At 39.7% G+C, this 71020-nt stretch overlaps 4 protein-coding genes and 1 long non-coding RNA gene across 13 annotated transcripts in view; 3 read left to right on the forward strand and 2 right to left on the reverse strand.

The window, feature by feature from the left end:
* LOC115686430 (uncharacterized) overlaps positions 1–592 on the forward strand; it is a 761-nt gene extending 169 nt beyond the window's left edge. The window contains exons 1-2 of the long non-coding RNA XR_004006350.2: positions 1–61; positions 194–592. The exon at positions 1–61 is cut by the window's left edge and continues 169 nt beyond it. This is a non-coding gene — a long non-coding RNA (uncharacterized LOC115686430). The remainder of the gene's footprint in view (positions 62–193) is intronic.
* An 11970-nt stretch (positions 593–12562) lies between these two features.
* On the reverse strand, positions 12563–23079 carry LOC115686428 (uncharacterized). Of its 3 annotated transcripts, none has more exons than XM_030611720.2 (13): positions 22985–23079; positions 22278–22503; positions 20822–20891; positions 18176–18372; positions 17262–17337; positions 17092–17175; positions 16938–17017; positions 16402–16528; positions 15964–16023; positions 15830–15880; positions 15572–15730; positions 15244–15376; positions 12563–13106 (listed from the first exon to the last, which is right to left on the reverse strand). In XM_030611720.2, exons 2-13 carry the CDS (start codon positions 22433–22435, stop codon positions 12934–12936), a joined length of 1368 nt encoding a protein of 455 aa, XP_030467580.1. In that variant the 5' UTR covers positions 22436–22503; positions 22985–23079; the 3' UTR covers positions 12563–12933. The 3 variants fall into 3 exon arrangements, with proteins under 3 accessions (XP_030467580.1, XP_030467581.1, XP_056163464.1); XM_030611721.2 differs by lacking the exon at positions 22985–23079 and adding an exon at positions 22831–22914; XM_056307489.1 differs by lacking the exons at positions 15830–15880; positions 15964–16023; positions 22985–23079 and adding an exon at positions 22831–22914.
* Positions 23080–24368: 1289 nt separating this feature from the next.
* LOC115686425 (uncharacterized) lies at positions 24369–29346 on the forward strand. 2 transcript variants are annotated; one of them, XM_030611712.2, is made up of 12 exons: positions 24369–24488; positions 24589–24720; positions 24831–24945; positions 25024–25157; positions 25293–25437; positions 25568–25746; positions 26333–26519; positions 27044–27139; positions 27678–27823; positions 27957–28064; positions 28442–28530; positions 28652–29346. In XM_030611712.2, exons 1-12 carry the CDS (start codon positions 24420–24422, stop codon positions 29151–29153), a joined length of 1902 nt encoding a protein of 633 aa, XP_030467572.1. In that variant the 5' UTR covers positions 24369–24419; the 3' UTR covers positions 29154–29346. The 2 variants fall into 2 exon arrangements, with proteins under 2 accessions (XP_030467572.1, XP_056163442.1); XM_056307467.1 differs by having other exon boundaries at positions 24374–24488; positions 24601–24720.
* Positions 29347–30971: 1625 nt separating this feature from the next.
* LOC115686429 (uncharacterized) lies at positions 30972–32847 on the forward strand. Its single transcript, XM_030611725.2, has 2 exons — positions 30972–31199; positions 32644–32847. The coding sequence occupies exons 1-2, from the start codon at positions 31032–31034 to the stop codon at positions 32689–32691; spliced, it is 216 nt and encodes a 71-aa protein (XP_030467585.1). The 5' UTR covers positions 30972–31031; the 3' UTR covers positions 32692–32847.
* A 3579-nt stretch (positions 32848–36426) lies between these two features.
* Positions 36427–55576, reverse strand: LOC115686356 (ubiquitin carboxyl-terminal hydrolase 26). 6 transcript variants are annotated; one of them, XM_056307486.1, is made up of 15 exons: positions 55232–55570; positions 53982–54028; positions 52786–52876; positions 52112–52708; positions 50621–50876; positions 49411–50153; positions 48371–48479; positions 47257–47435; positions 45098–45382; positions 44724–44931; positions 42397–42471; positions 40896–41123; positions 39099–39362; positions 38486–38627; positions 36427–36909 (listed from the first exon to the last, which is right to left on the reverse strand). In XM_056307486.1, exons 3-15 carry the CDS (start codon positions 52863–52865, stop codon positions 36824–36826), a joined length of 3252 nt encoding a protein of 1083 aa, XP_056163461.1. In that variant the 5' UTR covers positions 52866–52876; positions 53982–54028; positions 55232–55570; the 3' UTR covers positions 36427–36823. The 6 variants fall into 6 exon arrangements, with proteins under 6 accessions (XP_056163461.1, XP_056163459.1, XP_030467483.1 ...); XM_056307484.1 differs by having other exon boundaries at positions 52786–52880; XM_030611623.2 differs by having other exon boundaries at positions 42397–42468; positions 52786–52880; positions 55232–55569.
* Between the last annotated feature and the right edge of the window lie 15444 nt (positions 55577–71020).

Genomic DNA, 71020 nt, shown 5'->3' on the forward strand with positions numbered 1-71020 from the left:
GAGACATCAACATTGTCATCGTCATCCTAGTGCTGCTCCTCTTGGTGTTCCTCCTCGAAAAGTTGGGTTGCCTTCGGTTTTGTTGTAATATTCAAGCATAGGTCATGTTACGAAGAGATCGGTAACCTTGCCTGTGTTGATTTTCTTTTTGCTAATGTAAAAATTGTTATAACGGGATCTGTATCTCCAGCAGGTAAGAGTGAGGGAAAAGCGACTTGCGCATGTCAAGGAGCCAAGAAAGCAATCTAGAACGTGCGATGGTGACGTCGCAGAACCGTCAAAGTAATAGCGCTACGAGTAACTGGCTTGCAACAACATCAACAAGATTGTCAATAAGAAACAGAAAGATCGACTCATTTTTTTTCTCTGTTCTCACACTCTATCTTCCACTCTCTCTCTTCTTGGCTTCTTGTACTGGGTTGTGTGGTATGGAAATGAGTTTCCATCATTTGACTCCTGTTATCTGTCTCTTTGTCACCAAGTTCTGTGTTTTTTTATTCTTTTGGGTCTAAAGTTTCTTTTATGTTGTGTTCGGTGCAACAACTAAGGAGAATAATCACAAAAGGAGTGGACAGATTTTGGCGTTTGGGAACTATTATTACACAAATGAGCTTTCGATCACTCAGTTCTTCGAGTGTTTTCATTTTGCATGGTAAACGACATTTACTTACTTGATTATCAATCGCACTTGACATACTAAAAAGGATTGATATGAGGAGGCACTTTACTTGGTGACTATGGTTAGACTATCAATTTGATCATGCGAGTTTACCCTTAATTATTGGCTATAAAAAATAGAAGACTTTATGTTCTTTAATGTACTACTTCTTTCGTTTCTTTACCTGGGGGATTGATTTTGCAAAAGAATGATCGCAGAAGCATTAACAATGGTAGATGTGTAATGATCTCAAGAACAAAAGGAGCCTAATTTCGTCGCAAATGTAATAGATACCACAAGTTTTGTTTTTCCCGGGAAAGCACTGGATCGGTTGTTTTTACAACATCGGAATTCTTCTAGCTGTAGTGAATCTATTCCCATGACATGATAGCTTATGATCGCTGGTCGCTAGTTTACTTTTCGCTCAATGGCCTTCACGAAAGGTCATTAGCAGCTTGGAATGCGTTGGCATTTTTGGGATGCATCAAACATGAGAATTGACATCTTTGATATCGTGATGTTCGACATCTTACTCAGTGTCGCGTGCATTGTGTCAACATCCAAAACTGCTATGAGAAATTATTGTTTTCTTTGGATGCAATAGTTTCGTGACTGGATGTATGAATGGACAGTGCGGTGCAAATAAGGGCTTGTAACCAAAGTGAAGCTCATGAGTTGCTGAATAAGTTGGAAAAGAAGTGTTGGAAGCGAGTGTCGGGAGAATCGACTAACCTGTTCGATGCACTATGAACAAAATTTCTAGGATCGTACGTTGAATCACCAGCAAACGATGAACGAATTTACTTCACGTTGGTTCGAATACAATCACAGGGAAAGTATTCTTGTTCCACAGCGTTAATGCCGATTGTCTTCTCAAAGTAAATACGGAATCCTTATACGTCGAGAGAGAGAGAGAGTTCTAATTATCTCTTGTATATTGTTTTCATCTTCTGAGGAAGTTATCTTAACTTCCCTTAAGAAATTTTCCTCGCACCTCTTCAAAAGGTGTCTCTCAGACACACTTCTTATTAGAGCAAATGGTGTCCCTTGGACACACACATCATGGGCGGACCGACGAAATATAACATCTCCCACTCTCTTATGATGGGCTTGATGATGCTCTATTAAGAACATAAGGCATTCAACATTCATCTACCTTAGAAACAATTCATACTGGCAAGAAAGCCATACGACCAGTGAGTACACATGCACTTGGGAGCTCTAATTATGCACCTGTTAGGGACAACATAATGGCTACAACCCCAAAAATAAATAAACAATTGATGTCTCACAGTGCCCCAGACATATTTTGTTACATCAGTCCAAGTATACCTATCCCTTAAAGGCTATACTTGACTTTTCTCAAGAGCACCATGTATTTACAATTATTTTCGAAAGTCATTGAAGGCGAAATAATTGGTTGACTAGTAAACATATGTGATAGATGTAAAACAACAATAGTCTTCCTTCGAACTCATGTCTCTCTCCATTTCGGAACAACTGCTTTCCTAGACACATTCCATAAAGCCATATCTATTCATGACCGCCGGTAACATGCTAACGTAGCAACATTGATCGTCTATTTTGAGAACATAGTCAGAAGTAATATAGGGCACAAAGTAAGGTAAATTATAAATTACCTTAAGGACTCACACGATGAATAAATATGGATTATTGTACTCATCTCCCTTATTGATCAAATAAAGCACATGTAGTATGAATTACATGCTATAATGGATTTCTCTTTCTATAAGAGCGTATGTCATTTATTAATCATATCCACTATATGAATCTTAGCCTAAACATAGTCACATGCTTCTCACGTACTCATGTTTAGCCCGAGTGCTATATCAGCTCGCTTTCCACAGCGCCCAATTTAGTACTCGCATCCGGCTACCTTCAGGCATACATGATTGTGGGACTATCATGTTCGGTCTTATCACATACGAATAACAGACCTCATCTTGATTCAAATCAAGGCGACATTAAATCGTTTTATGTACTAAACTGCTCTTCCAGCATTTATAGTACATATCGTCTTATCTCAACCCGCTTACTATAGCGTTTGAGGTGATTGCTCGTGTGAGTGAGCCAATCATTGCCTGGCGACATACCTTTCAACAATATATGTGTATTTGTGCCAGTCTCATAACATTGTACTAATTGATAAAACATCAATTCATTAACAAACAAGTACAATACATGTACACACATAATCCAGTGATCCTCAACAATATTACATATCATAATCACATTCTACGTAATCCTAGAGATATCATGTGGGTCAAGAGCACGTCTCTTGGAACAGCCTTCGTAAATGGATCAGCAACCATCCTGTTGGTTGAAATATATTGCAGGACTACTTCCTTCTGCGCTATTATATCTCTGATGAAGTTATTCTTTATGTCAATGTGCTTCGTCCTACCATGGTACTTGAGATCTTTCACATAGGCAATGGTTGCTTGACTATCGCAATATATTGTCACTGGTCTTGGGACATCAGTGACAATGGCTAAATTTTCCAAGAAACGTTTTAGCCATACTGCTTCTTGCACTGCAGCAGAACATGCAATAAATTCTACCTCCATCGTAGATAAAGCTATGCATGTCTGTTTCTTGCTATTCCAAGAAATTGCACCATCATTAAGCAAGAACGCATATCCAGACGTCGATTTACGCTCATCTAGGTCTCCTCCCCAATCAGCATCAGAGTATCCTAATAAGCGTAGATCACTCCCTTGATAGCAAAGTCGATAGTCCATAGTGCCTTTCAAGTATCCCAGAATCCTCTTAACTGCTTTCTAGTGTGCTTGATCAGGATTTGATTGATATCGGCTCACTAACCCCACGACATGACATATGTCGGGTCGAGTACACATCATAGCATACATCAAACTTCCGACAGCACTAGCATAAGGAACAATTACCATTTCTTTCTTTTCTTCTGAAGTCTTAGGACACATCTTAGTACTCAGGCTTTCCCCTTGCATGACAGGGGTATCAATGGGATTACAGTGCTGCATATTGAAGCGTTCAAGAATCTTCATTATATAAGACTCTTGTGACATAGCAAGGAGTTTCTTTGATCGATCTCTTTCAATCTTAATTCCCAATATATATGCAGCTTCTCCCATGTCCTTCATTTCAAAATTAGAGGACAACCATTCTTTTATGGTTATAACCAAACCCTTATCATTCCTAGCCAACGGAATATCGTCCACATAAAGAGATAAAATCATAAATTTATTCTCGGACCGTTTGATATACACACAGTGATCATCTTCGATCATCGTGAACCCAAAAGAAGTTATGGCTCGATGAAAACGAAAATACCACTGTCTAGACGATTGCTTAAGGCCATAAATTGAGCGATGAAGTTTGTAAACTTTACGCTCTTGACCTTCAACAATGAAACCTATTGGTTGCTTCATATAGATTTCTTCATCTAGTTTTCCATTGAGAAATGTTGTTTTTACATCCATTTGATGTGATTCTAGGTCCAAATGTGTAACAATGACTAGGATAAGGCATATGGAGACAAAACTTACAACTGGTGAAAAAGTTTCCTCGTAGTCTATACCCTCTTGTTGAGTATAGCCTTTCACCACAAGGTGAGCCTTATATTTTTCAATGGATCCATCCGCCCTTCACTTAATCTTGAAATCCCATTTGTTTCCAATAGCCTTGCGATCAGGTGGTAGATCAACCAAGTCCCAGACGTGGTTTGTCCTTATAGACTCAATTTCGCCTTCCAAAGCTTTTCTCCATTCTTCCTTGTCAAGAGATAAGAGAGCCTCTTGAATTGTTTTAGGCTCCGCATCGTCTTATGGAGCAATCATAAATGCTTCCCCTTCAATCTCAAATCGACGACGGGGAATACTTTTACGATTACTTTTACGCAACTGAACTTCTTGAGAATTCAGTTCGCCAGGCGACGCTACACTCCCACTAGGTCTTGTATGTTGAGGTAAATATGTATTGCCCTCAATAACATTGGTGGGTGTGTTATCGGGATCTAGGATCTTCCATCTCATGTAATTGGAAGTCCTTATCAATCTCACCTTTACTAGGAAAATCGTTCTCCAAGAATGTGACATCTCGTGACTCCATTTCGGTCACACTTCCATAAGCTTGTTCACCTATGAACACATATCCTTTGGAGTGTTCAGAGTATCTAATAAAGATACACTTCTTCCCTCTAGGGCCTAATTTGCCATATTTATGGGAAGAATCATGAACATATGCTGCACACCCCCAAGGTTGTAGATTACTTAAGTCTGGTTTTCTATCAATCTACAATTCATAAGGGGTGGAAGCAACTGACTTAGAGGGCACACGATTAAGGCTGCGTTTGGTTCAGCATTGGGAAGGGGCTTTCAGCCCCGAAAGCCCCTTCCCAAAAATGCTGAACCAAACGGTTAGCATTGAGCATTGAAAATGCTCAAAACTAGCATTTTCAATGCTGAAAGCCCAATGCTGATCGGGACTAGCTTTGGACTTTCAGCCTTGAACCAAATGCCAAAATCATTTTTATACTTCCCAAACTACCCTCACTCAAATTTCAATATTCCGGCTTTGCCCTCTCGTTACTGTTCATCTTCTTCACCAAAGGGACTCCGGCGAGGGCAAAGGGCCGGCGACGGCGAAGGTCCGGCGAGGTCGCCCGACCCGAGCTGACGGCCGCCTCGGGTCGGCGATCGCCCGGCGCGGCCGCTCGGGGTCGGGCGACCGCCAGTGCGGCCGCACTGGGTCCCGCGACCTCGAGCGGCCGTCGCCTGGGGTCGCGACCCGGGCGGCCGTCGGCTGGGGTCGCGACCCAGCGGCCGTCGGCTACTGGGGTCGCGCGACCCGGGCGGCCGTCGGCCTGGGGTCGCGCGACCCAGGGGCGGCGGCGACCCGGGCGGCCGTTGCCTAAGATCACGCGACCTCGGGCGACCGTCGCTGGGGTCGCGCGACCATGGGCGGCCGTCGGCTCGGGTCGCGCGACCCAGCGGCCGTCGCCCGAGGTCGCTGCGACCCAGCCGACGGCCGCCGGGTCGCGCGACCTCGAGCCTCGTCGCCCGAGGTCGGCGTCCTCGCCCGGGGGTCGCTCGGTGACGGGCAACGGCCGCCGGCGCCAGATCTGGCTCGCCGGCGGCCGTAGCCCTTCGCCGGAGCCGTAGCCCTTCGCCGGAGCCGGCGAAGGGTATTTTTGCCTTTTTTTAAAAAAAACCCCCCCAAAGCCCATTTGTAAAAAAAATTAACCAAACACCACTTGGGTCAAAATAGTTTTGCAAATGAGTTTTTACCAAACACCATTTGCATTTTTCCTAAAGGGCTTCCACCCAAAGGCATTTGCATTCCCAAAGTAGCATTCCAAATGCTGTACCAAACGCACCCTAAGTATATAAGCAGCAGTCAATAAAGCATCTCCCAAATATGAGACATGTAGATTTGCCTGCACCATCATAGACCTAACCATTTTCAATAGGGTTCTATTCCTTCTTTCTGCAACTCCATTTTGTTGCGGAGTACCAGGAATAGTCAATTATCTTACAATTCCCTTTTCATCACAAAGAACCTCGAATTGCTCAGATAGATACTCACGTCCGCGATTGGTTCTCAATGCCTTTATTGTTTTGTTCAACTGATTCTCTACCAAAGCTATAAACCGCCTAAAGCAATCCAATGCTTCGGACTTATGGGAGATCAGATAAACATAACCGAAACGCGTGAAGTCATCTATAAAAGTGATGAAATATGAGACTCCATGCCTCGCCCTTACATTTAAAGGACCACAAATGTCAGAATGTATAAGTTGCAATGGAAGTTCAGCTCTGGTTCATTTACCAAATGGTTTTCTAGTTATTTTTCCCGCTAGACAATGTTCACATACAGGTAGTTCAACATTAGCGAGTGACCCCAAAAGGCCTTCTCTTGCTAATCGTTTCATTCTTTGTAACCCAATGTGACCCAGTCTAGCATGCCAAGTACTTGCATCAATCTCCACATTACTAGAAGATGCAATTAAAGAAAAACAACCATTAACATTAACTTTGCACACATCATAGTCAATATCTAACACCATAAAACCATTCAATACATAACCAGAACCGTAATAAACTGTTCTAAACAAAATGTCAACACAATCACCATGAAAATTAAATACATAACCTAAGCTAAGAAGAACAACTACAGAGACCAAGGTTCGCCGAATATCTGGAGCATAGAGGACATTATGTAGGAATAGGTTTCGACCACCACGAAAGGTTAATTTACATGTGTCGATACCCTTCACTTCAACTCTTGAGTTATTTCCAACATATATCCATCTTCTTCCAGGCTGTATCCGACGATACTCCACAAATGCTCCTCGGTCTCTAGCTATGTGGTCTGTTGCTCCTGAGTCTACAGTCCACATTGGATGAGATTCAGCAAGCATTACAGTGCTAGAAACAAAAGCATTACTCAAAGTAATAGAGTAATGTGGTACCTTTTTCGGCTCAGTGCATTCATGAGCGAAGTGGCCCAGTTTGCCACAATTGCAACACATCATCTTGGCCTTGTCCTTCTTCCCGCCGCGCTTCTTGCGTCGGAAGGTCTTGGCTCTCTTGGGTGCCTGATCAGTCTCTTTTCCTTTGTTGTTGAATTTATGGTTCCTCTTATGCTTAAAGCCCGAAGCTTTGCCCGAACCTGATTCAGCAACATAAGCATGGGTAGAGGATTTTGCAGCCTCGAGGCGCTCATCTTCTAATTCCAAATGACGCGCAATATCGTCAAAAGTGACGATATTCTCATTGTGCGTCATATTGATTTTCATATGTTCCCAGCTGTCAGGAAGAGACCTTATAACAGCTTGAACTTGTTGTTTGTCAGTTAAGGTATGACCTGCCAACTTTAGCTCATGTATCATGTTTGACATCTCCCGAAGATGCTGCCTCATAGATAGATTTGAGCGCTTCCGGTATGTGTCAAATTTGATGGTGAGCCTCCTCAATTTAGTGGTAGGCGTAACCCCAAACTTATCTTTCAAGGCAACCCACATTGCTTGAGCTTTGTCATAACTTACAAACTCACACATGAGATCATCTTGCATACAACTCAGCAACGTGATGCAAGCAATGCTATTTTTTTTTTCCAAACTTGAAAAGTTTCTTGATCTCTTTTGTGTTGAGCAGAAGTTCCATGCTCAGGTTCATCCATGGTGTGGTTGAGGATTTCCAAAACCTCTTGCTCCTCAAGGATATATTGAACTTTTCGGTGCCAAATATCATAATTGTCACCGTTCAGCTTCTCACCCTTATTGAGGTCAGCCACAATGGTCTTGGATGTCGAAGCCATAATCACTATCTACTACACATTGACATAATAAACGCAAAATCAATACTAGCACAATTTCCACATAAACACACATATTTTAATTTACAGCAAAGACAAACTAAATTAATGATAATTCAATAAAAGACACCAAAACGAAAGTTCACGATGTTCCCAATCAGTTTTGGCGTATGATTATTCTACTATCATTAACTTGTTTAATTTGTACAAATTTTAAGTTCTAGGTGAGAATTTCTTCTAATTCTGCCAACCTACGAACTCCCACTAGAAAAGATAATTCACAAAAAATATTTAAAACAATGATCATATCCTTTCTAGCAATCATATAGCATGGCATGATGTAAATCAACAAATAGAACATTCATGCAACAAATATAATCAACAGCGGAATTCATGACGTAATGAAAATATAAGGATCTCCGGCCATTATTTTAGTATGCTCAAAATTAGGAAATTACAAGCACGTCAAACCATATAAACATGTCATCAATGAACCATGCTCTACATAATCTTTATGTGGTCAATTACATGTAAGCCAGCTTCTGTATTTTCAAAACCATAGGGAAATACAAGTAAAATGCAATAATACCCAAAAAATACACGTATTTAGGGTTCCGTATGCATTTTCATACCTTTAAAAGCTTCAAACATATAAAATAACTATATCATAATGTAGAGAATTTCAATACGAAAACAAAAGTACCAACCACAGCCCGATTGGAGCTCGCACGCGCTAACACGCGTCGCCTAAGTGTGTGGCGCGTGTGGCGCACGCGCTTGCCCAATACGGGCTTCTGAGCCGGTCCGACCGGTCCAACCGGTTCGACCGTCGACCGGTTCAACCGTTGATCGGTCCGACCTGTTGACCGTTGACCGGTCACGGGTCGGGTCACCGTTCGGGTCAGGTCACGGGGTCGGGTCGGGTCGGGTCGCCGGTTGCTGGAGGTAGGTTGGCCGGCGAGATGACGTCAGCGTGTCGTTACTGACAGTTTTGCTGACGTCATCGATGACGTCAGCACGCGCCGTTTGGCCGATGCGCGCGTACCATTCACGCGCTGGTAGGGCTAGCGCCTTGGGCGCGTGGCTCCCACGCGCCGCGGCTTCTGGGCGCTCGTGTGGGCGCGTCCGGCATCTTCCGGCAGCGTTCAACCCACCGTTCTGCTCGTCTCGACGAGTGCTTCATTTCTATATAATAAAAAATGATTTTCACTGTAAATTTTTTGTCGAAAATCATCCGAACAGAACGGTTGCCCGTAACCTTCAAACCCGTTCTTCGTTTCAATTCATGTTCGTCGATTCATCTTGCAATTCCCGAGCAATGAACATGCAGACAGTATGAAGTTCATCATCATGATCTCCATATCAAACAGCAAGCGGAAAAAAAATCAACAGGAAAACAAAGCAGAGATTATAACCGAGGCTCTTATACCAATGTTGGAAGCGAGTGTCGGGAGAATCGACTAACCTGTTCGATGCACTACGAACAAAATTTTCAGGATCGTACGTTGAATCACCAGCAAACGATGAACGAATCTACTTCATGTTGGTCTGAATACAATCACAGGGAAAGTATTCTTGTTCTACAGCGTTAATGCCGATTGTCTTCTCAAAGTAGATACGGAATCCTTATACGTCGAGAGAGAGAGAGAGAGAGAGTTCTAATTATCTCTTGTATATTGTTTTCATCTTCTGAGGAAGTTATCTTAACTTCCCTTAAGAAACTCTCCTCGCACCTCTTCAAAAGATGTCTCTCAGACACACTTCTTATTAGAGCAAATGGTGTCCCTTGGACACACACATCATGGGCGGACCGACGAAATATAACAAGAAGGAATTGCTGTTTGAATGAAACTACCTGCAGCTAAAATAACTAGTCGTCCAGCTTCGAAGTTTGATCCCATTCAAGTTCAAAAATCGAACTTGGGAAAGTTCTCCCTAGTTGAACCAAACCAGATCGACAATTTCAATTTGACCTGAGTTCAATTCAAACCGGTTCGAACTGTTCCATGCTCCTTAAGTGTCAACAGTAGCAAAATGAAGTTTGCTCGTTAGGCTATTCAACTCGACTATTTCGATCTCTTTGTTTCCTCAATGACTGAATTTCAAATTAACCATCGTTATCATCCAATTGTAAAGCTCCTAAATGAGTACATTAAGAATGACCACATGGCTGGAGTGTAGCCATCTTGGAATCCAGAAATGTACTTCTGCGTCCTCAGTCTATACTCGATGCATATATCAATTCTCTCCACAATTTTTCGGCAAAAAGCAATACCATAATAAAAGAAACTATAAGTGTGAACATTCTTGAGTTATCACTAGCACTGGGGACGATGAGCTTAGCTGAGCAAACTGGAACAGACATCTTGAGATGAATTCCAACGTCTTCTTCTGAACCAATGTGAGAAGGAAGGAGTCAAAGCATTCATCAAAGCGACAGTCCTCGTAAAAAGATCAACCATATAAATTGGAGGCGATTAACTAGGGAGCGAGAGAGAGACACTGACCCTCTTGGTGGTGGGAAGGAGGTCGGGAAATTTTGTAGAAATCTTCGTCGACGGGCTTTGGGGTCGTCTTTGTGGGACCGTTTGAGGATAAGCGACCGAACCAGCTTCTTCTTGCAATTTATTGACAATCTTGTTGATGTTGTTGCGAGCTAGTTACTCGTAGCGTTGTTCCTTTGACGGTTTTGCGACGTCACCGTCGCACGTTCTAGATTGCTTTCTTGGCTCCTTGACATGCGCAAGTCGCTTTTCTCTCACTTTTACTTGCTGGAGAGACAGATCCTGTTATAACAATTTTTACATTAGCAAAAAGAAAATCAACACAGGCACACCATTGGTAAGGTTACTGATCTCTTCGTAACATGACCTATGCTTGAATATTACAACAAAACCGAAGGCAACCCAACCTTTTGAGGAGGAACACCAAGAGGAGCAGCACTAGGATGACGACGACGATGTTGATGACTCTCTTCAGACAAACCAGAAATGACATGTGGCTGCGGACGACCACACTCACCGGAAGAAGAAGAAGAAGAAGAAGAAGAAGAAGAAGAAGAGAAGTGAGAGCAGACCAAGCCAGCTTGTTTGGAGCATTCGAAGTATTGAGTGATCGGAAACGTGAAAGAGCACCTCTGCATCTTTCAAAGGTAAAATGAAAACGCAAAAGAGGAGAGAGAGCTGGTGAAGAAGCTCTAGAAAAGAAAAGAAAAGAAGGGAGAGAGTTTTAGAAACGTAAAAGGAGAGAGAAGGTATAGAAGGTAGAAGCTCTTGAAAATTGAAAAGAAGAGAGGGAGATTTAAGTGGGTTAGGGCGCGAATGGTAACCATTCTGCTCCAGAAATCAAGTTCTTGCCAGAAATTGATTTCCGGAATTCTTGCCAGAAATTGATTTTGGAGGAGAAATCTGTTTGATAAAACATGATTAATTTTGCTCTAGAAATTAATTTCTGGAACAGAAATCTATTTTGATTTGTTGAATTTTTTTTGCACCTAAAAAAATTTAAATTTCACTCAAAGTGGGTGGTCACAGGTATTCTAAGCCATTCTGTGAAGTTTTAAATTTTTTGATTTTTTTTGGGCACCTCAAAAAAATTAAATTTCACTCAAAGTGGGTGCCCAAAGGTATTCTAAGCCATTTTGTGAAGTTTTGAAATTTTTGATTTTTTGATTTTTTTGGGCAACTCAAAAAAATTAAATTTCACTCAAAGTGGGTGCCCAAAGGTATTCTAAGCCATTCTGTAAAGTTTTGAAATTTTTGATTTTTTTTATATTTTTTGAAAAAAAATTCACCAAATTTCCTATTTTCCCAAAATCTGACTTTTTTTTTATTTTCCTGAAATTTTTATGAATTTTTCTGGAATTTTTCAATTTTTATGTATTTTCTGAAAAAAAAAATTAGTGAGATCTCAAAATGTATTGTAAATGCCACGAAAAAGAGAGAAAATAGGGAGAATGCATTATGGAAGAGAGAAGCTACAAAAAGTAGCTTCTCTTTTTCTTGCCCAAAACTCATTCTGGAATAAAAAATACATTCTGAAATCAAGTATTTTTAACAAACGCATTTTTATTCCAGAATGCAAAAATTGCTCTAGAATGCATTCCGGAAATTTTTTAACAAACGCATTTCTGTTCCGGAATGCATTCTGGAGCAAAATTTCTACTCCAGAATGAATTTCACGTGCGCTCTTAACATTTATTGTTCTGTCGTTTTTCACCTACTTTGCAGTCTACTGACCGACTAAAGAAAAGAAGGAGAAAGCTTCGGATTTTAATTTTTTATTTTTTATCCATGTCCATGTCAGAGGACATGTGTCACTTTCTGAGTGGAGCCAACTAAGCTCATATATTCCATGTGGGCCGCTTTCTAGGATAAGACATTGCTTCCACAACTTGACAGGGAAAGGAAGCCAGAGAGGAAACACGCGAACACAACCATGGTGAACAGAAAGCGGGCATACATGCAAACTAGTTTAAATGCAAAAGATACCGATCAAGGTCTAGGGCAGAAGTAATTTGTCAAACAAATAACCGGGTGAATGTCTTTATTAAGAGAAAAGAAAGGTGGTTGTAGATTTCACACTAGATTCTTAAAATCTGTATACTCTTCTATGATCCAGAGCTATATACATTACCATCTCTATAGAGTATGATAAGTAAGAATAACAGATATGTAATCGAATTTGAAAAAAATAAAATGTTATCTATAACCCACCAGAAAGGGCGTTCTCGTGAAATTTGACGATTAGCCAATGATATAAACTAATTCTGTGAATAGCCATGATACAACACCTAGAATTCCCGTGCCATAGCAATCAATAAATGTGAATATCTTCTATGCTAATTCCTTGAACATGTAGCTTCCCTCCACTATTGGCACACGAGGTTTCTCCATCTGATCTGGGTTGTACTACCGAGTTCCTTTCAGAGAAACAGTGGTTCTTGGAGGATTCAGGACTTACTCCAATAAAGGTACCAATGTAGATTTCAAATTTTGCGGATGGAGATTCATGGTGTATGTAGTAGCCACTCCTACAAGTGAGCAAAATGCGGGCACAAGTCCCAAACCAAATCTTGATACCGAAACGTAGGCATCAGTTGCAAGGTCTCCCTGAGTTTCTGATGAGGTGGCTGCATTAAAATGTCATTAGATGAATTTGGAATAAAAAAGAAAACATGCAAAACTAAATACAAGGATGTATTCAAACATGTATGACAGATTTTGACTGCATAATCTAATTGGGGCGTATCCACAACTATGATTTAAGAACAAGATTGCGAGTGGTAAGACAAACTTTGGTTGTTTCTCATTCATTTCTAATGCAGTTGTTAATGTATCGAGTCTCCTTTCAGCTCTCAGTGATCTATATCTTTCCCTAAGGTCTCGCCACATCTTTGTAGGTCCTCTACTACCCCTCTTAATCTAAGTATCCATCCCAAGAGTGGACCACCATAAGGCATTCTTTCCACATGATCAACTCCTTTTGCACGGGCTTCTATCGCCTTATCTTTGACCAGAGCAGCACGTACCTTTCTTTGGATAGATTTATTTCTAGTTCCGTCTTTCCTCAATGACCAGCACATTGAACAAAACTTCTCAGCCCCTTTAAGCTCATTTGTGCACGTCTTGTTTTCTAGGGAAAAAGCAAGTGGGGGACTCCCTTTGGGCATCACCATAAAGGTCCCCTACCCCCTAAGAAATGTTTGGTTTGAGGCATAGTTATTAAACACTACCCATGGCCCAAAGGTCTATGGTTGACGAGCCCATAACCGAAATGCCACCGAGATGCTAGAGATACAGAATCCATCTGCACAAAGCTAGAAAGCCACTACTCCTCCAAGTGGTTCAACCTCATCACATCGTGTTTGTGGAAAACTAACCCAATTCACTAGCCACCGCCACAGGTGATTATTTTGTGCATGTGGTGGTGTTTGACCAACATGAAAAAAGAAGAAAACCTCATGTTTAAAGACAACGGTATACAAATGATGTGGACTTTCTTATATCCCGTGATGATTCTTACAAATATAAAGACAATATGATTTCCGATTGAAAATGTTTTAGACCACTTTAATGTTATAAAGTGATCTTACATTCCTTTACACTTAAGTTCATAACTGGCCTCAAATGTAATGCATGATAATTCTGAAAATTGTCGTCTATCTGCCCCCTATGAAGTCTTCTTGTGAGTCCACTACTTACAATTTTACCTCTGCAGGAGACACGTGTGCCCATATTTCTATGTAATTAGGCACTCAGATTATACACATCCTCTGCTCGCCAGGAATTTTAACTTTATGATACCATATCCCCTTGTTTGCTCATTACCATCTTGAGCTGAATTTACCAACTTTTCTTGATGTACTCCAACAATTGGAATAATTGTAAGAAAATTTTGACCCCAAGAAAATGCATGTAGATATTATAGTCTCTCTAATTTCATGAAGCTGACAACTAGAATGAATCGATATAAATAAAAAATCCAGGGGAACAGCTGTTTAACTCTAAATTAGAGCCAAGTCAACTGCCTCGTGCACTTTTCTAGCACTAGTTGCTGGAATGATTAAAGCACTTCCTCACTTTCCTTGTCAGTGAGATCAAATCTACCTAAAGCAGATTGCCATCTGATGGTGGAGACAGCAAGAGCACTGGAAACTAATGGAATCGTAGCAGCACTGTCACAAATAAGACTTGATCTGCCTCAATGCACAAGCAAGCATCATTTAGACATTTAGTTATGTCCAATCTTATTGGTTCAAGCCACCTCACCCACTACCAAGATCAAGCAAGGATGACACACAATCTATGTCCTAAAAAGACACATGGGACCATCGAACTGATGCTCTCATCATGGAAAATTGCATATGAGGCTATAAGGGGCCTGGCCCTTCCAAGCTTTTTATAGTTTCTTAAGGGTCCTCATACATGCTTAACTCATGTTGTAGATTTGCTAACATTCAAAACTAACACAATCCAGACCTCAAATGTTTAGAAACCTTTCCTTGGAATTGAAATGCATATAATAAAAGCCAATTAAGAAAACTTCGGAGTACTTCCGTAATATAGGCATCATTGCTCAGGCAGTGGTTCAGTAGGACCTCAACATGTGGATATCTAGTAATTTTTCAAGCTTCTACTGCAGAATTTGAGATGAAGATATTGAAGTCTAACTAAAGTATTTGCTACTTTTTAGTCAATAAAAAGAGAACGATCAGAGATTATCTTAACAAGTAAATACAATAAAGTAGGAACATATGGTTAACTTACTTTGGTATGATTGAAGAATATAAAGAGTGATCCCACATGAAATTTTGTCCAAAAAGCTCAAGGATCCACACACAAATGCACAGCCATTTAGATCTTCACCAACTAAGACACTCTGCATGCTTACCCCCGTCACCTGTAATGCAAAACTAAATAATTTGGCAGAGGGAACACCTAAAGGAATCAAAAGGAAGAATAAATACCAGGTGCAGGAATGGCTACACCGGCCCAAAATATCCAGTAAAGTGTCATCACGACTATGGAAGTAAAAAAAAAAAAAGTAAGATGACTGATGGCAGCTCAAAATAACAAGGTAGCAGAAAATGATTACCATTATGAGAGCATTCGCCACGCCAATAAATATCGATAAAACATAAACGAATGAACTCATATTTCTTGGTAACAGGAATATTGCTGCACCACAAAATACCCAGAGAATGCCTCCTGCAGAATAGTAAGCCTTCAGTCGTTGTCCAGTCCAAGCTACCTCCTACAGGTTTTCCAAGTAACATTGTTAAAGCAAAGATATCCACACAGAATATTTTAAAATTTAAAAAAAAAATCAGAGGTATGAGACCCATGATGGCACCTGTAGCATGACGGATACAAAGAAGCTGCAAACATAAATAATGGCAGGGACCTACTTTCACCAAAAAAATAATCATCAAATTCAAAATTCTTAAATACACATGAAAAAATGTGCTAGAAAATTTCTGAATGTACCAGAGCTTTGGCTGACTGGGCCATCCGCAGATCATTAATGACATAGAAAGCAAGATATGCCTGATAATATTTACACATTGACATAATAATAGCATTAGTGGCACCGTGGCACAAATATCTCTCACACAAGTAACTCCAACAATCATCAGCGGAAGAAATGATATTTGCACCACAAAGAGTTGAATTACAACGTCAAAATTTCCATGCTTACTGTGCTGGGAACAATCTCAAATGAGGACCTAGATGTATAAACTTCTTTATGGATCTCTCCACTAAAACTACCAATATGTCCTCACTACACACCTTTTCATTATCAAGAACAGAGAAGCACTGCAAAGCAAATTAAGTGATTTAATATTGCCTGAGTTACAGAGTCAATTAAATTTGTACAAGTCATGCAGAAAGCATCCGAAAACCAAAGGGAGGTAAGAGGCTAACCTGTGAAACGTTGACAACTAATCTTGTAAGCACATAAACAAGAGCAACTTGGTAGTACAAAACTTTCTTGAACCAGTAATCCCATGAAATTCTAGCCTGGTTGTCCACACAAGCATTGGCTTTCAACCTAAGTTGAAACAGGACAACAGAAAATTGTAAGAGACAACAAATGCAACACAACACTACCCGACGACTCATGCCCACGGACTTCGAACAAAATCCTACTTTGTCAATAATACTGAACTTAGAATCAACCAAGTTAATTCCTTAAAATCGAGATTCTCACTCCTCTATCTACTCCTGTACAAGGCCGCAATAGGCTATAAAGAGTGACTATTGGCATCTATACATTGCAGCAGCAAGTAATTTTCTAAAATTATAAAAATACCAAGCACACAGCTCAAGAGGCATATCCATCTGCCCATCTGCATCCATCTTAACACAGCGCGTGCACGCAGAGAGAGAGAGAGAGCGAGCGAGAGAGAGAGAGAGAGAGAGAGAGAGAGAGAGAGAGAGAGAGAGAGAGAGATGCACACCGTGGCTCTCTGGTTCCAAGATGAAATATCCCCACGAAGCAACATCCAACAGCTATTGATAAATATGCTATCCAGCGATACTGCTCATTTACAAGAGTAATCTCGGATAAAGAAGGAACTCATACAAATCATAACATAGAAAAATTATACATACTTGATTTTCAATATCATCATGAGTGTTTGAACTTGTTGTAGTGAAGACTATTCCAGCTACAGCATATAGACTCAGGTTGGCAACCTGAAAAATATGAAGTTTTGGAGGTAAAATAATCAAGAATGCAGCAAACCGTGCAGTGATGGACATACTGATTGAACAGAACTGACCATGGTGAAAGCATTACGACAACTAGCGAGCACCACTCTGCTTGTTGAATTCAGCGTAATGCAATTAATCATAGACCTTCAAAGATAGCAACAGATCTTTTAGCACAAATAAACTTTGACCATGAAGCTTCAAGAGAATAAACAGAGCCAACTCAACAAAATCAATATTTTTCTTTACATGTTATCTTATTTTATATTTTGCCCCATACACATAGAAAAGAGATATGGCACATGGTGATATGGCCAATCTTCTTTATTCTAATTGACCCATAGAAGTTGTCATAATATCACCACTTCCACATAAACAATTCTTCCATTAGCATCCTTGCTGATATAGTTAGCAGTTAAAAGTTGAGTTAATAAATGGACAAAATCGTATTACCATGAACATAGCAGGCATCTTCTTTACATAATTACACGAGGCGAATTTTATCTTCCAATGCATAAGCAGGTTATGCTCTTGAAGATATCAGACCTAGTAAACAGTCAGTGATGTTGAACACAAAATAGCCTTCTACTTTTGGCTTAATTGACAGCAATGCTTACATGACAAAATAGTCCATTTGTCATTCAAGGAATGATTAGTATCTAAAATAAAAAAGAGTAAAAGCCCAACGTGCTTTACCAAAATTACACTATTATAATTCTAAGACAAACTGAAACACCATGTCAATATAAAGGACCAAATATGATTCTTCCACATATCTTACTAGTATATGCCAAAACAGGAACTGAGACTGGTACTGATACCCATAAATGGCACATGCATTATGTTAAAAATTATTGCAATTTGCAACATGCAACATTGTTCCTTCTTTTGTATCTGATATGAAAATTCTTCCCCTTGTCACTGAGCGAACCACATAATTGATTGCACAAAGCTCAACTAGCTTAAGAGTTAGAAATGCCATTACATGTGTGACACTTGAGTAGCAGCCCAACCCACATTGAAGATTGCTGCAAATGCACTATACCCAATAGTTTCCATTGTCAGTGAATGGCTACCAAAGATGTTGCAAGGTATGCAACCACCAAAAACTGAAGAAAAGGAGATAGCAACCAAAATGGATCCTGCCAAATGCCACACTTTGAAATGTCCAAACCTGTCTATCTATCAAATAGATAATTAAGAAAAGAACAAGGGTGAGCAATTGTACCAAGTTTTAGTTGCACTAACACTCAGATACAGTGACAACAAATAGATTAAAGGAGAAACTAAATACTGATGTCCTTTAAGCATATCTGTATCAACATTTACTCAAAACCGAGATATGCACAGATACATATCCATATAAAAGAGAGGCAAGCGATTAATCTCATGTGGCAAGTGATAACCAGCAGTACAAGGCATGAACATTTTGAGAACATTATGTGAACTATCTCTACTCTACAATTCTACGCCCCGCCCAACTTTTGGCCATTATTGCCCATATAAATGGCGCTAAGCCAAGTATATATTCTGACTACTGAAAATTACTACCAGATGGCACATAGTTGATATCCCCATCTGTAAGAGATCAGAAGTCACTGTGTATAGATAGAACAACTAAATAGCTCATAGGGCATTAAATCAAGGACCCACTAGCCAAAATTTTTTCCTCCTCTTGGTAAACATCTGAACAGAACATTGATCATAACTTCTCAAGTAGGAAAATTAATGAAAATCAAAATCTTAATTCAAAGTGCTTTGAGCTGGATGGCAACCAGGGAAGGGCATAATGTCCTAGTTGAACTATGCCTCTTCGAACTAGTTCGAATTTTGTTTAAATGTGTCCCTAGTTCGAATTTTGTTTAAATGTGTCCCCAAGGAACTTGTTAAGAAGCCACTTAAAGAAATTGTAATTTTCAATTACAATGTTTCTCTAGTGTTATGTACAATCAACGGTTTGAAAATCAGACATTCTCAATCAAATATACTTAACAATTGCTTGAGGGAACATGTTAGCAAGACCCCGTTGAATCTGTCCCTGGCGGAAAACAAAATCTTTTCTGCATAGGGAATAGGATCTAAATTAACTCTCTAGCAAGATAGTAATTTTGAGCAATCTGGACTCATTATCCTACAGAAAATCCAAATCACCAAAGTGATGCCAACTCCGATTGGACAAATTCTTGTTATCCCAACTAATGCATGCCCAACCATGGGTTGTAAAGGATTTCATCCAGGTGGGATGCGAATGCCATGAAAAACGGGCATAGTGTCAACTTAAACACAATGCCTAGAAACAATGGTGAGCCTAAGCTATGCCAAGATAGCCGAATGTACATTTATTAAGGAACTATATAAGTCTTGTTCTTTACCTTAATAATCTTGTTGAGATTTATTCGATGAGGGACTAAAGAAACTGGGATTTAAGTACTAGCTACACACTACTTGCCATAATGAAGGAAACCCGCCTTCTATCACAAGGACAGAAGTCACCAGTCGTCTTTTCTGTTGCAAAAATTTAAGAGGTGGTTTGTTCCTAGAATAGAGAAGAGCAGCAACTCACAGCAACCCATGGACCCATGTCAGCTCCCACACCACCACCCCCCCCCATCACAAATTTAATGCTTGTGCTCCTTCAACCATTTGCCTTCCAACCTCCCCCACCCAAAAACGCCCCACAAGAGGAAGATAATCATAGAATTCAAAGTGAAGAATCCTGCAGCATGATACTTTTTCTGTAGACCTTGCTACTTCTTAGCAGTTGACATTGTAAGGGCCCATTTGGGATGGCTATAGGCTTTTGACTATAGTGATGACTTCTACTTTTTCCTGTTTTAACTATGCCTTTTAGCCTTTCGGTTAAGCTGTGGCGCTTGATAAGCCAAAGTGGTAATGACTATAACTTGTTATGAAGAACTTTAATGTGGACCATCTCAACTCTTAGAGGGCTTTTGCGTATGGCTTTTGGTCAAACCATTATACTAGAGCTTCAAAAATTCATAAATTTTGTTCAAAATCCCAAATATTCAATATTCAAAAGATGTGTTAAGAAGTGCCTTTAGGAACATGTCCAAGAGAAACATGGCCATGCTTAAGAAATTAAAGGAGATTTTTATGCTCTTCAGGAAAAAGACAGGATCACAATGAGCGATTCAGTAAGGTAGGTTGGCAGGCTTATGCTATGAAATAAAAGAAGCTACTCCGAGTCCTATCCTTGTGTGAAATAAAGACGTCAAGCAACAAGGTTCTTAGCATGGATGAGAAAATAGTGCACAATGTCCATATTCAGTAACTAAATGGGCCTCTCATTAAGCAAATAGAAAAAAGGTGACCAACTGGGATCAGCGAATATGGTTTTCCTCAACTGCTATCCCACCATATTTTGGAGCTCATCCTCATGCTTTTTATCTGTTGGTGCTCCAGCTACTCTTATTTTTAAGCTTTTTCTTAAGAATTAAAATATGAGTAAGACGACTGTACATAATGGCATTCCAAAGACAATCTAATAAGCAAGTATCAATATCCAAAAGTATACTTTTCTGGTGTGATGAAGCACAAGAACAGAAATTAGTTATCTCATGGGCAAAGACATCCACATATAAGTTCAGAACTAAACAGACTAGTCATATACCAGCTCGCCAGAAAATATTGTCACAAGTCCATCAGCTACTTGGCCCGAAAGCATAACAACCGCTGCATCTCTGGATAAGAGATTACTTATCAAATAATAAGCAAGAAAAATGTTACAAAAGAGAAAAACCTATTGATTAAACATGAGAGGTTGCTTATGTGTACATTTAAAATTCGAGCAGACTGAAGGCTGACTTGAAAGAATCAACCTACGTAATGTGGTAAATATAATAAAATTTTGACAAGGGGTGTCACCGCAATTTCCAAAGCATAAGAGGTGTCCTGCAGTAATTGATCTCTACTGTGTGTAGAATATCACATGAGGCTTGTTCACCATAGAAAAAAATCTCAGAGGTAATACTAAAGAGAGACAAAAGTAACAAAGTTTTATTGGAATTTAGAGGTAGAGAGGAGTAAACTAGATTGAGAATTGATCCAACTTAGACTGAGTGTATTAGATGCAGAGTTTGAATCATCAAGATTCACCTTGTTCTTCAACTGTAGTTAACGATAGCTAGGTGTAGGAACAATTCTTCGGCTTTGTAATCGATGCCTTAAAAGTCAAGACTTATAAAGCCTTTATTTTTTAGAGAAATAGATAGTCTTGAACAAATAAATCCAGGATAACACTTCCGCTTATGCTCGATAGAAAGTAAAATAAGAATAAAGATAACAAGACTTGCTATGCTCTCTACAATGGATTGCTTAGAAATCAAAAACCAAAATAGGGATATAATGTTGCACAAAGAGGATAGTCAGATGGTTGGGCGGCACCAATCAGATGAGATTAGGTCAAATAAAAACTTTGTGAAGTCGAATAAAATGTTAGCCTCCCAGGATAAGATCTACAAAATTGCTGAAGGTTTTTGGAACATGCAAAACAGATCCTTGAGACGCTTAAAAGAAATGACGTGACTATTTGCTAGATATTGGTCATAAGCAATATGAGGTGCCCAAAGAGACAACTTATGAAAATGCCAGAGAAGTAACTTGTATAAGAATCTCATCAAAGACGTGGTTTACATGAAGCAGCATAATTTGTGCCCAGTTTATATAATGACATAAGATTTATCCATGCAGCTACCCTAAGGGTAAGTTGAATTGTTTACTGTACACCAAAGAACATCTGAAGGATTTTAAACAAATTAAATCCACTATCCATATAACGTGAAATATCTGTAGCGTGATGTTTTAAAGCTAACAAAAATCTTTACACAGGACATCCAACAAGCAAAAACAAATATTTTCCCTTCTTATCAAATGTGTGAATGGTCTCCAAATAATATTGCAAACTAATCTCGAAGTTCATGTCTGTGCAACAACCAATGATAATCGAAAAATCAATGAAATGAACTCATCGGGTCCCGTGACTTAAGAAAGAACGACAGTGCGAGGTCACCCATAGTCTGTGCAAACTCACATCCCTGGCAGTGGGTGTTACAAGGTATAGAAAGTACCTCGGGGACAATCCAATGTCCGTCAAAAACAGCAGGAGGTAAGTAAACCAACAAGCTGAAGTGATGTCATTAAGCATGTGCCCCGAACCGTAATAAAAGACCGACCATCTTCCAACGGACTTCGAATAAGAATCATCATCCCCCATTGTACTGCCCATAAAAGAGAATTAAATCCGCCGTTGCGACCTCTAAAGCCCTCTAGGATTGCAATCCAGACAGCATAACCCTGCGAATTCGAGTCAATAATCAATTCGAGCACCAGCAATAACCGGGAATGATGGGACCATTCGCAATAAAATGAGAAAGATCCCCCATCAGCATCAACAAATGGGCGAATGCTTCAGTCTCGACTAGCTAACAGAAACCCAAATCCCCGTTCTGTATTCCGTGATGCAAAACCATCAATTTCGAAAACCGAGAAACGGCCAACCAACTGATATATATATATCAAGAAAGAAAACTTTTGGAACATGAAAATCACTGCCAAAGAAAGCAAGAACAGATCGGAATCGACAAACTATCAGGGATTGCATACGGGTGGGAAGGAAGTTACAGTTGCCGTCTCGCTTCAGAAAACGAACCCATCTCGTTTCTTGTTACAGCCCAGAAGAGGAAATCATCGACGACGTCGCCGTCGTCATCCTCGCAACCATTAAATAAAAAAAGCAAATGGGGCAAGGAGGCGAAGCGGCCACCACTCCTCTCACATCTCCGATGGCTTCAACTCGCTTGTCCTGAACTCCATAACTGTGTCGCCACCACCGCCACACACGCACACCAAACAGAAGAGAAGATCATATCAAAGGAAGAAGTGCCCCTCCCCCCTTTGTTGCCAAAAACCGCCCATACCCCCTAAATGATGGACCCTCCGGGTCGCCGAGATTCCTGGGCCTTTCTTGTCCTCTTGCGCCTCCCTTCATCATTCGCGTGTAATAACATTATTAAAAATCGAAACTTTGATTGGTGGAAACTTCGAGGGGTAGAAGAGGCATTCGGGCTCGCTCCCCTCATCCGCAGCGTCAAATGCTATGGCTTCCTCATCCTCAAGGGCCCACGCAACCACCCCCCCGCCCCCCCAACCGCCCGTCCAAAGCTTTTTAATTTGCTCCTCATCCTCAAGGGCCCACGAAGGACAATCGATTGGACAACGATGACGATCAGCCTTGGTCGATTGCGTATCGAACAAATTAAAAATTTATAAACCGCATTCATGCGTTTAATCTCGAAGAGTAACGTTTACCATGGAAGCCGCTGACCAAAGAACGGTGGCTTGCTGCTCTCCATCATGCGCCAAAGCAAGAGGCTGTCGGTAGATAAGATGACTTTTGGCCGCGAACTCGGATCATGTCGTCCGTGTCAAAACGCATATGGAAAATGCCAAGACGTGTCCAATATCACCATCGCTTCTTTTACCCGCATTATTATGATATGATTATACTTTATTTTCCTCCGTTCCTAATTTTCTGGCCGGTCTTTTAAATAATACGTGGTTGCCCGAATTAAAGCTAAAATTAATGCCTTAGCGTTTCGCAAATTTCTTGTCTTTCCTTTTATGAAGAGTTGACTTATATTAAAAGAAAATGAATCGAAATCTTTACATATATTTCTCTGTTCTTCAGTAAATGACTTTATTTTTCTTCGCGCGTAACGAGCGTGCTCTTTTTTATAGTTCATATCATTTAAACTATTAGAAATTAGCGATTTTTGATGTCTTAGTAAATTTCACATAAAAAGTAACTTTCTATATATATATATGTATGTATTTCGGAACTTTCTATCTATTTTACACGTACACATTTCTTGTGTGTTTGGTAACTTACTAATTACTTTGATTTTGCTCTACAAAGACGTGATGTTATCGTCAAATAGCACGAAAAATCAGTCTTTTTTTTGTCAATTGAAAAAGCTTAAACTCCAATATGAGAAGAAATATGTTTTTCTAAATTCGATGACATAAAAATGCAACGGAGAAATTTTTTTATTACTGAAAAAATAAGATAAACTTAGTTTTTTTTTTAAAAAAATTTGGTCGAAAAAAATTGCGATATATAAATAAGTTTTTCCGTTTTTTTTTTCCCGCATCATAGCAAGGCCTCCGCTTTCGGTTTCGCGCCAAGACGAAAGCAGGTTGCAGAGAAGAAGATGGGAGTGCTGTGCTTCGTGGCGGACCTGCCGGCGTTGCCGCCGGAATCGCTCCGCCGCCTGAAGCAGGTGAGCCGCCGTTAACCTCTTCACCCTCCTCCGCGTCGATCGATCGTTCCTCCGCTCGACGGAACTGGCTGATGTTCATCCGCTGTTCGTTCCGGCGAAGTGCTGGTTGCAGCTCGCCAACTACTGCGCGGTCGCTCCTCCTCCCTCGCCTCCGTCGCGATCGGCCGCCGCCATCGGAGATAGGATCGCCCTGTGCTACGTCCTCTTCGATCGGCTCGCCGCTTCTCACCACGTACGTTGCTCCGACCGGCCTCCGAATCGCCGCTACTCGTGTGTGTAAATCGTCATCCCCCGATCGGACTCGTCTGACGAAGCCTGCCGGTTTTTCTCCCCGTTCGACAGCTGAAGGTCGCGTATAGCCCCGGAGAGAGCTTCGATGTGTGCGCGTTCCATCGCGCCGTCGGGAGCATGCCTGCGGATGCCTTTGTTCCCGATTCCCCAAGTCTCTCTCGCTGCGGTAATGCCTTTCTGTCGATGCGATTCTAGCCTTCCCTGCGAGAGCTGACTGCTTTCCCATTTCCGCGATCGGACGCAGATGCGAAGCTCCCAAGCCTCCTTTCCGATGAATCTATCTACTCCTGGTCCAGCGAGGACGTGGCCAGAAAAATAGTTGTTGTCACCTCTTTCTTACCTCCGGAGATGGACCCCGCGCTTCACGACTCGCTCATGGTGGGCTCAAGACATCTCAATGGCATTTGCCTTTAGTTATATTCACATTCGTTGTCGTATTTATGCTGCCTGCTTGACTATGATGCCCGCTTGGCTGTTGGTGTTGCGACCGCTGAATCTCCTTTTCCCCGCCAGGATGCGGCGGATAGATGTGTTTCGGTCGAGTTCTTGGTGTTGGAGACAGGGTCTATCCATCTTCAGCACACGCAGGAAAATACGAGCAGATTCGTCCGATCCATCTCTGATCTGGACAACTGCTCCGTCTCAGCTTGTCTCCCAGGTTAAAGCATCTACCTCCCCATTGAAAGCTCCACTTGAACAATCGTTTAGCTATCATCATTGTTGATTATTACGAATAATGAGCCGAGTAGAGTACATTGCTTATATTAGACCTTGAGGTTCCTCCACAGACGCAAGAGTTTTGGATGGTATGACAAAAAGGTGGCTACAATACGTAAGAGATCAAGTGGAAGAGTCAATGCAAGCTCGCTTTACCTTCAATAATGATCTCGTAGGCTCTGTGAACCAGATATCCTGCAACCTTTCTATCTCTAGCTATCAAATAATTGATGGCTTCAGTTCCTGCCAGGTAAAAGAAAACCATCAACTTTTTATCAACCATTTTGTCCATCGGTCATTCTGATAATTTACCATTTAATTTCACTTTTGGGCAGTGAGCAGCCCAATGCAATCAACAAAGATAGGTCGTATGAGCTAGGAAACATTTTTTTCTTGAGGGCTAAAACAATATAGCAGTATAATTAGCTCATTGTGCAGTTCATAAATTACTTATCACAACAGTGGCAAATAATTCTATTGCGCAGAGAGTTGTTAGAAAGTTTGAGGCCGGAGCTGCAGAGTGGAAGTGAAGTTACTTGCTTTTCACTTGCTTTAAGAGCTATTCATATAAGTTTCGATAAGCATAGGGACAAATTTGTTATTTTGCAGTAAGATGAAGGATCTCGGATGGTTTAGCAATTTTTCATTTTGCTCTGCATTTATATGGTTCTTGTGCCTTTAATATTAAGTTGTGATGTTCCTTTGCCAATTAAGAAAGGTGTGGTGGTTTATGTCCATTTATTTATGGGCAGTTTCTATATTTTTTCCATCTCACATGTTAATTACTCGTACTGTCTTAAGTGGTAAATATAAGTGATAGGTCAGCTATTTAATAGACAGGCAACTGGCATGAAATCATCAAAGAGGAAGTACTGCAGAGAAAGATAGGGAATAATCTCAAAGTTGGAGAGGGAAGAATCCTCCTCAAACCTTCTTCATTGAACTCTATGAAGAGTCAGCTAGTTTGTTCACCAATTGATTTCAAAGTCATTGAGAGGACAAATTTGAGTTCTCTCAGTGAAGGTATGTCTCTGCCACATGCTCATGATATTATGGTCTGCTTTCTGTTAGTTATGTGGTTCTTTAAGCCGTGCAAATGGCTATGATTGGGCAAGCTTTTGTGGGCAGGTTATCGAGTGATTCTGCCATTGTGCCTGGGAAATTGGTTCTTCTGTTAATAATTCCTTCTTGCGTCATAATGGAGGACGCCCGTGAATCTTGTCCTTTATTATATTGATCAGTAACAGTACAGTTTAAAATGTAATGTTATCATGCTTTCTTCAGAAATTGAATGTAATTGCTGCCTTTTGTTTCCTCTTTGCTGTCATTTTAAGTTCTGTTAAAAAGGTCAGATTGACACTTGATAAAGTTGCACGGCTTTGTTTCACTTATTCTGACACTTTCTTTGGCAACATTCAGCGTGTGTCCTTTATTGGAGCATAACTGACCTTATGTTTGATGTTGCTTGGGCAACAGGTTGTCTGTGGAAAGGAAAAATTAAGCTCCTACTTCATTTATATCTTGTCTTTTTAAATTTTTCAATGCAGGTGCCCTGATTGGAACTCCCCATGTGGCAATTCCATCTGCTGGTCCAGAGATAGGAACAGCCTCATCTGGAAATAATTTGGAGTTAAATACTGAAAGTGAGTGAGTGTGTCTTTGAAATAAACTTGGAAGAGTACTGCTGATAATGAAAAACAGTAGCTGTCAACCCTGCTGGAAAAACTCAAGTGTAAACAACATTTCTTTTGGTTACCTGGGATTGTGTATGCTTCCCTGAAGATAGTAACAACGCGTCCACTTCCTCTTTCAAGTAATCCTGATGTTCCCTTACGATCCTTCACCACAAGTATCAGTTTTCTTGAATAGAATTCTTACATTATTCATCATACTGTTAATTCATGTTCTGTCTCTGTTTTGCTCCTGTCACGAAAAACCATCCCATCAGCTATTTTGTTGTTATTCCTTTTGAACCGATCCAATCCTTAAACTTGCATTGCTCTAGGGATCTCTGCGATATAGGTGAATTTTAATCCTTTTTTTACAAACTAGATTTACATTGTAAAAGATGGATGTGTTTTCATTGAGTTTTTCTGTGACATGAAATCCACTGGAAATCTTTGAGTGTAAATCAATCATATTTCTTATTTTATAAACTAATGAACTTTTCGAATCTTTCAGTCTTTCAAGGGCTTTGCTGGGTTTTACAATCACTGGACCAGGGGTTGGTATGTTCTTCAAATTATAACACGGAAACCATGAAGACCTCCATATTCCCCTGTTATTATATACTTCAGCCTTCAGATAATGGACCAATGCTATTAAGGGTTGGTGCTTTGCCCAACTGGCTTTGTTATAATAATCTTTGATTTTTGCGTGCAACTTATGTGTCAAATATTTTCATGACTTCTGAATACTTCAACATGTTATGCACGTTAACAAATGTCCTTAATTTTGCAGCGTCTGGCTGGATTGGAGGAAGTCTTGCCATTGCCAGATATTGATAAATATCTCAGTTGTTCCGTGTCAAAGGAAACTGAGGGTGCCATTAAAGCCTCTATTCTGAAGGTTGGGGTCTTTGCTCTTTTGATTATTGTTTACAAGTTTGGAATTTGCTTTTTTTTATATATCCTATGTGCAGATTGCTACTAGAATCTATTGATTTCATTGAAATAATTTTTTTGCCTGATTGAAGCATGATAAAAAATCACTTCGGATCACGAAGCATATCATATTTTTTCCAAGTACTGATAGGCAGTACCATAATTAAGTTGTCAGAAGTAATATAAAATTCCACAGTACCTGTTTTACTTGATTCAACCGGCAAGCTTGGCTCTTGGATGTGAATGGGACACTCTATCTATCTTTTGGTTATGTCAGAAAATTAAGTATGACATTATGGTAAAGCCACAGAGAAGATATCTTGAACCTGAAAAGCTGTGCAGATGGAATCGAGAGACTACAATCCGATCCTGCACGACAGAGGCTTCCATCAAAGAATGAATTTGCTCATCGAACAAAGATCAGAATTTGGGTAAGCAGCATTCTCTCTGCCTTGAATCGAGCTAGGAGGGAAAAAGTTGGAGCAGAACTGAATCCTGTAAAAGTGGATCTGACATTGTTTCCCCAATCGATTGTATTTCTGACTTATCCAGATCAGTACCACCAGAATCAAAGGGGACTTCTTCTGAATCTAAATCCAGCCAACCCAAAATGTCAGATGCTGCTGTTCCTGCACCTGAAGAGCTAAAACTGGAAATTCCAGTCGTAGAAGGGGAGCCTCCACAATCACCAACGAAGTGCACAGCTGCAGAAGAATGGGGCCATCTGCTTGTCATTGAGATGCCCAAAGTACTCACTCCTACTTGTATCTCAAAACGCACATCGGAGTCCACCGAAGTGATAGACCTCTCTGCAGGAGACGGCCTTGTGCACAATGATGCTAAAATATCGAGGATATTAGAGAGACTGGAGGCGCCAAGACAGTCGAACCCAACAGCAACTTCACCCAACATTGCCAGCAAACTCCTTGCGGATCCATGTTTTTCGGTCTTGACCCCAAAGAAGTCTCCAAGGCTCACTCATGTTGCCGAGCAAGGTTTTGGCGGGAACCAACTGATAAGACCCAGCTTCAATTCAAAAAGGAAACGCCAATGAGGAAGAGAGGCCTGCTTTTCCGTAAGACTGCATCCTTTGTTTTGAGTGCTGTTGAGCTTGATCAGATTCTCGATTCGGCAACTCTGATTACTGAATTCATTTGCTGCAAAGCATTACATATTGTACCCCCAAACTCGGCCATGGGAAGCAACTGAGTAGGAGTAGGATGCACGCTTATTTGACCTATTTCAAAGGTATGGTAGTTGTGCAACTGTGGTCACCAGATAGGTTTATAGTTCTTCATAATCGATACTATTGTGGGATAAGTAAAGTGCCAATTGCCGCAAAATGGTTAATTGAAACTTTTAATATTGTTTTTTTCGGTTGATGAAAAGAGTTGGGGAGCAGGATCGGCGTAGCTACTCCCTCTGGATATTTAATATAACGGAATTTAAGCCATAACTACAACTTGTCACTGCAGCTCCACCGATGTGTTGCATGAGGTAGCAAATGTTCAATGCACAAATTAGCCACAGGTCGCTCATGACATGACTCGAACTTGTGATCTCATGAAAGTCAATGTGATTCTTTCGCCACTGAGTTATCACAAGAGTTATAGCAATTACAAGTTTGGTCGCCCGATTGTCCAAAACCTTTAACAGGAGCCTAAACTTCTTAATTTCCAATCGGGGTATGATCTCGTTGATCTCTTATTACATTTAGCAGCTCTATAGATTGCACGATATTGATATGGGGAAAAGTGTGTGGGCTTTGGATAAACCCACTGTCGAAAACTTGGGCAGAAGGCCTGAAGTTTTTCTTCCCCTAAAATTTCTGCCAGGGCCACTTAGGGCCCATTTGGTAACGTGCCAAACAGTGAAAATTTCTGTTCTTTTGTTCCCAGAAATAATTTGGGAACAGAAATGCGTTTGGTAAACTTTTTGTTCCCGGGTACATTTTTGCAAATATTTGTGCCGAGTGGTTTTGGAAGAGAAACAAGAAGTAAAAAAGTTGCTTCTTGTTTCTAGCACAATTTTGAGAATCAGTTTTTTTTCTTTTTTTTTTTTTTCTTTTCTTCTTTTTGTGTTGCTCTTCTTGGGTTGTGGCCGGTTGCCGGCCGGCTGCCGGCCACAGCCCAGGGCCGGCGAGGGCGTCACGGCCCTCGCCGGCCGCCGGCGGAGGCGAGGGTCCCCCTTGCCGGCAAGGGCGAGGGCTAGACCCTCGCCACCTGGGCGAGGCGGCTCGCCGTCGGTCATGGCGAGGTCGGCCTCGCCCAGATCGGGCGAGGCCGAGCCTCGCCCAGGCGGCGAGGGTCCAGCCCTCACCCTTGCCGGCGAGGAGAACCCTCGCCTCCGCCGGCGGCTGGCGAGGGCCGTGACGCCCTCGCCGGCCCTAGGCTATGGCCGGCCGCCGGTCGCCGGCGACCGGCCATGGCCTTGGTAGAAAGAAAAAAAAAATTAAACAATTCAAAATATTATTAATAAAAAGAAATTTGTGTGTAGTTACCAAACGCATTTCTATTCATTTCTATTTCAGGAATAGAAATTTTGGACAGTTTACCAAATGCCTTCAAATGCACAGAAATTGTTTCCGGACACAGAATAAAAAAAAATCATTTCTGTTCAGAAATAGTTCCCGAGCACAGAATGGTTGTCATGCGCACCCTTCATTTATATAATACCTTCCTCGATAAATATCTTCTGATACTATGTTATTCAATAAGAACAAATACGTGTGTATATAAAGGATTTTCTTTTTGGTTAAGAAAAAGAGAAGAATGAAAAAAAAAAAATATTAACAGCCCAATTTAATTTGATTTTTAATAATTTTTTTTTGTTAAAACCTATTTAACATTAGAATTGCAAGAGCTTTTCTCCTATACGAGAGAGCCTCTGAGAGTCTGAGAGGGAGAGACAGAGCGAGAGAGAGCGAGCGAAGATGGGGGGAGGAATGGAAACGCAGAAGAACAGGTTCATCGAGGATTGGAGCACGGCCCGCGAGAATCTCGAGCACAACTTCCGGTGGACTCGCCGGAACCTCGCCCTCGTCGGCATCTTCGGCGTCGCCCTCCCCCTCCTCGTCTACAAGGGCATCGTCCGCGAATTCGTACGTACCTCCCCCTCCCCCGATTGATCGATTGGTGTGGCCTTTCGGATCCCCTTACTTGCCCCTTTGTTTTTATTTGGGGATTGCGATCTGAGTCGGTGCCCGGTGGATCGGCCGCGCTTTCCTAAGAGAGTTAGCTCAGTGGAGCCTAAGTCGTGGTCGTAGTGGTGGTTGACTTGGGATTGCGCCCCGGAATGATATTTGGGATTCTATGGGTTTCAAAGCTTTGTGTGTACCCTTTTGGCTAGCGATGGCTTTTATTACATCATGTGGTGGATGGCGTTAAGATTTATTGTGGTGTAGGAAATGGACATTACCGAGAAGAGAGCGATATGCGCGGTTCATGAGTTTGCAAGGAAAAGGGTAGGGGTCGGATAGCAATGGATACAGAAAAAAGGTAATCTAGTGGTGGACGGTTAGAGGGAAGGCTGGGGAGGCTAATAAAGTCCATTTTTTTTTTTCCGTGTGTTTAAAGACACGGGGTGTTACCTATGAAAAGGATTAATCGATTAGAGACTTTAAAAAGAGGGTGGAGTTAGTGGATCTGATCGAAAGGTGTGGTGGCAGTGAATTGCTTGATGGTTAGAAGAATTTCGTGGCGTGTCCGAATCGAGACGGAATTCTTTTTTTACTGATTTTGCCGATGACGATGGCTTTGTCGCTTTTCTCTGGTTTGAATAATCTGAAATTTTTGGCCACGGGAAACACAGTGATGAGTGCTGTTAAGGGCAGGGCTGGAGGGATGTCTCCTTGGAGAAACGAGATGAATGGGTCCGTTGATTGTATTGAGTTCGCTCGGTGAAGCATATGTTAAATGGATGGTGAGGGGGTTAAGGCGGATTAGATATCCAAGGATATATGCTGCACACCACAGCCTATTTGCTATTTCTGTTGTGACTGAATCGATTGGCAAAGTGCACGAGCCTTTATATCTTTGACTTGCAGTGAGGGCTTAATCTGGGAAAGGATATAGACAAAGCCAAGATTAAAGGCTCACTGGAATTTGCTTTATCACATTAACCTTGTGGAAGTTCATATCCTTGGATTTTTGAACCACAATGATATACTGAACCCATCTGCTTTTCTGTCATTCGGAAGAAATAGTAGTCTTTGGATCTTTTCACATATGGTCTAGGAAAATTGGAGTCAAGTTAGGGCAGGTTGTTTGACCTTTGGCAAATATCTTATCTGGTGGGGAGCATAAAGAGCACTAATCACTCTATTCTGAGGTGATTGTATCTTCAAAACTTAATTAATGCTCACTCGAGACTGGATGAAACAAATAGAGTGGATTTGATTGGCATATTGATTTTCAATAACCTGGCTATATTGTTATGTGTGTATGGCTATCCTTTGATTTATGATGGATTCTTTTGGATGCTCTTTTCAAAGCAAACGAGTTGAGTTACTGATATATCTACAATCTTTGGATGGTGTTTAACAGCATATGCAGGATGAGGATAATGGAAGGCCATACAGGAAGTTCCTCTGACTGGTTTTGAAGCAAAATGCCTTAATAATACACTGTGGATGTACTTGAACCACAAAATTGACTTCCAAGTTTTTCTTGTGAATCTCTTTGCGATGTCATTTCAGTATTTTGATGTGCGGCAAGTTAATGCTGATGGTCGAACTTTGATTCATTCCATTTTCATGCTTGTTCAACTCTCTTTCTCTTCGGCTCTCTCTGCCCATATTGCATCATGTTCCCTCACAGCTTTGCTCGTATTGCTACTTGAAGTAATTTGACCTAGCAGTTTGATTTGCATTTGGCATGGGAGTGATTTCTTCTTGGTCTTTGGTTATTGTGAGTTCATGAGAGAAAAGAAACAAGAGAAGGGGAAAGACTCATTGCAGGTTTATATAGTTTAGCTATTTTTGAGTAACATCAGGTGGTTCAAGACTGCTTTTGTTTTAAGAACACTTGTTACATAGGATGATGGGGCTTTCAGCTGATGGTCCTGATATTATTCTTACGAATGGCCAGATATCTTGTGACATTAACAAAATTGTGCTTTGAGACCCCAAAAATTTGTTTGTCGTGACCCGATGCGCATAATTGTCGATTTGATCGCGGGAGCTTGAAGTCTGAACAAGGTGAGTTTGTCGTCAGAGTCATTGTGTCCAGACGCAAATCATAATAGTATTCACTCTGTTTTCTCAATTCTTAATGATTTGGGGTTGCTTTCCTTTGGGTCGGATCAGTGAATTTTTAACTTTTCCCGGCAATGTGTTGACTTTTGAAATGACTCTCATATGAGGTATTCGGACCATCGGTTTTCTTGTATAATGCTAACCCGTCAGCGCAACATCAATGACGGACAAAAGTATATGTGCCGTGTGCCTGAGAGAGCGAGAGGTGGTTCAATGTTGTTCCGTTGTTATGTCTACAGATCGTGTTTTGTCGCTCGTCAAAAATATTGAAGCCAAGGGTTTCTTAGAACATTTGGAGGACAGAAAATTAGTGATACGAATTCTCAACTCAATTCATTTTTTTTCCTTTTTAAGTCTTGCTAAGAGATTGTTTTCATGTAGATCAATTTTATCCCAACAAAATTCGGTTGAAATATTGCACTTGCTATAATTCCAGTCGTAGCACGAGCAAGTAAATTAGTTTAAATAACTCGTGTACAACATTAGCTATTGCCCTGACACACTGCACAAGCGGATATTCATGAGAAGAAACTAATGAATAACGGTGTGTGTTGTCTCGTACGAACGGGAGTATACTTCTAGGACGAGGAACAAAGTCAAGTTGTACGACATTAATCCAGTCTTTTCTTTTCCCAGGTGAAACATGTTAGAAGGAGTGAAGGGAAGAATTTCACTACGGAGAGGGATGGAGGTTCCGCAAAGAGGACCGCCCACCACTCACGAGTCAATCAAACGACCCCTTTTTTGATTCTTTAACAAGCTAAAGACTGCAGTCTCTAAGGAAACTATATCTATATGAGGCACCCCTTCCTTCCTTCCTTCATAGAGCAATTAGACAAAGAATAAAGTTCCGGTGGCTTCGCAAATGGGAAGCGAAATTGATCTGGGCGGACATCCTTACGATCTCACCATGTCGAAGAGAACCAGAAAGCCATTGAAACTCGATGAGACCGACCTTGATTCTGGGCTTTGCCAAAAAAACATCGCTCGGAAGCTTTTCTTGATCAAGGGAAAGGGACCGCTGGAGAAGAGTTGGCTAGTGACCGTCGAAGCTTGAAGCAAACTCATCATCGGCGAGGGAATATCCATAGCCACTTGCTTGAATTGGGTGAGGAGAGACAGCGGAGGAGTTCACTTGGTCGCCGCTTCACCGAAGAAGTGACGGCAACTTCTACTGGTCAGGGTCAGGGCGAGGGCAAAGCAGAGACGAGGGAGTATCAAAGACGAGATGGCCACCACTAATTACTTTATGTTACATGCAACACCTAGTTGAATGGGTTTTTGCATGAAGAGAAAAGTATAAATTTGGAAGAAATTTGGTGGTTGACTAAATGAAATGTCTCTTGACCTTTTCACCATTCAATGCGAATGTAATTGTGCAAGGTCCAAGAATTGAGGTAAATATAAACAATCCATAATAAGAATAGGATTATTTTAGGACGCTTAATATATGGGGATTTCTTCCCACAATAATTCACATGTTCGGATGGAGATTATCGATATTCGTACACTAGTTTAGATACTTAATCTCATGTATGATAGGTAATTTGTGAAGTGGGTCAAATATTGTTTGTTCTCCGCAAGATTATCTATGTTCTTCTATAATTGATAAGAGAAGGACACTTCGTTCATATTCTACAAAAATCAATACTTGCAATCCCCAAATATTTGGCCTAAAGTACGCAATAAAGGCGCAATTATTTAATTTAATAATATAAGCTAGGTTAGAGAACTAAAATTACGGGAAAGAAGAAGTAATTGGGAACTCCGATGAAACATTTGTAATCGAATGATATAAAGTCATTGATGAACTTCTACAAAATATCTTATTAAATCCCTAAATCATTTTGCGGCCTATGGGTTCTTGATCTCCTAAGTTTTGTGTTCACTTTTAGAATGAAATATGCACGAACAAGATTTGAAAAGTGTGACATGGAATAAAAAAGTACCAAATTTTTTTTAAAATATGGAATCTCTCTCTCTCTCTCGGGTCGTGCCCTTGCCACCGTGCTTGACGAGCATGGCAAACTCACGGTTGGCTCGTCTATGCTAGGGACGGGTTGCCGGACCATCGACTCTCGCCTAAGCTAGGGGTGAGGTTCACGCCCTTATGAGATATGAATGTCGCATGAAATGCATTCTTCCTTTAAAGTTGTGATGTAAATGATCTATTGATACGTTCAAGAAGCTGGCAAGCTCCGTACTGGTAAATGAATTATCTTTTAAGAGCATTTGTAGACACCCCAACGCTATAAGCAAAATCAAAGTACCACCGGTAATTGGATTGCGAATAATATTCCAATGCTTGAGTCAGGAACAATATGGTACTTAACAAATTAGAAGCCTTTTTGGGGATTTTTGCTTTTAACATGTCGTAGTGCAGACTCCTAACAACTTACGCATTAAAATCACAGAACTTACAAATCTTTATACTATAATTTGATACGCCATACGTGGAATAGTTTATTTTTACAAAGAACCATATGCAGAGCCACTTTTAGAACTCAGAATGTTCCCTCAAGGGTACTTGTAATTACACAATTCAAGCTTCTTGTCGTGTTAGTTCAAGGCATTCAAAAAACCGCTAAACATGGGCGGGCTGAGCAGCAAACGACTTCGGTAGACAAACCAAACATGCTTTAGAATGGAAAGCATTCGGGAAAGAAAAGAGTTATTGTTAACGAACACCTCCAAATACTTATTAGCCATACCCAGTAAGAAATGTTTTCATTTTCAATGACTCCGATAACACATAATTCGAGACAAACAGTGCATTGAGAATGAAATTTTCCTTAAAGGATTTAATATATGTTGTGGTAGTATTTTTTTGGTAAAGATATATGTTGTGGTAGTACTTGTTAACAAAATACAAAAAAAAAAGAAGACAAAAACAAAGTACAGATCACTCCTCATGTTAACAATACACACACCTAGAGCGTAAATGACATCGGTAGAGGGACAACATTTTGTTTTGGCCAGAGGTTAAAAACATGTCGAAAGCATCCAAAAAAGAATATTCATATTACAATTGAATCTTCCCCAAAACAAAACGAATCTCAACAGACTAGCTGCGTAATCTAAAAACTGTTCAATTCAGATATCTTTTCCTCAAATTCAAAAGTACAAATAGCTTTGATTTAAGTCCAGCTATTGACTAAAGTTGATAGGAGAAGTAAGATCTTAGAATGATAAAGTCTTGCAGCCACAAAAAAGCCTCACATCTTTCACTGGCTTCAAATTGCTAACTAGAATATCACTTTGTCTACATCTAGTGTAAAACATAAAACCGATGTCATGAACTCTATGCAGCAGCCACACAAAAAACCCATATACAAAGGTTGCGTTGTAAATTTACCAATGAGACTAAAGTTTACAAGGAGAAGACCTTGTGATAAACATTTGCTTTTACCTAAAAGCATGTCGGACAACCAGAGTTTCAAAAGATTTAACAAGAGCCAACTTCTCCAAACTTATGAAGGGAAATCAGTCGTCAAAAGTGTTCCACGAAAACCTTCCTCAGCATGTTCCACATCCATTTTTTGAATGGATATTTCATCTGTTACGAAAATAACACATATGAGTCACTAAAGAATAAGCCTCCGAATCTCAAAACTTAAAAACTACTGCATAGAAAAATAAGTCTTCACCTCACAAAAATGAACCAGTGATTTCCAAACGAAATGCAAAGAAAAAAGTCATCCATGCAAGCGCTATTGGATAACCCCCATATGGAGAAATCCAGTAGACTAATCCCTGGTTGACGCTTTATATCCTCTAGTTTCTATTGCCCACACTTTGTACCATAAGACTTTGAAAAACCTATGCTTTACACCTTGGAGTGACAATTAGGAAAATATTAGCAAATTAAAGAAATTAGAGGGTGTAAATGTTTTTCAAATTTAGGGCACAAGGAATAGATATTGAAACTAGATAATACAAAGTGTATGTCTTGAAACCAAGGGCAAAGTTGGGGATTAATGTAGTAAGTTTCCCTAATTCAATGTAATTTGAGAATTAAAGCACAAAGCACATATTCAAGATAATTTTATTGACAAATCAATTTTTGGCATAAAGGAAAAAATAAACACGACGTGATATTGGGGGATGAAAAATCACTGGCTTGCTATAAGTAATGTGCAAATGCCATTATTGTTATTACATGATTATGATTTTTCAAGTTTCTTGCAGCAATTCCTCACTCTTTAAACGTCATGCTGGCAATCTTTAGAATAAAATTCGTACAATGGAGTATTCAATCTCAAGTGAGAGATTCTATAATATCTCTCTATGAGGCACAAAGCAATGCCTCCCAACCCATACTTGTTTTATCAGAATTTGCAATTCAAGATCAAAAGAACTCGTTGGAGAATACGAATACCCAAATGACAACCAGGGGACACAAATATGTTCACATGCATAAGGAGAGGTATTGGGTTGGGATTGTGCATGCTCGCATGTGCATACAGAGGATTGTACATCTTTAAGATCTGTGGAGAAGAAGAAAAGGTCAAGCATAAAATTGGCACTATGTGCTTGTATGGCTACAAAGAAATCCTCAATTAAATTGCTAAATTTGACCACTAGTACTCCTATTGCAAGTCCAAAAGTCTGTTATTACCCTTTCAGTCAGTCCTATTACCGAAAGACCCCTTACTTTTTAGTTTCTTTAAGTAATCTATATAAAGAAACTTCTCCCTAAATCTACGTCAGGAAATAGTCCAGTCCTACAGAAAGGAGTTTTTTGACACTAAGTCTGACAAAAGTCTGCTGTGCCCCAATGCCTTGGTAATTGTACGGGACCTCAAACTTGATGGAGGGCCTACCAAGGTTCAATCCTATAATGACGTAAGTTTTCTATGGCATAAAAACAGCAGCCAGAACTTAGCCCTAAAAAAGGAAAAAACAAGCCAAAACATTATTTCACGATGGAAAATCCAGAATTTCTTGATCCAGTCATCCAGTCTAACTTTTAAGACTAATTTTAAAGGAAAATGGAAACAAAATCAAAGAAAGAAGAAGTCCAACAATTCATGTGGTACTGTTCTCCCATCAGAAAGGCAATCACAAAAGCTTTGGAGAATCCTATCTCCATCATAGATTTCTTCAATTATAAGACTCAGAAAGGTAATTACCAGCAATATCTCGATGCTCATGGATCTTTGAATCCCTCACCCAAAGTGTATCACCAGGAAATATGTTAAAATCTGCAAGAGTAGAAAATTCCCCCTCTATTTTTGTGTGCCCTTTGTGAATTATCTGGTTTTCTTTCACAACCTGCACATGTTATCCTTGCATTGATTAGGGAGAACTACAAAAATGTAACTGTGAGTGGTTATCTAGGGCTTTTCTGTTTTAATGCAAAAAAAGAAGAAAAATCGAATGATGCAAAGACATTTTTGACTTCATCACATAAAAACAGCTGCTAAAACTAAGTATACTAACATTATTTCTCCACAACTATCAAAACAAAGCCACTAGCAAGTTGATTTTTACAGTAGACCAAAATCCATTTTGTCAGCCAGCCTTTCCACGAATTAAGTGTCTTAAACTCACAACATCAAACTCTTACCAAGAAAAAAAGTGCCTCAATAATCCTAGATGTTGATGGCACATGTCGCTACGCATGGGTCGAGTACATAAGATACATAAGAGCAATAAATGGAGGCACCCTCAGAGATGCAAGCATAAAAGGATGAAATATCAATTGCAAGTATCCTAATCAATCATTATTTTGACAGAGCCTACCCCAAGAGATTCCCATATCATCATCTTTAACTGGTATATTGATGTAGAGCCAGAAACTTTCAGATTAACCGCACTTCCATAATTTGTCCTTCTAGAGCGTTTAGATATCCGGCGGCCTGGATCAAACGCAGTCTCAGATGCTTCTAAGACAGATTTTGGAACTTCCTTTCCATGTACAAACGTGACATATATGTCTTCGTTGCAATAGTTCAATCTCCGCATCAATTCGGAGCTTGCTCTTTCTCCAACGCATTCCTCACAGACCTAGGACATAAATAGATTCCTTAAACAAGAGACATGACCAAGATGAGATTTCCTTCTGCAGTTTCATCGCAAATGAATAACGAGCAACGGATTTCAATCTCAAAAAACCATTCACCCAAAAAATACAAATATTTGGACTGCAGAAGGACCAAAAGGAAGCAACCATGTAATGAGGGGAAAAAAGGCTAAAAATAGGCACCGCAAGAACATAGTTCACATTTGGCACCATCGTAGAAAGTTCAGATACAATGCATGGTCAGCCAGTCCTCATAATTATCATCACAATGCTTCACTAAGATTACTCTCCACTTATTCAACGTCATACGTGTGTGTGTGCGTGTGTCGCAGAGAGAGAGAGAGATGGAGAGATTTCTAAGAAGGATATCCAATGAGAATGCTAGTCAAATAATTGGACCTGTCCAAAAAACCAGTGGGAAACACCAAAGCACACTAGATAAGCACAGTTTAATTTCTTTTCAATCTCATGTTGTGAAAGTATTTAAATATTAAAGCATGCCATCATTTAACAGCTTAAAGCTTCTGAATAAGTTGGAAATAGTCCATTAATCCTATATGGTATTAAAGCAGGAGGTGCCATGTTTTAATCTCTTTGTCTCTTCATTTTTCACCTCCCCGTTTATAAATATTCACAAATGAGTTTGGCCAAATCCAAACCTATATGGGAGGGATAGTCTTAGAACAATGGAAAATTAAACAAAGCCTTCATCAAGTCAAGTAAGCTTTCAAAAAAGTAATATTTATCGGCATCATTAGTCCTTCCAAAAGACGATTGACCATCGTAGCCCATTCTGAAACTAACCAGATGAAAGTCGTCGTCATTCCTGCCTATACAACTCTAAGGGCTGGTTCCATTGCTACCTCTGCAATGTTTCTCATTTTTCCCAGGAATTTGAGAACTATGGACTAAAATAATACTTGATTCATTCAATATCATGCCAGACCTCAGAATCACATCCATCTACTGCCAATATAAGAGATCAGATAGACTTGAAGAACCTTCATTCTGCCAACCTGACAATACACACATTTTCCCATGAGACAAGATGCTGGATTTCATAAAGCTATAAACAGATCAATTTTGCCGATCCCAACTGATGGAGAAGAGTTTGTTCTTGTTTGCTTTTAATTATTCCCTTCGACAGGGAATATTTACTTGTGAACAATCATCCTTAAAAGAGGACCACTTAGGAGAGTTTGACCAGCGTCATTGTACTTGTCAGATCAGCCCAATTGGCTATTTAGCCTAAAGATATTCACAATAGATTTTGAGGAAAGCAGTCAAGCACAGAATAATAATGCAAACAGTCCTTTCATAAAGGAATGATGAGTGAGCCCAATACTTCGAAACCACAGGTTCTATCACAAGGTGCACAATCCACAAATAAGACCATTAGTTTGAAGCAATTAAACACTCCTGAGGTCTAACAATCAGATACAGAATGAGGAAATATCGAGGAATATATCCACTAAGAAAAAGAACAAGAAATGGAACAATGGTGGACTAGAAAGTACCTCTGGAGATGTCCTGATCACTAGCCTTCTCTCATCAAGTCGATTATTTGACCCATCAATAGAACCCAGCTGCTCATTACATATCGATGTCTCTTTACCACACATACCCTTATCTTGGGCATCATTATCATGCTCAATGATAGCAGATATGCCTTTGTTCTCAGAGCATCCCCATTCTTCACAGAAACATTTCCAGTCACTTGATGTAATGATTGTCAATCCATCTGTCTAGAATACAAAGGAACAGAGGGAAGGAGGAGAACAAATTATGCCAAAGTGTATACAGAAAACAGCCAGACAACAAATGCAGCTTTCCTAGTGCTTTAGAATGAAAAGGGATTTCCAAGCGCATATAGATACACTGATCACAATGAAGAGAATCAACAAGATCAACAAAATCATTCAGAGTAAGATGAATGATACAAAACCAACTAGAAAGATGTGAGAGAGAGGTTTCTTTTTCCCTTTTGAAATCTTCTATTCTGCTCTTTAATAAAAGCCAAACGATAGACAAAGGAATCACGTGGATCTTTATTTTCTGCAAACACACATCTTTAGTGAAATTGTACAAATTGTCCTCCTGGAAACAATTACTAGATTCAAAATTCCAAGAAAAGAAAATTTGCGTAAATCTTGAAATTTAAGCGACATTGCACGAATCCATCTCCTTACAACGTCTTCACTTTCCCCAGCAAGTCTTTGATTAGGAACCTAGTAATGTGAATTTTCAGTGCAGATTGAATCCAGAAGTTTCATTAAGCAGTTGTAAATAATCTGTTGGATTTCTGGACTGAATTTCAGTCAAAAAGCAAGAAACGAGTAACATGCACCTAAGACAGCTGCTAGATGCACATAAGCTAGCTGAATTGTGGTTAAACCAAAAAGCAGGGTCTGGATATCATCTTTCCCTTTAAAGAAAAGATATGCATATTCATGAGACAAAACTGAGCCCTCCCTGCCTAGCCTTTCCATTTCAGCACCATGAAGAAAACATACCACAGTCTACAAAGTGGTATGATCAAAGGCAGTACCCAAAACAAAAGCTCTCTACAAAAAATTATAATTTTTATTCTTAGTTACCATTGAGTTCCTCTTCTTCAGAGTCCCATCATCTTTCATCACCATGATGTTCCAACAATCACCACCAAAACACAGACACCCCGTCCAGAATTGACTATACAGCTCCCCGCTATAACAATTTTAAAAAAACAAAATCTAGGGATCAGGGAACAACTTATGATGCAGTTTTGTTGCCATTATCTGAACTTATTATAGATTCCACTTCTTTGTTTACTGCTTTCATGTGCATCTAAGAGCTCCCAATACGCACGATTCAACTTTTGTTTAAAAAAATCAGAGCATCGATACTTACCAATACCTAAAGAATATACCTGCTGTCTGTTATATCAAGTGCATGAGATTCTGAATGTATAAGGGTTGTAGTTTTTTCTTCCTTTTTTGTGAGGAAATAAATATTTCATGAATAGTTTCATATACTTACAAGAGAAACTTTCTGAAAAATTGCTCCACGCTTGTGTACCAGGTCAAGAGGCCTTTCCAGAAGTCGTAAATGCTGCTAAGAAGCACAAGCACATCCCTGAGTCAAAAATGGTTGAATATGGAGTTCAAAAAAAGTATCAAAACATGCAAGGGATGCAAGCTAAAACAGTGTCATTAATAGATGCCATAAATCAATTCATATCATCACTGGTAGGATCATAAAAATGAATCATCATTTCCAAAATAAACTGGAAGCTAACTTATCACAAAGTCCCACGACCGGGTAGATACAACAGCACCAGGTCCAGGATAGTTATTTACTAGCAACCATATAAACATGCGTCCATGATCAGATTAATTAAACGTTTCAAAGCGGCATCTGCATCAGTGTCGGTTCCAGTATAGTCACTTTGGTTCCATAATTGTGCCACTCAAACAAAAATGTATTAATCTAAAAATCACATGAACTAACACCTTAGAAAAGTAGCATCTTCTTCAAGTCAAATCACGGCTTACGAGCACTCAACTTTGCAAAAATGACTTGTCAGCTGGAAAATAATTTGTTCAGGGCAAAGCAAATTAAAGTACTAAATTTTGTGAATGTTACAATAATTCTTTTGGTTGCAAAAATTGGAACAGACAGTCCAACTCAGGGGATTAGGTAAATTAGAATTTAAAGCCAGTGAAAAACATAGACTAAAACCAGTAAGAAGATGAACCAAGCCTTATCCCATTAAGTGGGATCGGGTATGTGAATCCTATTACACCAGCTTATTCCTTTATTAGATTCTCTGCAAGTTCTAGATGTTCCATATCTTTCCTTATCTTCTCCTTACATGTCCTTCTAGGCCATCCCCTACCCATTGTCTCCAATGAATCTAATCCTTGTCCAAATCTCTTCACCGGAGCATCTGAAGGCCTTCGTTCAACATGGCCAAACCATCTAGGAGGCCTTCTCTCATCTTATCCTCAATTGGGGCAACACCTACTTTTTCCCTACATAACATCATTCTTTATCAGTCGGAAAAAATCCCAAATGCACTTCTGCATTTCGTCCATATACCTGTACTCTATGGGTGAGATCTCCATCTATTTCTCCATCTTTTTGTAGAATGGATCCAAATAACTGGAATTGTTCACTCCTTGGCACTTCCTTATGTCCACTTTTCACCAAGGGGTCATTTCAACTTCTGCCCTTATTAAAATTACACACCATATATATCTGTCTTAGTCTGGCTCAGTCGATTAAAGTTACCCTCCAAATTCGAGTTTCTGGTCAACCACAACTTTATATCATCTACCGGCGATATGTCATCTGCAAAAGGCATACACCAAGGAACACCATCTTGGATATCTCTTGTTAGCTCATCCATAATAAAGGCAAAAAATAAGGACCTAGAGCAGAGTCTTGGTGTAACCCTATATTCATGAAGAATTTTTTTGTTTCACCTCTATTTGTCCTAATGAATTGACGGCTCCATCCTACATATCCTTAGTCGCTTGTATATAGGCAATGGGTGCCCCTTTCTTTAGAACCCTCCAAAGAATTTCCCTTGGCACTCTATCATATGCTTTCTCCAAATCTATGAACACCTAATACAGATCGTTTGGTTTATCCTTATACCTTTCCATCAGTCTTTGTAATAGGTAAATAGCCTCCATAGTGGATCTACCTGGCATGAAAACAAATTGGTTATCTGAGATATGAATCTCTTGCCTCAACCTCTCCTTCATAACTCTTTCCCATAGCTTCATGGTATGCCTCATTACCTTAATCCCACTGTGGTCGGTACAATTCTGAGTGTCACCTTTGTTCTTGTATATAGGCATAGGGTGCTTTTTCTTCATTCATCCGGCTTTTCGTTTGAGATTAAAATTTTATTGAGAAGGGTTGCAAGCCCAGATACCCAATCTCTCCCATAACCTTCCACACTTCTATTGGTATGCTATAAAGGCCCACTGCTTTTCCATTCTTCATCTTCTTCAAAGCTCTAATAGACAATTAAAACATCTTTACTCGTTCCTAAGATGCAAAGACAAACATAAATGATCTTCGAAGACAAAGAAATGTACAAAAAGTGGACCGCAGGAGCTAAAACTGAGATACAGATATCTAGAGAACAAAACCAACACATAGAATTTAAAGAAAGGAGATGAAGATGTTGCCAAGAGACAGTACATTGCCTACCCAGGTAAATGATTTGTTTGTGCATGTTGTAGGTGGGTTGGGCGAAAAAGGGGGAGGGGGGGATATGCATTGAAGAACCTTCTGGACAGGTCAAAAAAGCTTCAAGATACCAGAGATTGCAAGATATGGCCGCAAGTTACCTTCTCACATGTCAGCTTATCAATCACGGAATCCAAAGATTCAGGTTCATCGCACGACAAAGTGTTCTTGCCACTAGCATTCACATAATTTCTCCATGTTGTGAGCCATACCGAGGGCAACAAGTTATACTCATGATAGGGAAGAAGTGGAAAGCTTTTACCAGCAGCTAGCTTCTCGTGATTTTCACGCTGCTTGTTCTTCACCGCTCTACAACCCATGATTAAAAAAATCAACAAACATGCAAGTAATCAGCTCATATCTTCCAAACAGACAGATGCACACAAAGTGAAGATACAAGCAGTAGCACGTACGCCCATGAACAATATCTGGATTCACAAATGCAATTAACTGCAATGACGGATGTATAGATGACCTTAGAGTATCTTCTAGGCATGCCACTTCTGAAATTTTCTCACTGCACTGAGAGCACTGCTCCGAGCTAATGGGGAAGCTAGGACAACCTAAAGGATCATCAGGATTCACAGTTACTGCATCTTCGTAAAAGAATAGCCAAAGATTCTCAGGAACCAGCAAACGCCTAGCACCGGCAGCCTGCTCAGGCATAAGTTGCCCATGAGGACATCTGATTGAAGCTGTAGGCCCTGCATCAGCTTCACTTGGTGCATCTGTGATTTTTCTTTTCACCCACTGTTGTAACCTGCGGAGCATGCCAGATGGATGTTACATTACATCGAGCAGAAGATCCTCTCTGATATTCTGGTGAATCTTTGGTTCGTTTCTAGGCTTAAATAGCATAAAAAATCTGAGCCAACATTAGTACACAAGAACAAAGGCTCACATAACTTTGCCACACAGAGAGAGAGAGAGAGAGAGAGAGAGAGTGCATACTAGGAGTGCCAGGCTGCTACTAAATGGTATGGAAGGAATGAATATCAAGTTCTTAAACTAATTAAGTTCTCTACTCACAATTGAAGTGGTAGTGGATACCATTAACGATATTTTCGTATACCTAAACACATCAAGGAAGGAACCGCTGATTTCTGCATAGCCATTGTACTGGAACTACAAAGAGAACTACGCCTCACCATCTCAATTTGGCAACAACTCTGTATAGCTGATAAGAGAACCAGGAAATGCCTTCTTGAAAAATTAAAAATTGCCAGTTCCTTTAAGTTTGACACAGGAAAACAATAGCTCCAATGCATTATGGGTTCAATGAAATACTACTCATCTTCGCATTTGATTATGATGATCTTATGAATTACTTCAAGGATTCTAAGATACTCAATAACTGCACCTAGGTAGGATTTATCAGGTCCCAAGCCATAGGTAGTCCACAAGCGACGCTCCTTTATTCTATCGTCAAATGTCCAATAATGGACCCTACGAGAAATTGCGTTAAAGCTAGGTCGTCGCCCAGAAGTGCCATGTCGTGTCCTAAGTACAGTTTGAAGTGAGCAATGGCCATTGCACAGGCGCTTGGTGCAGTGTCAAATGAGCAAGGGTTTCCTTACCTTTTTGGAAGAGACATCGTAAAGAAGTTAGTCCATGAGAGTATGATTCAGTTGGGGACTTGGAACATTGGGACTTTGACAAGTAAAAGGACAGAAGTGGTTGGCTAATGGTTAGTAGAGAGATTAGTACTATAAGCCTCGAAAAAAACAAGTGGGTTGGCTCTGACACAAAGGATCTTGAGAACTCCGTTTTTCAGCTGTGGTATTCTATAGACTAAGAAATGGAGTTGGAATCGCTGTGGAGTAAGCCTATGACAGAGGATATCGTGGATGTTAGAAGGATGTTGATAAAACCATTGGAATCAAAATCGTGGCAGGAAATGAGATCTTCAATGTCATTATCATTTATGCACCACAAGTTAAATAGGACATTAAGTAGAAATATTGGGAACGGTAAAGATTTTACTTGAACTACAATAATCTAGATACAAACTACTTTTGAAGAGAAAAGGTTAGATCCAAATTACTTTTGAAGAGAAAAGGTCGGGTATTAGCCAGTAGGCGTTTTCTTTGTAAGCAGAGTATAAGATCTGTTTCTCATCTGCTCCTTAATTTCCTGGAGGCTCAAGGACTTTGGAATATGGCTTTGTCACTCTTGCACATTAGTTGAGTTGTGTTGTGGCAGGGTCTCTGTTGAACAGGAACTCTTTACTCGGTCTGGGTTGAATTGTTGTTAAGATAAGGAAAAGCTTTTTTTCTTTAATCTCCATTTCCAGTTCTCAGGGTATCTGAGAGGAAAGAAAAAGGTGGGCTTTTTCAAATGGGGGAAGTTCTATAGGTGCCCTAGAGGATATTTGGCTTTCCATCTTACTTTTTAGGCATTGTGGTAGAAGCTCTTTAGACATCCGTGTCTTTTTTAATTTGTTTTGCATCTTTTCTAGCTTTGAGGTTGTGAACGGTAGGCACCTCCTGGTGCTCTTTAATATACTTCATAAAAAAAAACACCGATTATGAATAAGAAACATGAAAGACAGCTCCTGCCAATGAAAGAGAATTGATTCACAATGCATTTGAAAGATAAATAGGGAAGATAAAACGGAAAATTGCAACCCCATACCAGGCCTTTGATACATAGTACGTTCCATCGCTACAATTTCCGGAAAGCACAGAATCTGCAAGTTCCTTCACCGATTTTCTCCGATCCCTATAGCTGTCAGCACAAACCAGTCTGTGTGCCGCCTCTTTTAGGCAGTCCATGCAGGAGTCATCATTGGCCAGTGCCGGCCCCCCACCATACTGAGAATAAAATAACAATAGAAAGCAGTTAATATTAACAGTACAGCGCATTGAAAAGAAATGTGAGCAAGAGCTCAAGTTTAAAACGAAAAGATAACTGAAAGCCTCAGATGACGGATCAATGGCAACAGAAGTGCTAAAGACTGAATCTTGCCTTGACTTAAAATAGTGGAAGCATGAAGGAATCAACAAAGAAAAATATAATTTATTGTACACTTCAAAAAAGCTTCATCTATAAGTTTGAGTATAGCTTGGAAAAGGGAAAAAAAAAAAAAGAAAGCACACCAAGATCCACAGTAGTGCAAGCATAAGTCAGTTTGACGTATGAATTCTTCCTGTAGCTTTAGCACTTAAGCAATAATCACATTAATGCTTCTGGTTATTATCTCACTGTAAATTTTGACAGTTTATAGGCACTTACTTAGACATTTCACTATTTGCTCCAATTGGTGAGCCCTAAAGAAAATATAGAAGAATCAGCAGCTACTTAGTGTAATTTAACATTCCCAACCACATTAACAGGTGGAGATATATTAACATGGCAACCAGGTATAATGAGTAGGAACCCTTATCCTGTGCCCCTAACCAGAGAATATGGTTAATGAGTCCATTGAAGCTAGTAATTGTTCGTGTAGGGCTACCCATGAATGATAGATTCTCATATCTGAAACTTAGGACTTAATCTTTTTTTTTTCTTTTTTTTTGCGGCGGGGGTGGGGTGGGGAAGCATCTTAATGTCTATCAACCATGTGCCCAAATTAAAAGAGAAGATCGCCCCTTTTCCTTTGAGAAGGTGAAAGAATTTGATTGACAGAGGAAACTGTTCAAGTACATCAGGAATGTACAACAGGAAAAAAACTGACCACCCAACACTAATTCATAGTAAGATTATAGCAGTTAGGTGAAAGGTAACCTCATATAAAACAAATGAGTACCTTTGAGAACAATTTCACCCAAGCACTGGCAGACAATCGCTTCATGGAGCCTACTTCTGCCATGTGAACTTTTCCATGAGAGCATTGAATGAGAGTGTTATCCAGAATACTGCCAGACATCACAGTAAAGCCAGGAAAATACACATAATGGTAATCCTCCCAAAATGCCACAGATAATGATAAATAACATATAAATAGTAACTAAAACCAACTATAGTCTCCTGCTTTCCTCTTTGAATTTTTGGATTGGGCCTTGATATAGCGATATAGAGCTTTTGAAGGTACCTAATCACAAGTTATCTTCATGAAGGAGGAATGACTCATGTTTGGTTTGTTTAAAACCACTTTTTTCATCAAGTTCATTCTTCAATGTCAATGATCTTTTGATGTGGCTCATCTGATCAAACGAGTTGATCATTGTCAAAAAATTGACATGATTACAAGGTTTTGGTGAGGACTGACTGTTTCATCAGTCCATGATTCCAATGAGAGTCCTACTACTGGTAGAATTCTACTCCAAATCATGACAACAAATTCCATTAGGCCTTTTTCGTGCAAGAGTAATTACCAACAAGACAGTCCTCTTTATGATCTGACAGCAGATCAAAGGAATTCACAGTCAAATGAGTTCATTTGAAACTGAATCTCCCAACTTGAATGCACTAATGCTTTTAAAAGGGCAAAAAATGAGCAAAATTCAGCAAGCAATGTTAACAAAGGGGTCAATGAAGACGATGATAATCGACATGTAGAGCAACTTGTCGGGACAGGCAAGTGTGAAAAGATAAAGTTGTCCTAGATGTTCAAGTTGAAGAACTAGCCATGCTTGAGAAAGAGTCCTAAGATCATATGAAACCAGTCATAGTGACGAAAAGAGCAAGGATGTTGGTGCTTCAGGTAACAAGGAGAACATGGACTCCATGAGCCTAATGTATGGATACTGGGGTGAAGTAGCAAGTCAGTATTTAAGAAGGATGCATGTCAGACTGAAAGGGAGAAGCACATGGCTATGGTGGTGCAGCTAGAGCATCTGTACTTACGGAGGCATAATATTGTCAACCCACAGGCGGAGCCAATTTGCTGATATCCAATAAAAAGGTTCCTCAAATGACTGAACAGGAGCTTCTGAAAGAATTAGGCGCACCTCTTGCCTCCTTTCTTCAATAAGATGCAATGTTGTTTCCTTCTGTAGTTTATACTGGTGGCATGCTTCCACATATGATGCATTCAATTCATCAACCTCGTCTCTAAGGTAAGATGGAAGAGAAGTGACATCATTTGATGTGCAGTTGGTGCGTTCGGTTTCAATATTATTGGCATTTAGAACCATGGACGTCTTCTGAAGATGCGCATTGGTTTGCCGCAGGTTGTACATAAGCATGTATGCATCAGCAGATGAAAATATCTCAGAATGTTCTGAATCACCATTTTCTGCAAACTGTGGCAGCACGTCATCTGTAGCATCACCAGCAACAGAAACTGGCGAAGAGTGCACAAGTGGCTCCTTTTGTGCAGGTTTACTCTTGTGACCTGACGAATCTTCTCCAAATGGGTGATCACCTAAATTTGAGACATGCTCGTCATCAAACTCCCACCACTGCCCTGTCTTTTCATCTCTAATATGAGCAATGTAATGCCCACTGTTTACTGCAGTTCCTTTGTGTATCAGTATTGCTGACAAGTCATATATTAAATCAACCTGAGCTGGGTCACATAATCTCTTCCGCATATCAAGTTCCCGAGGAAAAGAAAATGCAGAAGTGATCTTTTTCTTTGTTGTAGTCTACAATGATGGAATCGAAATATATCAACAATAAGTGAATGCAAATGCAAGAGTACAAACAAAATACACCACTAGAGAGAGAGAGAGCTAAGGAATACAGAGACACTATTATCAATTTTAATCATAAGCAAAATGGATTCTTTACCGAAGAGAAAGGTCAAACACTTGGAGTCATCCAACATCATTGGTTCTACCATTGTTGAAACATCAAGTGTGAGAAGTTATAGGAAGAAAATATTTTCAACAGTTCCAGCTTTAGTCTTTTGATAGACCCTACATCAACAAACTGACAAAGCCATTCTCACTAAATGGTGTCTCCAACACAGACCATCTCACATCACTGCGATTTTTGTAATAAAATCTTCTCTCAAGTTCCAGGAGTCTAGTTGACTTTCTAGAGACATAATTAAGATAAAAAAAAACTACAAAATATATCTATGTACATAGTTGTAATTGCTATTAAGTACCTTAGGAAGGAAAACGTAACGCTTAAGCTGGATATTAAGTACGCGAGGAAGTGTCCGAAGCTTTATGCTTCGGCTAGCATCAACTCTTGTTTCACAGGATTCACAAAAGTACTGATTTTCCCCATTGAGCTCCTCCACCCGTAGATAATCATCTAAACTTTCATCTAAACTTTTCAAACCCAAAACATTCAGTTCCAACTCGTAGAAGTCTTCAATCTTTGAAGAGGCCTCTGAATCTTTCCCACATCTTGAGCAGCTGTAGGCACAAAGTCGGTCCAAAGGCAACTGTCATGGTTTTTGTAACTTAAAGCACTGAGACTTTCAATTATTTTGTGAAAAGTAACTGCTACCACAGCAACCCCTTAATGAAAAATTAAGAACCTATCCGATTGAATTTAGTACAAACATAAACATTACAAAAAGGAACATAAGGCCATATGGCCACGTCACAAGATGGCTTCACCAAAACATGCTGGTGAGTTCAGAACACAGCTTCACAAAATGATTGTTAACATGCAAAGTATCGACTGTATCAAAGCAACTTCAAAGAAAACCAAACACCTGAGAGAAAAGTAACTAGACCAAGCAAAAAAGAAGTAACTGCAATATAAAAAACCCCGAAAATTTTTAATAATTTCACTTTCAATCGCATACATTCACGGTAACTTTCCTCTTTTTCAGATAGGTACATTCATGCTAACTTTCAAATGATCCCAAAATTTTAAGCCTCCATTTAGAAGTCCAGAAAGTTGAGGAATGGATGAGGAAGTGGCAAGAAAGTTAAATTCCCTTGTTTAGAGGGGCTAGTGAAAAATAAGGCGAAGATTTGAGGTGAGGGAAAAAATCCATGGGCCCCACCAAAGGGTTCACACCGAATCAAGAAATAAAACATGGAGAAATGGCGGGCCACCTCGTCAATTTCTCAGAATGCCATCATACTCGCCTCAAATATACACCTTTTTTTCTCATTCTTATCGGTATGACATTTTACAATCTAGTCAGCAGGAATCATTTTAAACATATCACTCAAGATATTCGGTAAATAACAAGCACTACAGCTTATTCTGCTCACATGTAATTAGCGTGGTTATTTCCAAGATTCTTTTATCCGGTGTTATTTTACAGTTATATCTTCTCCTACTCTAGTGGAAAATAGTCATTTGCTACATAAGTATTTTCTTTCCTCTCAATTTCTTTCCCTTTCCAAACAAGTCAAGTCTCAAATCTTCATCTTTTCTTTACTCCCAATCCTCACCCTTCCAAACAACTTCAAAGGAAATCATCCTTTCATCTACTTCACCTCAAATTTCTTCACTTAGATTTTCTATACCTCCCACTTATTTCTTCTAAACAAAGCATAACAAATAAACTTGATCTACACTTTTAGCTTTGCACAATTCTTACAAAAATTGATTTTTAATCATCTGCTCATTGCTGAAGGCCATCACTCTCATGGTTATTTTACTAGAATAGACAATGAAAGATACTTACGTTGTCACATGGGACACACTTCCACGAAAGCGATCTTGAACAATAGTCCTAGCCACGACACTTCGGGAATTGCTGAGGCATCGCTCAAGCAGAGAAAGGAGTAAGGTTAAAAATTCATGGCTATCTTGTTGAACGCCATTATCTAACTCCAGCGTCTTTATAAATGGAGCAGAATCCACAAATGCTCTTTTACTTGCATGAAGCTGAGCAAAGAGCCGGGCAAGCTGATCCAGCACAGGCTGTTTTCTCAGTACATCAACTTCAATGGACAAGACTCCTTTTCGAAAAGTTGTATTCATGTATAGACATTGGAGAATACTGTTAGCATAGCATGTTGCGCCCAAATTAGTTAATCCAGCAGGTGAGTCGAGTGAAGCACGAAGTTCCTTAAAGGGGTCCAGACCCAAAGATTGAATAACATCTGACATCTTTTGCCATATTCCAGATCTCCGGCTTCCAGTGGGAGATGGAATCAGGCCACAAAAGCAATTTGGGTTATCTTTAGCATTTACTCGGCAGCCCTGGCATATGGGCTTCTCAATGTTGTATAACTGGTTTATGTCATCCTGGGTTATTTCACCAGACGCATGAATTTTCCTGCAAAGTATATGACAAAGACAACTGATTATTAATGTAAAGAGGCTTGCATAGACGTAAAAGTGAGTTCAAATTACCTCAGTGTGTCTGAAATCTTGTCAACATCGTTGGATGGCTTGGGCTTTTTATTTTTACTTCGCGTGGTTGGGCGATTCATGTTTACATAGACTAGCTGGATAAGACATGTAACATGACATCAATTACAGCAAGAGTACTCAGTAAAAATTAGATCCAGAATTGTGAGAATTGGGGAAACATCACAAAGTCAGTGATGCCATGCACTTGAAGATTATGATGCCATTCTCAGCCTAAACTATAAATCAACTGATTTCGGGCATCAAACAGATTCGGCAAATAAAGTTTCAGGAAACAATTCGCTTCAGTTCACTTTTACCAAGAAGCAAACTCAAACGAGAAAGGTCATTGAGCTGGCGACGGGTGTACCTTGTCATCGACAAATGACAAAGCATTTTCTTCAAAATTAGTATCTTTCTACAAGTCAATGGCCTTATCAGTGGCCAAAAGCTGTTTTCGCATGGTTTCTTTCATGTCCTCCCGGTACTTTTCATCCTTCCCTACTTACTCCAATTAGAATTTGTATTTTAGCATTGTTGTCCGTCCCTACTTACTCCAATTCTACCTCTAATGACCAACCTCCCACATTTTTTTTTTGTGGTTGATCCACATTGGATTTGTTGACTAATTCAAGTATTGGCGCTACTTATAGTGAGTGCAATGAAATACTGACTGAAATGAATAGTTGTCACCCACAGAAAATGTGTCGTCCTCATCAGTATTCCCTTATCAAGAGGGTAGATGGCAGCAATATATATGACAAAACATAAAGTGCGTCTGCTATCCCAAAAAAATTACCAGTCAGTGCACAAGAATCACATTCTATCTCACAGTTTCTTATGTAAAGACTCATATAAGCATCGTATAACTTACTTCTCCGTGGTCATTAACAGTACAGAAGATAAAAACCTTCTAGATAAGGCACCTATACATGGGCATTGGGCAAGGGACAGAAAACTAAATGCAACAGGATGGAAAAACAAATTTTCATTACACTACGATACAAGAAAGCACCAATAGCATGGTTGAGAATAATACAAGTCTCATGGCAACCGTAAGCATGGCAAGCTAAATAGTCATGGCAGGCTAAAAATGTCATGGACTTGCAAAAGGTGGTTTCTCCCAGACTATTGAGATATTACGAACGCTAACTAAAGCAAAACCTGATTTAAGTATTTAGCATAATTGAAAAGCATACCGTTAATGCAAGGGACGGAAATAGTCCATTCAATTCCTTGAGAGGATCTGTGTGGAATTCAAAATACAAATGAGGTCAACAATAAAATTCTAGGAGTAGCAACAATCAAATAGTTTTTGCTGAATTTTCTTTTAGGAAATTGTGTGAAAACACCACATGGACATGCATTACATCACCAGGATCAGTATGAACTGCACTCAACTAGTAATCATCCTACATAAATCTTCTCCGTCTCTACCAACTTCCCAACTCAAACATGAACTTGGGTTTGAGACTAGTCCCTATAGCCTTGGTATCTCTAGAAAATCCACTAATTGCCAAAAATTACAAACATACTCAGCCACCTCTTCTCCACATATAATTTCTTACTTGATTTTCTCCTCGTCTAAAAACTTCTACATTGGAATGTATTAGTATAACGCTTGTCAAAGTGTTCCACATCATCTGCCTATAAGGTTTCAATAGGCCTTATTTACATGTATTGTCCTCCACCCAATGGCTTTAGATTTCTTTTAAGTGACAAAGGGGGGAGAAGATATCACACATCCTTGTATATAACGTTTCCAATTTGGCTTCTATAGATATAGTCTCCTTTCACCTAAGGGCTTAAGTTCTTGGTCGGAATTTCCGACATCATATCAGAGTCAGGCTTCACCCTAGATTAATTCGACTACGTGGCTTCCCATCGTCAATTCCGCATCAGTCCAGTTCCCAACGGAAAGGAGCTATTAAAATAACCCACATTGCTTTTTAGCAGGGTTGCAAGGGTTACCGCCGAGAATGATGAGTAACCCAATAACAAATCTTTCAATTAAGGATATAACAAAACATAAGTCAAAGCATATGATCAGCAACCCACTTTACTTGTCCTCTCGTGGTGCTTGCTATATCAACAAAAATTCGGGCTGCAAAAGGTCCAAACTTCAACAAAATTTAGTGTCACAGGGAGCAACAGAACGTCAAGAGAGAAACTTTCGATGCGGGTCTACCAAATACGTTCTCCTCCCAAATCAAAAGCACAACTTGAAGCAGAAGAAAATCTAGATTGGGGAGAAGCTACTTGCTATGCTATGCAAAAAAGCAAACGCCGTGGGCGTTCGGCAGCAGAACAGGGAATGGATCAAAGAAAGGTTTTAAGTCATGCGCATCGAATCGTGCAAAACATAACGATTTAAAACCCGCATTCGGTGCAGAAGAGCACAACAGAAGTCTACAGAACAAGGAATCGATGGATTACGTTGAGAAATTACCTAAGGTTCGGAGAGCGGAGGACACGCAGAGAGAGAGTATTAGGGTTCGCGAACAAGAGCTGGAAGGCCTGGAATCGCACCGGAGCTCGACATTGGATCACAAGACTCCGCACAAAGAAAAGAACCGCGAAGTGCGAACTGACGAAATTCAGGGAGACGACGACGACGCCGATGATGGGATGAAGAGGGTCGGTCACCACTCGCAGAGCCGGCCTCAACTGCTGCTCCGATGAAGCAGACGAGACGAGCGCAGGAATGAAGGAAGGAAGGAAGGAGGGAGGGAGGGAGGGGAGGGAAGGGAAGGGAACTTCCTCCTTCTTCTTCTTCTTCCGACCGAGGAGCTGCTGCTACTCGATCGATGGTCGATACCACCCCCTTCGATTTCTTCTTTTTTGTTTTTCGGTCTGTATTTTCTTTTCTTGCAAAGTCGAAATATTTTTTTTTTCCAGAGATTTTGAATTTTCCATGACAATTGACTCACGGATTGACCGTACTCGAGAAATTCGTCTTGTTCTCTCTTTTTTCTTCCCTGAAAGCAACGCCACGATTTAATATACTTAAATTGCAATATTAGAATAAATGTCGACTTATTTATCTCATCAGTATTTTTTAAAAGGATGAGCGTGTAATCATAAGTAAATATTAAAACATACAATTAACCCGTTTCCGCAATTCACTGTAAGTATGAGTAATATATCCATTCTATTCGTTATCAATTTTGGTAATGTATTAGTGTTAGATCACATCTATTATTCCAATGGATGGTCAAAAGATTAGGATAGGTATCTTCTCACGTATCCTGATTACTTTTGGTTTTTTTTTAAATATGCACATTTTGCAAAACTCCCATTTAACCAAAAATAGCCCTCAGATTACCCACGTGTAATGCAATGAATGTTTAGGGTTTAGGGTAATTCGAGGGATATTTTGGGTGTAGGGCTCAGGGGTTATTTGGGTTTATTCAATGTCTATTTAGGGATTATTTTGGGGCTAGTTAGATTAAGGGTCATTTGATCATGGCTTATTTATAGAGGCTATTTAGAGACATTTGGGGGTTAATCAAAGGCTATAGGGGTTTATTTAAGGTTTATTTTGGGCGTTGTTTGTGATTTATTTGAATGTTATTCGAGCTTTTTCTTTTGGGATTTGTTCGAAATTTATCTTATGATAGTAGAAAAATCATTTGAATTTAAACTACCATTATTCTACGATGTTTTAGGTGTTATGGATTGTTAGGGCTTAATAATGTCGAGCGTTAAGGAGGGGTTCTACCTATAACATCTATTTGGAGAGCCACTTGTGGGGTGATTTTGTGCATGTAAGTGCAGGTTCCGGGCTTTGACTAACATTTATAAATCATGTTCTACATTCACTCAAGGGTAAATGGCAAAATATGTCTTAATGGCGTTTTGGGAACATGCAGTTTGGGAATATCCGCTGTTAAGTTTTCGCCACAGTACTTCGTGAAGCGAGGGAAGAGATTAATGGAAAATCAACGGGATGCAATAAGGAGAATGGGGTTTGATAATCTACTGTTGATACCAAATCACAATCTTAATAAGACCTTATTAACTGAGTTGATAGGGAGATGGAGCTGCGAGAAGCATGCGTTTACCGATCGCGAAATTTCCATGACCCTCCTGGACATTGGCTTTGTGTCATTGGAAAGCCGGTCATACTTGAGGAAGAACAACCATTTTCAAATTTGGAAACCGTTTATAGTGCAGATACTAAAGGAGAGGATTACTACAATTACTTTTCTTGAGGAGAGACTCACTGCACTTGGTGATGTAGCCCATCCTGATTTTATGAAGACATTCCTACTATGGACGTTTGAAACATTTCTTTTCCCGAATACGGGTGGAACGGTTGATACGCATGTTAGAATTGTTTGATGGACCGAAGCTTTTTCGTAGTAAGAGAAATTGAATTTGAGAAAATGAAAAAAAAAAAAACATGGATCGGCCTAATCTTCAAAAAGTTTCTTGTATGCCGATGAGAAAATTGTGCGTCCTGTCATAGAATATGATTCACGATAGAATTTGAGAAACTAAGAAATGATCAAGTGATCAAATCGATAGTTTATTGTTTTTCATTTTCTTTCTTTTACCTTCTTTCTTATGTTCGTTTGTTTTTAATGTTTGAACTTACCGACTTTATTGATTACATGTATTTCGACCTGGCATCTAAACTAGTATTTTAAATGGCATTTCTTAAGTCTCCACTTCTTTTATGTATTGGATAATCGTGGAGCTTCAGCCTATTGCAGTTGAGCTGGAAGCTGAAATAATTTTGCCCTTGCCAACACGAAAGGATGAGTCCCAAGAGACAAGTTTGTAATTCGGGACAAAAGATTCTTCGGCGAATCTTCTAATGGATCATGTGAGCTTAGCTGTTCCATTCCCTAGTATTTTTTATATTTGTATTATTGCATGTTATTTAATTTCTCGGGTTTCTTCCACTGAATTTTCTTGTCCGTTTGTTCTTTTAATTGAATTTGGAGTTTTCTCGTTTTTAGAAGCTCATGAAATTGACAATGTCAGAGCAAAAATAGACTGATGAAAATAAGATTGACAGATGTTTGATGGACTGAAACTTTTTCGTAGTAAGATAATTGAATTGCTTTTTTTATATGTCAATATATTCAATTTATACAAGTTTTTGGTTGTTTTGATTTACAGGATGACTTGTTTTAAAAAAATTGAATGTTAGAAGAGAAGAGTGCGAAAATAGAAAAGAAGATGAATGAATTGATGAAGAAAAATGCTGGTATGGAGAAATGCTGATATGGAGCGAGAAAATGCTGATATGAAGGAAGAAAATGTCGATCTAAAGGAAGAAGTGTCTCCCTTGAGAAAAATGAATCAAGGGCTAATCTCGTCTTGATAGGGCTAATCTCATCTTAATACCATTTCGTGGCTCAATTTCACAAATCGGACAAAGATTGGGAAGAAGATAGTTGGAAGAATGGTAACTCTAAAGGACATATTAGGACACTATGAATGGAAAAGAGCATAGCAGGGAAAAAAGCCAAAATATATATATGTCGTGTGCGAAATTTTTCTCCCTTAAGTACCTGTGATAGACCATGGATGTTAAGGCTGCGCATGACAACGATTCTGATCAGAAATGATTCTTTTTGATTCTGTGCCCGGAATTGATTCTGAGCATTTTAAGGAGTTTGTTTAACGGCCCAAAATTCCATCCCTGGAATAGAAAAAGAACAGAAATGCGTTTGGTAACGCTACAAAGATTCTTTTTATTAATAATATTTTTAAATATTTTAATATTTTTTTCTTTTTTTTCTTTTCTTTTTTTCTTTTCCTCCTTCTTGGCCATAGCCTGCTCGCCGGCCATGACCGGTAAAATATTTTTTTATTAATAATATTTTTATTAAAAGTATTTTTTTCTTTTTTTTTGCCATGGCCTGGTCGCCGGCCATGACCGGTAAAATATTTTTTTTATTAATAATATTTTTTATTAATATATTTTTATTTTTTTGGCCATGGTCTGGTTGCCGGCCATGGCCGGTAAAATAATTTTTTTATTAATAATATTTTTATTTTTTTTGGCCATGGCCTGGTCGCCGGCCATGGCTCGTAAAATATTTTTTTTATTAAAATATTTTTATTAAAAATATATTTTTTTCTTTGTTTTTGGCCACGGCCTGATCGTCGGCCATAGCCTGTAAAATATTTTTTTTATTAATAAATTTTTTTATTAAAATATTTTATTAAAAATATATATTTTTATTTTTTGGGCCATGGCTCGATCGACCATGGCCGATAAAGTATTTTTTTATTAATAATATTTTTTATTAAAATATTTTTTTTTTTTTGGCCAAGGCCTGGTCGCGCCATGGCTCGTAAAATATTTTTTTATTAAAATATTTTTATTAAAAATATATTTTTTTCTTTTTTTTGGCCATGGCCTGATCGCCGGCCATGGCCTGTAAAATATTTTTTTATTAAAATATTTTTATTAAAAATATACATTTTTATTTTTTTTGGCCATGGCCGGTAAAATAATTTTTTTATTAATAATATTTTTTATTAAAATATTTTTATTAAAAATATATATTTTTTCTTTTTTTGCCATGGCCTGATCACCGGCCATGGCAGGTAAAATATTTTTTTTATTAATAATTTTTTTATTAAATTTTTTTTATTAAAAATATATATTTTTCTTTTTTATGGCCATGGCCGGTAAAATATTTTTTATTAATAATATATTTTATTAAAATATTTTATTCTCGTTAGATCCGGCGAGGGCGGTCCTCGGGCCGAACATTAGAAGCTAAATTAAAAATCAAGAAAAGGAAGAAGAAAAAAAAATTGATTCTCAAAATTGTTCCCAGAATCAAGAAGCTACTTTTTTTTTATTCTTGATTCTGCTCCAAAACTGATTCTGGGAACAATTTTTGACAAAATTGTGCCCAGAATCAAAAAATTAAACAAACGCATTTCTGTTCCCAAACTGATTCTGGGAACAAAAGAACAGAATCAAACACTGTTTGGCAAGTTGTCATGCGCAGCCTAAGAACCGATCTTTAAAACTCATTGAACCCCAAGTGGTATGGTATTCAAGTACGGGGATTATGTCCTTCATTTTGTGTTAAGCTTTCATTTTGTGAAATTTCTATTAGGGTTTAGGGTTTTATTTCAAGTGATAAGTTTTCCAATACTACCAAAATCATAGTAATTAAATATTTGATGGAAAAAATATGATAACTTTCCAACACGATAATCCATTTGGCCCAACTTTCCAAAATTTGTGATCCTAGCATATTTTGAAAATTGAATCGCATTTTCAAAAGTTCGGATCACAAGCTTTTCGTTGATATAAAAATCGAGTTAACCAAAAATTGGTTGCGGGCTTTTTCAAATTCGGAAGCCGTTTATGTACAGATCCTAAGAAGAGGATTACTACAGTTACTTTTCTTGAGGAGAGACTCAATGCCAATCCTGATTTTATGAGGACGTTTCGAACATTTCTTTTCTCAAATACAAGTGGAACGGTTGATACCTGTTATGTTTCCTTTCTTCATAATTTGGATGAACTCCCCCAGTATGCTTTGGGTTTGGCTGTCCTTTGAAGTTCTAATAATGTGGTTAAGAAATGTGTTGGAAGATGTCTTTCATTTCTTTAGGTATTTTTGACACACTGCTTATTCTTTCTTAAATCTTGACATGCATGCCAAAATATATATATATGTTGTGTGCGAAATTTTTCTCCCTTAAGTACCTGTGATAGACCATGGATGTTAAGAACCTGATCTTTAAAACTTATTGAACCGCAAGTGGTATGGTATTCAAGTACGGGGATTATGTCCTTCAAACCATAAGGAATCCCATGGAGAGGACCTACAATGCACATGATCACATCTGAGTTCCATTGTATCCATCTCTGAGATACTAAAGTAGAGAAGCAAATAAAAACTACCAAATGTATTTTGAAAATTGTCAGTGTTAGGTTATGGTAGGTACTCCAACAAGAAAAATACCCATATATCATCTGCCCTATTTGGTTATGCATAAGCTAATTCTTCAGTGTAATACACCACAGATGGATTTTAAAAAAGAAAACATCACATAAAGAAGAGGCATTAATCTAATTACCATAAAGAAGTACCTTATTGTCGGTCAAGAAATCTGCGCCCAATAATATAAATACATGCCTAAGCGATGATACTTCACTGTTCTGTTGAGGACATTGACTTGTTTTTACTCTTCTGATCAAGGAAATAAGAAGGAGCTCATTATAGTCAAGAATTGGGTGGATTCGATAGAATGGACTGCTTATAAATGGTAGTTGCCTGAAAGCAAAAGGTATGAATAGAATCCGAACTTTCTGACAAAACATTTGCCACATTAATTTATAGGTTCTCACCTGCTTTAAAGATGTCAGGGTAGGCTATTCTGGATAGCCAGTAAATAACAATGTTCCTGAAGTGCAGAATCCATACATATTGTGTAGTGTCATTGATGAATGGGCAACTATAGTCAAAAGGCATGCAGGCAGGTATTATTATCTTGTATTCTCATTTCAAGCTTGTGAAATGCTCATAGAAGTACTCACGACAAAGAACTTGAGGGTACTTGTAGGGCGGAAAGAAAGCATATCGAGATCATGGGGTAGGACCTAAACTGCAAGTCATTCAACTTGGAAGTTGTGAGGAATTCAGAAGATTGACCAACCCCGAGTACTTGCATATTGACAAGGCATAATATAACGGACAAGAAGCGAATCAGCTTGCCAATAAAAGAGAGGTCCAGTGCCACCACCCTTATCATTGCTCGCAAATCAACAATCAATCCGCCAAATGAAAAACGGGATAGCATACCATGTCCAAGGACGTCAGGGCAGCTAAAAGTTGGTGGGATGGCGACGGAGTTGAGCAGGTGAGACGGGGAGCAGTAATGGGGTCCTGAAATAGGTCATGGTGGAGAACAACCGACACAGCGCCGCGGCAACACAAGAATAGGGAGAGACAGAGACCAACGCATGGCAGCACCAGCGCCGTCACCCTGGGACACTTGCCTCGAAGGAGAAGCGTCACCATTCTCGTACAACTCTGTCACTGAGATGATGGGAGCAAATATCTCCCTCCTCTCTCCAATTTCGATCATGTACATCGGTCAACGCCGGACAATTCGGGGTCCTTACCTGGGACCATTGATCAATCTATTTATATTTCTTCACTCTGTTTTGATGTAGTCCTAATCTTCTATGTTTTTATAATTTTAAGTTATAATTGCACAGTACTTGCTTGAGTTGTTTTCATCATCAAACTAATTCATCGAACTGGAAAAGTAACTATCTACAATATTGGATGACACATTGGTGCACATAATGAAGAAGCAAGTATAGTACAGGCCCAATATTACTAAAATGCTTCCATATATAATTCAATTTATGAAAACTCATATCCACCTATTTAACCCATTTTAAGTTCCTCATGTAAATGTATTTCTTAGATAAAATTTAATATCAAATTTAAAAGGTAAATTAACAAAATAAAAAGTTGTCACTTTCTGTAGACATAGATGGTATATAAGTCCCACAAACAAGTAATATGACTAAGCAATCTACAAGCAACTTACTGAATGTTAAAAAGTTTAAGCATATATTTTGTCTCTCACTCATTTTCCCAATATAATTCTTGAGTTTTTTTCTTGACAAATATTACCTTTTTATTTGAAAAGAGGTTCCATTTTAATCCCGCAAGTGCATTTCTTGGAAAAACCAGTCATTTTGGCAATTAACATTCACCTAATTCTAAAAAAATTGATAATTTGTTTGATGAATGACAAGTTCTAGCAAAATCTCTGATTGGTAGAGTTAACAAAAAGTTTGTCTGTGTGAAGAGGAACTGGAAAGTACTGGAGAGTCAAGAGCGACGCTATGAAAATTACTCAAATTGAGAGATCAAATTCATAATTAAAATTTATTATTCCAATGATGAAAATCCATTATCTTTCATTTGGGGCTCTAGGGAGGGGGTATGTAAGTGCTTACATAAGCCCAAAAAAACTGATGCCCAGCCGAGTGGCAAATAATTGAAAAAGAGAAGCGTGGAAGGAGGGGCCAGTTGTTTGGGCCTACTTGTCGCGTGATCATCCAAGCAGATGCATAAATCTCGCCCAGCCCAAACGAGTTAAGTGTGTGTCCTTTAAACAACCCACCATGAGCCATTTTACCAGGCCTTGTTTCTTTGTTAACCTATTTTGGCCCACTTTGTTGTCAAATGAGTTATCGATTCTGTAGGCCCATTAAATGGATTTGGGGCCCATTTTGCTCCTTCGGAAGATGGGTAAAATTTATTCAAGACGGGTATCCAGAGCCAGCATTAGTTTTGCAGGTGCAAGTGCCTTGTTTGATATGAAACAGGAAGATGGTTGGACAGCTTTACCCATTTTTATTGGCTTATGAGAGTGGGAACTATGGTTTGTGTCACTGGTTCAGTACCGAGCGTGGGGCTTACAATACAAGAAAGTCATCTTGGAGCTTAATTCTACAACCGTAGCAGATGCGTTCAGCAATTGTGAGGTAGCAACTCCTCACCTTCATGCTGTTTTGATGGGTTTGATCACACCTCATTGTCGACAACTGAAAGTATTAACAAGTCACGACCTCATAGACGAGAGAAAGGGGAATGTGTGCACGGATTGACTTGCAAATCATATCTTACCTCCAAAATTAGTTTTAATTTCTACAATTCTCCGCCTTGTTTGAAGAAGAAGAAAAGAAGAGAAGGGGATGAATGAATTGTCTAACCCTCTAGGTTAGCATGCTCTCTTATTTATACTAATAGTGAGGGTACATAGTAATGTGGTAGACATTCCCACACATGATAGTAAATAATAATAAAATAACTCATAATAACTCGTAACACCCTCCCTCAAGCTGAGGCATAGATATCGACCATGCCTAGCTTGTTACATATAAAGCGAACCCGTTGCCCAGCTAAAGATTTAGTAAACACATCTGCTAGCTGATCACCAGTACGAACATGTGAGAGAGTGATACTCCCACGCGTAAGCTCCTGTCGAACGAAATGACAGTCAATCTCAATGTGTTTTGTTCTCTCGTGAAAGACAGGATTTGAAGCAATGTGAATCGCTGAACTACTATCACACCATAGCGAAGTAGGACCACTCAACCCATATCCAACCTCATTCAGAAGATGTCTAGTCCACATAATCTCTGCAGTGGCTGCAGCAATGGCCCGATACTCTGCTTCAGCACTACTCCTCGCAACAATGTCCTGTTTCTTACTCTTCCATGAAACCAAATTACCAACAACATACAAAGCATATCCAGAGGTAGACCGCCTATTAGTAGGGCAACCAGCCCAATCAACATCAATATAACACTCCATGCGAGCGTGACCATGAGCGGCAAAAACAATTCCCTTGCCGGGACTACCTCGAAGATATCTCAGAATCCTCAAAACAACATCCCAATGTGGTTGTCTAGGTGCTGCCATAAACTGACTAACTACACTAACCGAATATGCAAGATCAGGTCTAGTCATCGTAGTGAGATAGTTTAGTTTACCAACAACACGTCGGTATCTTTCAGGTGTTCAAACAACTCGCCCTGATCAGGAAGAAGCTTCAATCCCGATTCCATAGGCGACTCTACAGATCGAGAGTGCTGCATGTTAAATTCAGCCAAAATATCTAGAATATATTTACGTTGTGACAAAGAAATACTTCCTTTCTTTCGAGTCACCTCTATGCCAAGAAAATATCTCAAATCACCCAGGTCTTTCGTCTCAAAGTGAGTATGTAAATATCTCTTCAGCTCAACAATACCCTGCTCATCATCCCCTGTCAAGACAATGTCATCTACATATAAAACCAGAAAGATACACCCAGTAGTAGCACGACGATAGAACACTGCATGATCCTTTTGAGACTGAAGCAAACCAAAAGTCTGAATCACTGAGTTGAATCGGTCAAACCATGCTCGAGGAGACTGCTTCAAACCATACAAAGAGCGAAGAAGCCTACAAACTTTCCCTCCCTGAGCAGCAAACCCTAGAGGCTGCTCCATATAAACATCCTCAGCAAGATCACCGTGAAGGAAAGCATTCTTGATATCCAACTGATAGAGAGACCAAGAATGCTCAGCTGCAAGGGATAAGAAAAGCCGAACAGATGCCATTTTGGTAACCGGGGAGAAGGTCTCAAAGTAATCAAGGCCATGAGTTTGAGCATAACCCTTAGCAACCAACCGGGCTTTCAGACGAGCAACAGTTCCATCAGGATTGACCTTCACGGCAAACATCCAACGACAACCAATAACCTGAGCACCAGGAGGAAGATCAACCAATGACCAAGTCTGATTGCGTTGGAGGGCACTCATTTCCTCCTCCATGGCCAAACGCCAACCTGCATGCTGAAGAGCCATGGGAACAGAAATAGGTAGGGAGGTAGCATCAATATTAGCCACAAAAGCCGACAAACTCACTGATAAACCCTTGTAGGAATGTGTATAAAAAGGGCGATCCCTGCAAGCACGGTAGCTCTTACGAAGAGCAATAGGTTGCTCGGCTGTATTAGTCTCAGTAAGTGGATCAGCTACAGGAGGGACTTGCTCAACAGGAGGATCCTCCACGAGAGAGACTGGCTCAGAGGGAGAATTGACAATGGGGGCAATGTCTAGTGAAGACGCTGGAGAGATAACTGGATGAGAGACCATTGGCGGAGAATAGACAAGTACAGGGTCAGAAGATGTGGACTCGGATAATTGCGGGACTAAATCAGATGAACTAGAGCTAGTTGCAGAAAAGTAAGGCTGAGACTCTATGAATGTGACATGACGGGAGGTGAGCATTTTTCTTAAGGTAGGAGAATAGCAACGATAACCCTTTGACACCCGTGAGTAACCAAGAAAAACACATTTGAGTGCACGAGGATCTAGTTTTGATACACCCGGATGATCATCATGGACAAAACAAGTACACCCAAAAAGTTTAGGGGGAAGAGAAAAAAGACTGCGATTAGGAAAGAGGAGCCCATGTGGAGTATTACCCCCAAGAAAAGAAAGAGGCATACGATTAATGAGATAGTATCTTTGTAAGAACAGCTTCCCCCCAGAATTTTTGTGGAACATGCATATGTATAAGAAGAGCACGAGCAGTATCCATAAGATGGCGATTCTTCCGCTCAGCAACACCATTCTGTTGGGGTGTGCGAGCACATGAAAGACGATGGTGAATACCATGAGAACGGAGAAATTGATGGAAATGATCCGACATATATTCCCCCCCCCCCCCACGATCAGATTGTAAAGCCTGAATGTTATGATGGAATTGAGTGTGGATAGAAAAATAAAACTCACGGAACACGGAAAATAACTTAGAACGTTCTTTTATCAAGTAAACAAATGACATTCTTGTGAAATCATCGACCAAGAGAACATAATAACGATAACCAAAGACTGACATAACAGGACTAGGTCCCCACACATCAGAATGGACCAAGGCAAACGAAGCAGTTGCTCGTTGAGATACACTTGGTGGTAAAGAAACACGACTATGCTTTGCAAGCTGACAGGACTCACAATTTATTGTAGACACTGAACGAAAACGAGGAAACAATGACTGCAACATAGATAGAGAGGGATGTCCCAGACGATAGTGAACGTCTAAAACATCTGTCTCTTTCACTAGCGCAGCCGGAATAGACGCACCATCTAGCTGGTAGATCCCACCATTGACAATTCCCTTACTGATAGTCTTCCGCGTCGAGAGATCCTGCAAAACACAATAATCAGGGTAGAAAGTCACGGAGCAATTCAAATCCCGTGTGATACGACCAACAGATAACAAATTAAATGGCATCTTGGGAGTATATAAAAAGAAGATAAGGAGATCTCATCGGAAGGTCGTGCAACTCCGTGTCCCCGAACCATCAAGGATGACCCGTTCGCAATAGTAATATGGCGTAACGAGCCGAGGACTCGATATGCGGTAAGAATACCTCTATTACCCGTCATGTGAGCACCGGCACCGAATCAATAATCCAAGTAGCGGAAGGAAGAGCTGCACATGCCGAGGTAGAGGAATAATTAGATGATTGCTGTAGTTGTGCAGTAGAGGCAGACACAGTCCTACTCCCTGAGGTCTGAAACTCCAAGTAGCGAGTATACTCCTCAAGACTCATTGTGATCACCTTTTGGTCCATAGGCACGCTCTCAGGCGCAACATGAGCAGATGTGGTTAGTGAACCAGAAGCTGCCTGTGCAGCTTGTAATTTTCGGCAATAGCTGCGAAGATGTCCAACAATACCACAATAATTGCAAGTACGAGTCTCCCGACCACGACCGGCAGTACCACCACGGCCTCTCCCTCGGTCACGGCCTCCACTGCCACAGCCACCTCCTTTGTTCGTATATAAAGCAGCAGCCTGTTCACCAACCTCTGAGGGGGCGGCTTTAACCTCCTTACGACTCGCAGTACAAAGAACACGACGATAAACTTCTCCAAGAGAAGGAACTCGAGCATCTGAAAGGATTTGTGAGCGAGCAGTGTCAAACTCAGCTCCCAGCCCATTAAGATAGCAAGTGACCAGAAATTGATTTCGTTGTTCTTGAAAAGTAGTCCGACTAGACGTAAACTGGACTAACCGATCAAATACATCAGCAAAGGATTTAAAATCCTCATAATATCCATGCAGAGGCCGACCGGCAGAAGCCGGCTTCAACAACCCACACACAACATCATAGAGTCGCGAGAAATCATTCAGAGAGGAGTATAAATCTGCCAAAGCATCCCATAACTCCTTAACAGTATCAGTATTGCTAACAACGGTCTGAACAGAAATATCCATAGCATTCAATAGTTGACTATAAATACGACAATCAACAGTGTACCCTTCATCATAAGTCGGGTCATCCCTGCTCGGGGGAGGCTGAGTAAGATGATGAGATAACCGCTGTTCGTGCAAATTCTTGAAAACATTCTTCTTCCAAAGTGTGTATGTAGACTGTCCCGTCAAAACACGTTCGACGAGCTTAGACGAAGTAGATATAAAGGTCGGAGCTTGTGACCGCATCACATCAGATCCAGTCGCACCAGATCTATTCATGGCTAATCCAGTCTCACCGGATTCAACAGCAGCATCTATCGGAGTCTCTGAATCACTTGACATAATGATGCGTACTTAATCTAGTCACACCAGATTAATCAGAAAATTAGATTAAAGAAAGAGATCACAAGCTCCACCGTTTCATAGATCCTTGATCAGAACTAGATCAGATCTGGAAGAAGAGAATGACCGACAAAAAGAGAAGCAGGCCGAGAGAGAGAGAGAGAGAGAGAGAGAGAGAGAGAGAGAGAGAGAGAGAGAGAGAGAGAGAGAGAGAGAGAGAGAGAGAGAGAGAGAGAGAGAGAGAGAGAGAGAGAGAGCAGATGGTGGCGACGGTGATGGTGGCGCTGGCTAGGGTTAGGATTTAGGTTGGGGCGGCGGCTAGGGTTGGCTCTGATACCATGTTTGAAGAAGAAGAAAAGAAGAGAAGGGGATGCATGAATTGTCTAACCCTCTAGGTTAGCATGCTCTCTTATTTATACTAATAGTGAGGGTACATAGTAATGTGGTAGACATTCCCACACATGATAGTAAATAATAATAAAATAACTCATAATAACCCGTAACACACCTTCCGTTCTTTCGATGAAGAGAGCTCGTGAATGATGTTGAAATCAACCACTTCTTTGACTGCAATTATATACTAGGAACCACGAGCTCCAATTTCGATATAAAAATATGTTCCAGTGACCCCATCATGAAAGCTTCAGAGAGATTAAGAAACAACATCCAATGAGTGAAGCTCAAGCTCAATCAAAATCCAATATCAAAAGATATTTGATTGTTTGACATAACCCTATTCCCTAAAAACTTCTGTTTTGATCCATCCGTGTGCTCAATTGGCAATAAGATTTTGACGCACCATCATCAGGAGGGTCTCCATCTATTGAATTTACTTTTCTTTCATCAACAACTCAAAGACAACGGAGATACCGTCAAAATCTCCATAGGCAAATGATGTGGGACGAACACTTTCTACCAACAAACTTCAACACAAACAATGAAATTAAAAGTCTGGCTAGTTTTATTTGTATCTAGAGCTGCTTGGACTTCTAACAACTTTTTCTGAGGCTCACCATCTTCTTTATCAAACATTTATCGTGTAACATGATTGACAACAAAGCTATTCCCTCAGTTTCAAGAAGAGTGAAAAATATGCGAAAAAACCAAGCAACCAAATAAAGAAGAGGAGAAGATCAAACTAGAGCATCGGATCCATCAGAAACTGATAATGCTGCCAAAGGAACACAGAATTGCAGGTTACACTCTTCAGAAGTTGACCGATGAAGCTGGTGGATACGGATGAACCATTGACCACCACTTCTCTCAAACACGTTAGTCACTAACTGCTACCTAACCAATTCCACTGAAGCTACACACCCCAAATCCCCTCTTACAAGAACTCTAACTTCTCGCAGCTCGATTTCCAATGGGGAAAATTACCAAAAAAGTTCTAAACCTATTGTAAATGTGACAATTCAGTCTTAAATATTTTTTTGAGCTAATTCAGTCCTAAATCTTTTGTAATTGTGCAAATTCAGTCCATCTCCATGAGCCATAAATAGAAACTCAATAGAAACTCTATGAAATATACATGATACCCAAAAAGGAAAGTTTAATATAGGGAAAATTTCAAAAAGGGGTCTAAAGTGGAGTCATTTTCTCAAATAAGGACATGAAGTGGACATTGTCTCAAATAAGGGTTTGAAGTGGCCAAATCGTCTCAAATAAGGGGCTAAAGTAGCCAAATCGTCTCAAATAAAGACCTTTGGTCAGTCAGTGACTATTGCAATGTCGGAGAAGGGGTATTTTAGTCAAAAAAATTATGAGTATATTTTTTTGATTTTTTTACCTTTTCTTTTCATTTCCTTTTCTTTTCTTTTATCTTTTTTCTTCCCCTCCCTGGCCATCACTGCGCCTGGCTAGCGGAGGTCGCCGGCGTCGGGTGAGGGCCACCCTTGCCAGCCTCGGCGAGGGCGAGGGGGGCCTTCGCTAGCATCAGGTGAGGGTCACCCTCGCCTGGGCGGGTGAGAGGCGCCTTTGCCCGGGCGGATGAGGGTTGCCCTCGCCAAACGTCGGCGAGGGCTGGCGAGGGCCGCTAGACGCTAGCGAGGGCGCCCTCGCCTGAGTTTGACGATCTTCGTCGGCCACTGGCGATGGCTGGCAAAGTGAAGAGACAAAAAAAAAGGAAAAAGAAAAGGAAAAGAAAACATAGAAAAAAGAAAGAGAAAAAGAGAACAAAAATGTAATTGACGAAAATGCCATTTGGTCAGATAGGTCAGGCCCTTATTTGATACTGATATAGCCACTTCAGACCCTTATTTGAGAAAATGAGAGCACTTCATGCCCTTATTTGAGACAAAGTCCACTTCAGGTCCTTATTTGAGAAAACGAGAGCACTTCATGCCCTTATTTGGAATTTTCCCTTTAATATATGATGTGCTATAAATATCTACTACATAAATTACTTTCCTATAAATAAACTATCATATATGAAAATAAAATCTAATTGATGCAATTTAAAGTATGATGTAAAATTAATGAATCTATTTGTGAATATGAAAATTTCCATAAATGTACTCCTAGATATATATATTTTTAATTTTATCAATGAAACACAATCTATCTCCTTTTACTCGCTTTTTATTATTTCTTGTTTTTTTAATAAAAACTAAATTAAACCAAAAAAAAAATCAACTAAGTGCCGAAATAGATGTGAGCCGAAATCTCTACGTGCCGAATGTAACACATAATTTAAACACCGAAACCAACACTTTGCAACACGACACCTGCGTTTGTGAAATGACTATTGACCTCAATTTGGGACTTTTCAATCTTAGACTTCCTGCAAGGACAATGTTAGTGCACACCGGAAAATTACTAAGGCTGAAGCGCCATAATGATGTGAATTGAAGCGAAACTAATTCAAACATAAATTTGAACATACATTTTTAATTTTGCCTGACGCGGTTGAGGTTTATTTTCCCGCCTTTTATTTACTTAATTGATTTGTAGTCATTATTGATTAATTTAAATTTTTACTACTAGCTCACCTATACATAATTAATCACCTTTCCACGTGTTCAGAGGATTTAGGAAATAATGAAATTGACGAAGATAGCATACAAATGTTTTCATAAAGAGAAAAGATACCATAAGGGTATTAAATTAATCTAGCGTAACCAAATTC

This window comes from Syzygium oleosum, unplaced genomic scaffold (assembly GCF_021117445.2).
Source record: "Syzygium oleosum isolate NSW1041296 unplaced genomic scaffold, Sole_v2.1 Sole_v2.54, whole genome shotgun sequence".
Classification (NCBI taxonomy): Eukaryota; Viridiplantae; Streptophyta; class Magnoliopsida; order Myrtales; family Myrtaceae; genus Syzygium; species Syzygium oleosum.

Bases quoted from the DNA above. Each gene is read 5' to 3' on its own strand.
- LOC115686429 (XM_030611725.2), top strand. From the start codon at position 31,032: ATGGGGGGAGGAATGGAAACGCAGAAGAACAGGTTCATCGAGGATTGG. The intron at 31,200-32,643 runs GTACGTACCTCC...GGTGTTTAACAG, and splicing joins AGGGCATCGTCCGCGAATTC to CATATGCAGGATGAGGATAA.
- LOC115686356 (XM_056307485.1), bottom strand. From the start codon at position 52,865: ATGAATCGCCCAACCACGCGAAGTAAAAATAAAAAGCCCAAGCCATCC. The intron at 50,877-52,111 runs GTAAGTATCTTT...TTGTGCCTACAG, and splicing joins AGTGTGTCCCATGTGACAAC to CTGCTCAAGATGTGGGAAAG. The intron at 44,932-45,097 runs GTCATCTATACA...CATGGGTTGTAG, and splicing joins TGCCTAGAAGATACTCTAAG to AGCGGTGAAGAACAAGCAGC.
- LOC115686425 (XM_030611712.2), top strand. From the start codon at position 24,420: ATGGGAGTGCTGTGCTTCGTGGCGGACCTGCCGGCGTTGCCGCCGGAA. The intron at 25,158-25,292 runs GTGGGCTCAAGA...TTTCCCCGCCAG, and splicing joins CGCTTCACGACTCGCTCATG to GATGCGGCGGATAGATGTGT. The intron at 26,520-27,043 runs GTATGTCTCTGC...TTTTCAATGCAG, and splicing joins TTTGAGTTCTCTCAGTGAAG to GTGCCCTGATTGGAACTCCC.
- LOC115686428 (XM_030611720.2), bottom strand. From the start codon at position 22,435: ATGGGCAGTACAATGGGGGATGATGATTCTTATTCGAAGTCCGTTGGA. The intron at 16,529-16,937 runs GTGTGCATCTCT...GTTTCAACTTAG, and splicing joins CTTGGAACCAGAGAGCCACG to GTTGAAAGCCAATGCTTGTG. The intron at 15,881-15,963 runs GTACATTCAGAA...TGGTGAAAGTAG, and splicing joins CCCAGTCAGCCAAAGCTCTG to GTCCCTGCCATTATTTATGT.